The sequence below is a fragment of the Rhinopithecus roxellana genome, chromosome 9, assembly GCF_007565055.1.
Source record: "Rhinopithecus roxellana isolate Shanxi Qingling chromosome 9, ASM756505v1, whole genome shotgun sequence".
NCBI lineage: Eukaryota > Metazoa > Chordata > Mammalia > Primates > Cercopithecidae > Rhinopithecus > Rhinopithecus roxellana.
The window spans coordinates 27,657,726-27,728,321 of record NC_044557.1 but is presented as its reverse complement, the minus strand read 5'-3'; the positions used below and the strand labels follow the sequence as shown (position 1 = coordinate 27,728,321).

The 70,596-nt window shown below is 47.5% G+C and overlaps 2 protein-coding genes and 1 pseudogene across 3 annotated transcripts; 2 read left to right on the top strand and 1 right to left on the bottom strand.

Annotated features, from left to right (window-relative positions):
• Positions 1-11,213: 11,213 nt before the first annotated feature.
• On the top strand, positions 11,214-19,458 carry DUSP26 (dual specificity phosphatase 26). Of its 2 annotated transcripts, none has more exons than XM_010372194.2 (4): positions 11,214-11,445; positions 13,503-13,796; positions 17,022-17,236; positions 18,575-19,458. In XM_010372194.2, the coding sequence occupies exons 2-4, from the start codon at positions 13,576-13,578 to the stop codon at positions 18,772-18,774; spliced, it is 636 nt and encodes a 211-aa protein (XP_010370496.1). In that variant the 5' UTR covers positions 11,214-11,445; positions 13,503-13,575; the 3' UTR covers positions 18,775-19,458. The 2 variants fall into 2 exon arrangements, with proteins under 2 accessions (XP_010370496.1, XP_010370495.1); XM_010372193.2 differs by having other exon boundaries at positions 13,500-13,796.
• Positions 19,459-42,717: 23,259 nt separating this feature from the next.
• Positions 42,718-62,656, top strand: RNF122 (ring finger protein 122). Its single transcript, XM_010372192.2, has 6 exons — positions 42,718-42,916; positions 50,757-50,913; positions 58,483-58,528; positions 58,789-58,830; positions 60,753-60,835; positions 61,388-62,656. Exons 1-6 carry the CDS (start codon positions 42,892-42,894, stop codon positions 61,500-61,502), a joined length of 468 nt encoding a protein of 155 aa, XP_010370494.1. The 5' UTR covers positions 42,718-42,891; the 3' UTR covers positions 61,503-62,656.
• A 6,579-nt stretch (positions 62,657-69,235) lies between these two features.
• Positions 69,236-69,353, bottom strand: LOC115899801 (annotated as a pseudogene).
• Positions 69,354-70,596: the final 1,243 nt, after the last annotated feature.

Genomic DNA, 70,596 nt, shown 5'->3' with positions numbered 1-70,596 from the left:
CAGCAACTCCAAAAAGCATCAATATACAGTTTACATTCTAAGACTCTTTGAGCTCCTCTTCTCAAAATTCTTACCTTGCTGTTTCTACACATTCTAAACTATTGTATGACGATAATTACTCAATTCTAATGAAGTCCATGCGTTGAAAGACCCACCTCAAACCAAACTTCAAAATATCAATAAATCAGATCTTGCAATTCCTTCTCAGAGTTGCTCTCTGCAAAGTTAGCATTCTCACTTACTGTGATGAACAATAAACTCAGCTTTGTGATATTAAAAGGTTATCCTGATGATATTTGGGAAGCCAGCGTTCTACAAGGACAATGAGAAAATTCTACAGCCAACATAAAGGGAAGGCAGATTACAACAAAGAAATTGTAAGAACCCCAGAAGAAAAGATTTCTCATCAGCAAAACTAAATGCTGGAGAGGTAACAACTTTGATGTGCTGAAAAACATAATTGGGAGCCTAAATTTCCAAACACCAGCAAAATATCATTCACAAGTCAGAAAAAAATTAAAATTTATAGATATTCAAGCACTTAAGAATTTACTAGCAATAGTCCTTTACAGAAAGAACTATTAAATAAGAAAAAATAAACCTACAAGGAATGAACAGTATGAAGATATATATAAAAATGCCAAAGAATTGTTTAAAAATGCGGGTAAATCTAAATAAATACTGAGTGGGAAAAAAGTTAGAATAGCCATCATTTTTTGTGTGTTTTCAAAAACCAGCTGGCTCTCCCAGTTAAAGATAGCATATTAAAAGCAAGCATTTAATTCTGTTTCTTCCTGAAACCTCATAAAAATGACAGTAGATTTTATATAGAGAGAGATAAGTATCTATATATACATATATTTATCCATATATATGTATCCATATATAAATATATGTGCACATATATATTCCACAAGAATGAAAAGAACAGAAAAATCTTTTAATAGCAACAAAGTTTTGGAGGCTGAAAAGCAAAAAGAAAGTCACTTGGGGAATATTGACAATCAATGTGATTTACACCACAGAAATATCTAAAAGGCTCAGGAATTGGCAACACTGTTACCTCTGGAAGCACATATAAGGATAGACTAAAAGCCCAGACTTATCTGCAAATCTGTTTAAATTAAACCCCCAGATATCTAATCACTGCCCAGTCAGGCAACTGGTCCTGCCCTACCCCAGCATAAGATTGTAGGTTTATTCTCTGAAAAAGTAAAACAAAGGATCTCTTGATTAGGGGGAGACTAGGCATATTTGAGCATAATGTTATTCTAAAGCAGGATACCCCAAAAGATAAATAAATAAAATCTTAAAACTAAAAACCAGAGAAGGCCCAGGAAACAGGACATTCAGAGGCAAAAAGAATTCCCAGCATGAGAGTAAAAGATTCTAATCTTCAGGGTGACCAAGCTTTATACTAGTGTAGAGTGCAACCAGTCCAGATGAGGGTAAGTCACAAGGCTCCAGAAAGGACCTAATGGAAAAAAATGATATTAAGAAAACAACTATATTTACCAAGAAAACATTTAAGCAATTGGGAAAGAATATGGGGACTGAATTACTGAGACATTCATTGAAAATTAAGCAAACAAACAAAAAATAATTATTTACTGATGGGAAGACAGAACATTATGCAGAAATCATGGCATATGACATGATTCAACTGTGAATAACAATTGTTTTTTGTTTGTTTGTTTGTTTGTTTGTTTGTTTTTGAGACGGAGTCTCGCTTTGTCACCCAGGCTGGAGTGCAGTGGTTCGATCTCGGCTCACTGCAAGCTCTGCCTCCCAGGTTCACACCATTCTCCGCTACCATGCCCAGCTAATTTTTTTGTATTTTTAGTAGAGACGGAGTTTCATCATGTTAGCCAGGATGGTCTCAATCTCCTGACCTTGTGATCCACCTGCCTCGGCCTCCCTCGGGATTACAGGAGTGAGCCACCATGCCCAACCACAATTGTATAGTTTTTAATATTCTAAACACTGAATATTTATGTAACAAAATTATGATACAGTTATATAAGAAAAAATAGGTGGCTGAACATGGTGGCTTATGCCTGTAATCCAAATACTTTGGGAGGCCAGGACAGGAGGATAGCTTGAGTCTAGGAGTTTGAGGCCAGCCCAGTACCAGCTACTTGTGGGGACTGAGGCAAGAGGATTGCTTGAACCTGGGAGATTAAGACTGCAGTGAGCCAAGATTGTGCCACTGCACTCCAGCCTGGGTGACAACATGAGACCCTGTCTCCAAAAAGAGAAAGAGAGAGAGAGAATGGAGGAAAGAAGGAAGGAAGGAAGGAAGGAAGGAAGGAAGGAAGGAAGGAAGGAAGGAAGGAAGGAAGGAAGGAAGGAAGGAAGGAAGGAAAGAAAGAAGGAAGGAGAAGGAAAGGGAAGGAAGGAAGGAAGGAGAAGGAAAGGGAAGGAAGGGAAGGAAGAGAGGAGGGGGGACGGAGGGAGGGAGGAAGGAAGGAAGGAAGGAAAAGAGAGAGAGAGAAAGAAAGGAAGAAAGAAAGAGAGAGAAAGAAAGAAAGAAAGAGAAAGAGAAAAAGGTAGAGAGGAGATGCTTATATTGGGGTGCAGAGAATGATACTCCAAAGCATGGTGCTATGGCATGCTGAGTATTTTTGAATTAAAGGAAATTAGAAGGCCTCAGAACCTGCCTCAGAACAAAGGACTTCCTAACCCTCTCTTATTGCCCCCCCAACCCACCCTCCAGCACAGGGAGAGTCTCTCAGAAATTTTCTTATCTGAATAAGAATAATATCTTCCAAAAAATTGGCCGGGCGTGGTGGCTCAAGCCTGTAATCCCAGCACTTTGGGAGGCCGAGATGGGCGAATCACAAGGTCAGGAGTTCGAGACCATCCTGGCTAACACGGTGAAACCCCGTCTCTACTAAAAAATACAAAAAAGCTAGCCGGGCGAGGTGGCTGGTGCCTGTAGTCCCAGCTACTCTGGAGGCTGAGGCAGGAGAATGGCGTAAACCCGGGAGGCGGAGCTTGCAGTGAGCTGAGATCCGGCCACTGCACTCCAGGCCGGGCGACAGAGCGAGACTCCGTCTCAAAAAAAAAAAAAAAAAAAAAACACACAACAAAAAATATGCAATTGTCTTAAGAACCCCTCCCTAAGAATCTCATCAAATAACCAGGAATGATTAACCAAAAGAGAAGAGATGAGAGAAGAAACAAGAATAAAAGTCATCACCACTCTGAGAGAGACTTCTCATCTATTCTTCTGAGGGCAGCTTTGAGAGATTGCCTAAGAGATTTTACCTGCATAATAAGACAACCTTTGATCACAGTGCAGTTCCACCCCTCACCTTTCCATAACTTACCAACCCCATTCAGTTTATTAACCTAATCATTTTTAAACTATTGTCTGCTCTTTGGGCCCATTTTTTCCCCTGAAAATTATTTACTACTCTTCACAATTGCTCACATTTTCCCCACCTCCCTCTCCCCTTTGAAGAGGGTATGTAAATTTCAACCAGCTGGAACTGGGTGAGGTGGCTCATGCCTGTAATCCCAGCACTTTGACTTTGGGAGGCTGAGGCAGGCAGATCACCTGAGGTCAGAAGTTTGAGACCAGCCTGGCCAACACATGAAACCCCATCTCTACTAAAAGTGCAAAAATTAGCCAGATGTGGTGGCACCTGCCTGTAGTCCCAGCTACTCAGGAGGCTAAGGCAGGAGAATCACTTGAAACTAGGAGGCGGAGGTGGCAGTGAGCCGGGATCACACCATTGCACTCCAGCCTGGGCGACAGCATGAGACTCTATCTCAAAACATAAAAAAAAAAAATAAAAATAAAGACTTATGTAGAAGGGAGATAAAGATAGAAATTTGCATCCCAAAACAGGAATTATATATTCTTTTCAAGCATGTATGGAACATTTACTAAAATTGGCCACATAAGAAGCCACTAAAAAAGTCTCAACCAATTTCATGAAACTGACATTTTAAAATTAATTCATGGCCAGGCACAGTGGCTCATGTCTGTAATCCCAGCACTTTGGGAGGCTGAGGCAGATGGATCACAAGGTCAGGAGATCAAGACCATCCTGGCTAACACAGTGAAACCCCGTCTCTACTAAAAACACAAAAAATTAGCCAGGCATGCTGGTGGGTGCCTGTAGTCCCAGTTACTTGGGAGGCTGAGGCAGAAGAATGGCATGAACCCAGGAGGCGGAGCTTGCAGTGAGCCAAAATTGCACCACTGCACTCCAGCCTGGGTGACAGAGTGAGACTCCATCTCAAAAAAAAAAAAAAAAAAAAAAAAAAAAAAAAAAAATGTACTGTTTGCAGAGAATTTGGGAAATGTAGACAATTTAAAGGACAAGATTAAAAATGGTCTGAGGTGGGGTGTGGTGGCTCATGCCTGTAATTCTAGCACTTTGGAACACCAAGGTGGGCAGATCCTTGAGCTCAGAAGTTCGAGGCCAGCCTGGGCAACATGGCAAGACCCCCATCTCTAATCCCAGCTGCTTGGGGGGCTATAATCCCAGCTGCTTGGGGGGCTTAGGCAGGAAGATCACTTGAGCCTGGGAGTTTGAGGCTGCAGTGAGCCAAGATTATGCCACTGCATTCCAACCTGAGTGACAAAGTAAGACCTTGTCTCAAAAAAAAAAAAAAAAAAAAAGTATCTGAAATCTAGCCAAGCATGGTGGCTCCCACCTATAATCCCAGCAATTCGGGAGGCCAAGGTGGGAAGGTCACCTAAGCCAGGAGTTCAAGACCAGCTGGGCAACATAGAGAGACCCCATCTATACAAAAAAAATAAATAAATAACTGGGTGTGGTGGCACCTCCCTATAATCCCAACTATTTGGGAGGCTGAGGCAAGAGGACCCTTTGAGCCCAGGAGGTTGAGGCTGCAGTGAGCCATGATTGCACCACTGCACTCCAGCCTGGGTGACACAGCAAGTCCCTATCCGACAACAAACAAAATTATCTGAAATCCTATTCTGGCTAGAGTTTACCTCTTTTAATATTTGACATACTTCTTTTCAGTCTTTCTCAAGATGTGTATTTAGGCATTTTTTTTCTACCTCCTTGTTGTTGTTGCTGTTGTTGTGATACTGAGATTTACTGTATATTCGTTTTGTACCCTGTTTCGCAAATAATAATTCAACTTTATTACCACTAGAGGAGTACTAGTCTCCCTTACAAAGTTATGCTAATGGAAAGAATTTCTGCTCCTTGCAACAGTGTGTGGTCCTTACAAGAAAACTAATATTTAATATTAACAGTGTTAAAACGGTTTCACCTCCAGGTAAATTGGCAGGAAAATGGAGCGGAATGCATTGGTGGAAAGGTGAAGGACAGAAGTGGAGTTGAAGCAAAACTGGATTCTCACTCCACACAAAAGACCAGCGTGCCTGTCTCCCCAATTCAGAGCCAGCAAGAGCCCCACTAATACCCGCTTGGTGCCTGAAGGAACTGACACAAAGCACACGCAAGGACGTGGAGGAAAGCAGGAGTTAAACAGGTAACAATAAAAAGTTGAAGAAGGTTTGGGACTGGGAAGATGCTGATTTAGAAAAATAACATGAAAATGGGCACCCTCGAAGAACATTCTGTGCCCCTCCTCCCCTCACTTTATTTAGCCCATCGCCAGATAAAGTCACAGCTGTCGGTCCTCTGCTATCTGAAGCATTAGGTGAAAGTGCTGTTTCACCCACCAGCAGATTTCAGGGTAAGCCAGCCCAGGAGGGATGGGCATGGCGGTACCTGGGGTGTGGTTGGGAGGAAGCGCTATCCTCTACTTAGGAGGAAAGATTACAGAGCAGCAGGGAGCTTCTCCAGAGATTGAAGAGGCTGCTGGTCCCAACCTTTTTTTTTCTTTCTTCTTTTTTTTTTGAGACGAGTCTTGCTCTGTCACCCAGGCTGGAGTGCAGTGGCACAATCTTGGCTCACTGCAAGCTCCACCTCTGGGTTCATGCTATTCTCCTGCTTCAGCCTCCCGAGTAGCTGGGACTACAGGCACTCGCCACCACGCACGGCTAATTTTTTGTATTTTTAGTAGAGACAGGATTTCACCGTGTTAGCCAGGATGGTCTTGATCTCCCGACCTCATGATCCACCCGCCTCGGCCTCCCAAAGTGCTGGGATTACAGGTGTGAGCCACCGCGCCTGGCGGGTCCCAACCTTTTGTGCGCACCGCACCTTGCAGATCCTGCCACAGGGAGCCACATTCCCAAAGGGACAAAGCCAGGAGAGTCACTTGAGAATGATTCATGCCATTTCTGTTAAATGCCTGGCACACAGCAGGGCTTAATACATTTTAACAACTACCCTTCTATTTTCTTCAAGTCTACTACAGTGGTTTGATGCAAGGCTTTGGTTTAAAATAGTTCTAGGTTGAAATCCAAGCTCAAATTCCACTCATTAGCTCTCTGACCTCAGAGTGGATTTACCACCAGCACTCTAAACCTGTTTCCTCAACTGTAAAATTGAATTAATTAAATCTATTTATGGGATTGAATTCGCTAATGTATATAAAGCCCAACCCATAATTAAATGGTAGAAGTTAGAATTGACCTTTAATGTATGCCATATTTTGATGGTCATTCTTGTTGGGTTTTTTTTTTCCTCATTCTATTTTTGAACACCTCCCTGTCTGTATATTTATTTAATCACTTCTTTCAAGACTATTTTGAAATCTATTTTTATCTTTTTTTTTTTGAGTCACCCAGGCTGGAGTGCAGTGGCACAATCATGACTCATGGCAGCCTCAAACTCCTGGGCTCCAGTGATCCTCCCACCTTACCCTCCCAAGTAGCTAGGATTACAGGTGTGTGCCACCATGGCCAGATAATTCTTTATTTTTTGTAGAGACACTATCTCACTATGTTCCCTAGGCTGGTCTCAAACTCCTGGCTTCATGAAATCCTCCCACCTCGGTCTGCCAAAGTGTTGGGATTACAGGCACACGAGCTGCAGTACCTGGCCCTATCTTTATCTTTCCATAGCCTTATTTTTCCATCTGTAATCTGTTCATCCCAGCATAGTGTATCCATTCGTGCTTCTAGTATGGGCAATATGCATTTAAATAAGTATATAAATAAGTGAAACAAATATAGCTCATAGGTCCTTTGATGGAAGTGTATATGAGCACAAAGAAGGAAATGGACAAGTAAGAGTGAATCCAGGCTGGCCACAGTGGCTCACGCCTGTAATCCCAGCACTTTGGGAGGCCAAGGCGGGCAGATCACTTGAGATCAGGAGTTCGAGACCAGCTTGGCCAAGATGGCAAAACCCTGTCTCTATTAAAAATACAAAATTTAGCCAGGCACAGCGGCACACTCTTGTATCCCAGCTACTTGGGAGGCTGATGCAGGAGAATTGCTTGAACCTGAGAGGTGGAGGTTGCAGTGTGCTGAGATTGAGCCATTGCACTCTTGCTTGAACTGGGGAAGCAGAGGTTGCAGTGACAGAGCGAGACTTGGTCTCAAAAAAAAAAAAAAAAAAAGAGTGGATGCAGGCTGGGTGCAGCGGCTCACACCTATAATCCCAATACTTTGGGAGGCTGAGGCAAGTGGATCACGAGGTCAGGAGCTCGAGACCAACCTGGTCAACATAGTGAAACTCCATCTCTACTAAAAATACAAAAAAGTAGCCGGGTGTGGTAGTGCATGCCTATAATTCCAGCTGTTCGGGAGCATGAGGCTGGAGAATTGCTTGAACCCAGGAGGTAGAGGTTGCAGTGAGCCGAGACTGTGCCACTGCACTCCAGCCTGGGCAACAGAGCAAGACTCAGTCTCGAAAAAAAAAAGAGTGAATCCAAAAAGGCTTTACAGAGGAAATGATTCTCCAGCCTAGTCTTGAACAATGAAGTTTCAGATAAGATAGCCCTGGGTTTGAACCTATGTCCTACCACACACTAGATGTGGATGAGTTAACTAATCTGACCAAATGTCAGTCTCTCTCAGGTATTCAACCAGAATGATGACACCAGTTTAATATATGGGTGAGATTAAATGAGCTGATTGGCAGGGCATGGTGGCTCTGGCCTATAATCCCAGCACTTTGGGAGGCTGAGGCAGGCAGACCACCTGAGGTCAGGAGCTTGAGACCAGCCTGGCCAACATGGTGAAACCCCATCTCTACAAAAAAATACAAAAATTAGCCAGGTGTGGTGGCATACACTTGTCATCCCAGCTACTCAGGAGACTGACACACAAGAATTGCTTGAACTGGGGAGGCAGAGGTTGCAGTGAGCCAAGATCGCACCACTGCACTCCAGCCTAGGAGACAGAGTAAGACTCTGTCTAAAAAAAAAAGAAAAAAAGAAAAAAAAATTGCCAGGCATTGTGGCATGTACCTGTACTTAGCTAATTAGGAGGTTGAGGCAAGAGGATCATTTAAAAGAGGATCATTTAAGCCCAGGAGGTTGAGGCTGCAGTGAGTGCACCATTGCACTCCAGCCTGAGACCCTGCCTCCAAAAAAAAAGAGAAATGAAAGAAAAGAAATCAAGTGGGCTATAGATCAACTCATGAAAATGATCCTCACGGATATGTCAGTCCATGGGCAATTTCTTTTTTTTTTTTTTTTTGAGATGGAGTCTCACTCTGTTGCCCAGGCTGGAGTGCAGTGGTGCATCTCAGCTCACTGCAAGCTCCGTCTCCCGGGTTCACGCCATTCTCCTGCCTCAGCCTCCCAAGTAGCTGGGACTACAGGTGCCTGCCACCACACCCGGCTAATTTTTTTTGTATTTTTAGTAGAGACGGAGTTTTACCATGTTAGCCAGGATGGTCTCAATCTCCTGACCTCGTCATCCGTCCGCCTCGGCCTCCCAAAGTGCTGGAATTACAGGCATGAGCCACCACGCCTGGCCCATGGACAATTTCTATAGTTACCCATAAACAGCTGTGCACATTGTCTGTGGTGTACTTTAAACCATATTTTCCCAGCTTTTTGAAAAAAGTTCAATGCAGGGTTGAAACAGAAGTCTTGTCAAAGATTGAGATCAGCTTTACCTACAACATCCTCTCAACATACCAATCTTGAAGACTTTTCACTTAAAATGACATTGATCTTCACCTGAGGTCAGGAGTTCGACACCAGCCTGGCCAAAATGGAGAAACCCTGTCTCTACTAAAAAATACAAAATTAGCCAGTCATGGTGGCGCATACCTGTAATCCCAGCTACTCGAGAGGCTGAGGCAGGAGAATCTCTAGAACCTGGGAGGCGGAGGTTGCAGTGAGCTGACATCACGCCATTGCACTCCAGCCTGGGCAAAAAGAGCGAAACTCCGTCTCAAACAAACAAAAAGAATGACATTGCTCTTATAAGTGCTCTTTCACAATTCCTTTTGTGAAAATGTTTTAACTAGGTTTTCCTGGATGCACAAATTAAAATCTCAAATTTATCATGTCAATTCCTTGGGGTTTTTTGTTTGTTTATTTGTTTGTTTTTGCTTTTGTTTGTTTGTTTGCTGAGATGGAGTCTTGCTCTGTTGCTCAGGCTGGAGTGTAGTGGCATGATCTCAGCTCATTACAACTTCCACCTCCCAGGTTCAAGCGATTCTCCCACCTCAGCTTCCCAAGTAGCTGGGACTACAGGCGCCTGCCACCACACCCAGCTAATTTTTGTTTTTTAGTGGAGACGGGGGTTTCACCATGTTGGCCAGGCGAGTCTTGAACTCCTGTCCTCAGGTGATCTGCCAACCCTGGTCTCCCAAAGTGCTGGGATTACAGGCATGAGCCACCATGCCCTGCCTCTGTTTTAAATTACAAGGATTTCATTTCTTATTTAAACTGCTGTACCACAAGGGACAAGGAAAAGTGAAAAGAATTAAGTTTGTTTCTCTAGAGAAAAAAAAAAGGCTAGGAGGTACGTTAAACTTGGATGACAGCCTGTCACGGAACCCGGGGATTGTCACATTGGCCACTACTTTCTCTAATCCAGAGATTGAAACCTGATCTGCCACCACTGCTGGGAATGGAGTCAGTCCTGGTTTCAGATATAGCTGACACCGTCAGCTTCAGTCTGAGCCAATCTACTTCCTGCCTTTCTTCTAGGAGACAGCCAGAGTTCAAGCCAGCCTAGTTCTCAACAGCATGATCTGCTAACATTTATCATCTCCCCCGACTTCCCTCTCACACAATGAGGTAGGCACTGGGGAAGGTAGCACAGTCCCTGCCTTCAAAGTGCTTACAATCTTGGTGCTTACAATAAACATGCAGATCAAGTGAATATGTCACTAGAAGGCAGCACATGAGAAATCAGTATGAAGATGGCTGGGCACAGTGGCTCATGCCTGTAATCTCAGCACTTTGGGAGGAGAAGGTGGGCAGATCACTTGAGGTCAGGAGTTCAAGACCAGCCTGGTCAACATGGTGAAATCCCGTCTCCACTAAAAAACAAACAAACAAAACATATATACAAAAAATTAGCCGGGCATGAAGGCGGGCACCTGTAATCCCAGCTACTTGGGAAGCTGAGGCAGGAGAATGGCTTGAACCTGGGAGGCGGGGTTGCAGTCAGCCAAAATTGCACCACTGCACTCGAGCCTGGGCGACAGAGTGGGACTGCATCTCAAAAAAGAAAGAAATTAATATGAAGATGAATGTTTTGAGAGTCTGGGGAAAGTGAAGTTCACTATGAGCTGAGCTGGTAGAAATGGCTTCCTGAATTAAGGAAATCCATGGTGCCTTCTCCATTTTGTGGGAGGCACTGGTTTAGAGAGTGGTTAAGGACATAGACTGCAAATCCAGGTTGCCATTGTTTGAACAAGCTCAGCTCTGCCAGTAACGAGCTGTGTGACCTGGGCAGAGTACTTAGCCTCTCTGCGCCTAGGTCGCCTCCTCCCTAAAATTAGGACAATAGTAATCATGCCTCACTCATAGATTTGTGGGGAGGATAAAATGTCTTAAGCTAAATGAAGTACATGGCATATAATGAAGGCTAATGGGGGCTACGGACCGTTGTTCTTTATGACACGGTTTCTCGAGACCGAGGCATGTATAAGCCAGTGCACAGAATCGTGTCTATGTAATTAGTTAATTCTGTCTGAGAGGAGTGTGTGTGTTTAAGACACTGCCTGGGATGACTTATAATGTAATCTTTAGGCAAAACGCTTTGTAATTGGTGCAGCTCTGAAAACACACGCATGCATTCCAGGGGGTGCTGCTGGGGCTCGGCGGGTCCGTGTCTGGTCTGTAAGGAGCGCCGGCTCCTCGGGGGTTGCTGGGGAGCCCACGCTGCCGGCGACTTGGGCCACTGAATGTGAGACCGAGTCCCTGTATGTCACCAGTGCACACGCTGATTTGAACCCTGCTTCGACGTGCGTGTCATGGCTTAAAAATAGCTGCTAATCTGTCAACCTGTCTTGGGCAGAAACAGCGGCGGCGGCGGCGACAGCAGCGGGAGCGTCATGGCCGTGGCGCTGTCTGCGCCGGCAATCCGCCTTTCGGACTGAGGCCCAGCGCAGCGCTTGCAAAGAGGTAGAGGGGCTGCGGAGGGCCTTCGCCTTCCCAGCTGGCTCCCCAAGCTGGAGAGAGGTGCCCAGCTAGGGGAGACGGGAGAGGGAGGGGACCGGGAAGCCGGCACCCGAGCCCAGCGAGCCAGCCGCGCTCTCCCGGGCGACCTCCCTTCGCGCGCGGGGCCGGGCTGCCTGGTTGGCGAGGACTGGGGCGACAGCCATGGACCTGTTACAAAGGCGACCGCAGGCGGAGGGAGGGCGCGGCGGGCCACCTGGAGCCGACGGATGGGATTGGAGAATGCCCAGGGCTGTATCCTGGGACAGAAAGGGGCTTCTGCACCCCCTCCCCGGGAAAAACAGCCCCACGAAGCTCCTTCTTAGACCTGGGCTCCTTCACGCTTCCCCCATCCCATTCATCATCTCGTAGACAGCAGACTCTCTAAGAGGAAAGGTTGTATTGTAATAAAGTAATGGGGTCTTTAGGCCTGGGTGCAAAGGTAGAAGAAGATGGTGGTGATGGTGGTAGGGATGATAGTGATGGTGGTGGGGATGATGGTGATGGTGATGGCTGTAGTGCTATATTTCTGTGCTCCTTCTGGACCCAGCCATTGAAAACTCTCTCTCTCCCTAAACACCCTAAGATCCAATCTTCCCTCACCAATCCTGGTCCTAAAACCCCTCTTCTAATGCCCTGTAAGTGCTTGGTTTCTCTTGGCACTGGGGCAAGGGAGAGCTGGGCCCTGGCTAGGGGTGTGAGATGGGGACAAATCGTGGGCAGGGACAAAGATGGCCTCTCACTGCTGGTCATAGAGTTGAAGTTCCCCTGGCAGGAGGCCGGGAAGGGAGTGGGAGGGGATTCTGTAGGCTCCAGGACCTCCTGCTTTCAAACAGGCAGGACCACAGGTGTGAGAGGATGGGAAGGCAGGGGTCTTGCCATTGTTGCCTTGCTGCCTGAAGGTCCCAGGGCAAGCCTCAAACACTGGTCCTTCCCAGCTCTGCAGCTCAACAGGTCATCTGAGACACACCTGCTAAGCCCCTCGTTATTGACCTCGTGTGTTTTATAGGGTCACTTGACTCCAACAGCCATACACTTGGTAATTCTAAGCCTCTGAGCCTCTGGACCTGGCAGGATCCTTCATTTTTCCCTTTCCTTCCTGCTTTCTAGCCCCCCACCATCCACCTCTGTCCCCCTCCCCTCAAGACACACACAGACAAAACACTCCAACCCTTCATCAGTTCCCCCACCATCCACCTCTGTCACCCTCCCTGCAAGACACACACAGACAAAACACTCCAACCCTGCTTCAATTCAGAAATTTTCACATTAGAGCTGAGATCTGATCAGTAATTTCTTAATGCTGATCCAAGGAGGGTAGTTTGCCTGTTGTGCACGCCTTCTTCCATAAGCTCGTTCATTCAGCAAGTATTTTTTTTCCCAAACTTACTCTTCCTCTTTATTGCTATTCTCTACTCACCCCATCCCCCACCCACCACACCCTTCCCATAGCAGGTTTATCTCTGAGGCAGTGGCAGGTCATGAAGGAGTTAAAGTCTAACTCTGGCACAGAGGTGGCAGGCCTGACATGTGTCGTGGCCTCAGCTGCTGTTGTCTCCCTGCTAATTGTCTCTGGATGGGTCTAAATGTACCCCCAACCCCATCCCAGCTCCCTAGGCTCTCTGCCTATAGCCCCAGGCAGATGAGACCCAGATTCCAGCTGGCAAGATCCCCAGCAGTGGGGACAGCCACCCAAGTGCCAAGTGTGTGTGTGTGTGTGTGTGCGCGCGCGCGTGCTGGCAGTGGGGGTGGGGTGACAGAGCAGAAACCCAGCAGCAGGGCAGCTCCCTCTCCCCGTAAACAAGGACATGTGACTCTCCCACCTCGTTGTGTGGCAGAGCCAAAGAGCTGAGCAAAAGGAGCTGCTGCAGCTTGAAGGAAAAGCCACCCCTGAAGGCTCCCGCCAGAGCCAGGCTTTACCTTCTCTCCCTCTAGAATCTTCTCCAGAAGGACCAGCCCAGGGAAGGGAAGCAGCTGCTCTGGACTCACTCAAGTGTGTCTCACACCCCCTCCCTTTCCAGCAGCAGCTACCTGGCGACAGAACCCATCATCACCGCAGCCACTCCTGCAGCTGCCACGGTTTCTGCCACCTCTAAGATGTGCCCTGGTAACTGGCTTTGGGCTTCCATGACTTTTATGGCCCGCTTCTCCCGGAGTAGCTCAAGGTCTCCCGTTCGAACTCGAGGGACCCTGGAGGAGATGCCAACCGTTCAACATCCTTTCCTCAATGTCTTCGAGTTGGAGCGGCTCCTCTACACAGGCAAGACAGCCTGTAACCATGCCGATGAGGTCTGGCCAGGCCTCTATCTCGGAGACCAGTATGTATCGGGCAGACTGGGCCCACAGCAAAGTGTGTGTGTGTTTGTGTGTGTAAGAAAGGAGAAGGGTGGCAGACAGGCATGGAGTGGTATCATTGGCTCCTGGTTGAAGATTGAGGGGATAGGGCACGTGGGCCAAGGGTAGAGTCTGCAGGTTTGGGAGATTTTGGTCAGGATTATTGAAATGCCCAACTCTGGCCACAGTGTCTATTGCCTGTAATCCCAGCACTTTGAGAGGATGAGGCAGGAGTATCTAGAGTACAGGAGTTCTAGACCAGCCTGAGCAACAAAGCCAGACTCCATCTCTACTTATTATTTTAAAATAAAATAAATAAAATAAAAATACCCAACTCTGGACAGAAAGACTCTGTTCCAGTAATAATATCATTCATGTATCACATATTTATTATTACGTGCCAGTGCTACATACCAGGCACAATAGATGACTTCTCTGACCTTCCATCTATTGTGCAATATCTCTGGGAAAAGGCAGTCACTGGAAGCCCGGAGCAGTAGGTAGGAAGCTGCAGTGGTTTCTCTTGAGACCAAGCAAAGCGGCAGTGCCTACAGAGATTCTGCAATTTGAGGACTATGGAGAGAAAAACATCAAAGGAAGAGCCATCCGCACTTCTCTCTCTCAAAGTTATACAAGGAGTTTTTGTTTGTTTGTTTTTTGTTTGTTTGTTTGTTTGTTGCTTCTTTGGTTTGTTTTGGTTTTGATTTTGGTTTCTTTTTTTTTTTTTTTTGAGTGTCACTCTGTTGCCCAGGCTGGAGTGCAGTGGTGCGATCTTGGCTCACTGCAACCTCTGCCTCCCGGGTTCAAGCGATTCTCCTGCCTCAGCCTCCAGAGTAGCTGGGACTACAGGCACACACCATGTTGCCCAGCTAATTATTTGTTTGTATTTTAGTAGAGACAGGCCCAGGCTGGTCTTGAGCTCCTGAGCTCAGGCAATCCACCTATCTCAGCCTCTCAAAGTGCTAGGATTACAGGTGTGAGCCACCGTGCCCAGCACTGTTGTTGTTTTTGAGACAGGGTTTCGCTCTGTTACCCAGGCTGTACTACAGTGGCCCAATCTCGGCTCACAACAAACTCCACCTCCCAGGTTCAAGCAATTCTCCTGCCTCTGCCTCCCAAGTAGCTGGAATTACAGGTGCCCACAACCATGCCCAGCTGATTTTTGTATTTTTAGTAGAGACAGGGTTTAGCCATGTTGGCCAGGCTGATTTTGAACTCGTGGCCTCAAGCGATCCACCGGCTTCGGCTTCCCAAAGTGCTGGGATTACAAGCATGAGCCACCGTGCCTGACCTACAAGGATATTTTTCACACACATTATCTCTCTTAATCTTCACAACAGTCCTGTGAGGTAGGTATCACTATCCCTGGGTTACAGATGAGGAAACTAAAGCTCAGAAGAGTTGTGACTGGCCCAAGGTCACACAGATTGTAAGTAGCAGAGCCAGGACTTGGAGGCTCAAGTTCAGTGCACTTGCTGCTTAAGGAGTTTGCCCTGGACAGGACATTTGCCCTGAGATATGACTGTAGTGCCCAGGGGCATCTGCCACCAAGCTGAGGGGTCTGGGCCAGATGAACACCTGAAGGCGACGTCATAAAACAGGGTAAATGTGGCCAGGCATGGTGGCTCACATCTGTAATCCCAGCACTTTGGGATACTGAGGCGGGTGGATCACAAGGTCAGGAGTTCAAGACCAGTCTGGCCAAAATAGCGAAACCCCGTCTCTACTAAAAATACAAATATTAGCCTGGCGTGGTGGTGGGCGCCTGTAATCCCAGCTACTTGGGAGGCTGAGGCAGAGAATTGCTTGAACCCGGGAGGCAGAGGTGGCAGTGAGCCAAGATCGCGCCACTGCACTCCAGCACTCCAGCCTAGGCGACAGAGCAAGACACCATCTCAAAAACAAAAACAAAAACAAAAAAACATGGTAAATGTGAGCCACGGAATATCTGGCAAAAACACAAGAGGGTTCTGGGTGTCAACAAGAGTAGAGTCACAGGGGAGTTACGTGTGGAATGGATGTCAGAACCATACTATCTCGGGGTGAGCAGGACCAATGAAATGAGCAGAACAATCTGCCTGACATTCATTTCCCCTCTGCAGCATCCATGGCTGCACGGCCATCTCCTCTTTCTGCCTGAATACCCCAGGGGCAGGAAAACCACTCTCTCCCGAGGTGCTCCACCCTTTCCTCAGCTAGACTCCACCATTAGAATGTACTTCCTTGTATGAAATTGAAATCAGCTGGCCAGGCGCAGTGGCTCATGCCTATAATCCCAGCACTTTGGGAGGCCTGGGTGGGTGGATCATGAGGTCAGGAGTTCAAGACCAGCCTGGCCAACATGGTGAAATCCCATCTCTACTAAAAATACAAAAATTAGCTGGGCATGGTGGTGGGCACCTGTAATCCCAGCGACTCAGTAGACTGAGGCAGGAGATTTGCTTGAACCTGGGAGGCAGAGGTTGCAGTGAGCCGAGATTACACCATTGCACTTCAGTCTGGGAGACATAGCAAGACTCTGTCCCCCCTCTCCCGCTCAAAAAAATGAAATCTGCTTCCCTAGGGCTTTAATTCCTTGATCCTCATTCTGGCCTTGAGAACCCTACAGATCCAAGACAATCCCAATTCCAGAAAACACACTTTCAGTTCTATTATGGCTATTTTTACCCCATCCCCTTAGTCTTCTCTTCTCCAAGCAAAATATCCCCTATACTTTCAACCACGGCTCACAAGACAAGACTCCAAGTCATTGCCCATCTTGATTCCTCCCTTCTGGGTCACTAGTAAGTAAAGTAGTGTGCTTAGGCCAATAGTAGGATCCAGGAGGCCAGGCACGGTGGCTCATGCCTGTCATCCCAGCACTTTGGAAGGCTGAGGCGGGAGGATAACTTGAGGTCAGGAGTTCAAGACCAGCCTGGCCAACATGGTAAAACCCCATCTCTACTAAAGATACAAAAAGTATCTGGATGTAGTGGCATGTGCCTGTAATCCCAGCTACCCGAGAGGCTGAGGCAGGAGAATTGTTTGAACCCAGGAGATGGAGGTGGCAGTGAGCACTATAGCCTAGGAAGCAGAACGAGACTCCATCTCAAACAAACAAACAAAAAAGAATCAACAATAGGATTCAGGAAATTAACAGGGTGTACTCAAGGGAGTCTTCCCCAACAATCTGGCTTTCCCACTCTTCCTTTAACCTCTACTCATTGCAGGGATATGGCTAACAACCGTCGGGAGCTTCGCCGCCTGGGCATTACGCACGTCCTCAATGCCTCACACAGCCGGTGGCGAGGCACCCCCGAGGCCTACGAGGGGCTGGGCATCCGCTACCTGGGTGTTGAGGCCCACGACTCGCCAGCCTTTGACATGAGCATCCACTTCCAGACGGCGGCCGACTTCATCCACCGGGCACTGAGCCAGCCAGGAGGTAGGAGGGGAATGTCGGGAGCAGGAAAGAACAGGGTACCTGGAATTTGGGGAAGTCCAAGGGTCTGAGAGTGGAGTGAGATTTTAGCAACATGACAAAATGCTCAGGATCTTGGTAAGAAAGAAAAAAATATCTCAACCATTTTTTAGAGCAATACAGAAAAAGACAAGAAGGAAATTATCAAAAATGTTAAGAGTGTCAAGTTATACCTGGGTGGCAAGATTATATGTGATCGACTTTTTCTTTTTTGTTTTTTTCGAGATAGAGTCTTGCTCTGTCACCCAGGCTAGAGTGCAGTGACGTGATCTCAACTCACTGCAACCTCCGCCTCCCGGGTTCAAGTGATTCTCCTGCCTCAGCCTCCCGAGTAGCTGAGATTACAGGGGCGCGCCACCACATCCAGCTAATTTTTGTATTTTAATAGAGACGTGGTTTCACCATGTGTGCCAGGCTGGTCTCAAACTCCTGACCTCAGGTGATCCACCTGCTTCGACCTCCCAAAGTGATGGAATTACAGGCGTGAGCCACTGCACCCAGCCAGCAGGAGGATTTCTTGAGCCCAGGAATTAGAGGTTGTAGTAAGCTATAATTGTGCTACTACACTCAGCCTGAGAGGCAGAGCAAGACCTTGTCACTAAATACATATCTATATTCAATGGTTGAGAATAACAAGCTAGAATGATGAGGAGATAGAGGAAGGGGCTAGTCACGACAGTGTTTTCAATTGATTCATTCATGCTACTCTATGCAAAGCTGTCTCTTACATCAGTGGTGAGTCTCCACCTTTGACCCCTTTTAGGTTTATGGATACTGAGTCACTGCATGTCACCTTTCTCTCATTCTGTCCAGGCCTCTCCCCTTTTGCCAGGGATCTGCATTTGTAACATCCACTCATCTGCACCCATTCCTGTTTTCATGCACCTGTACTTACCTGTCTTCCTCTTCCCTGTCCATGTCGCCTTTTTTTTTTTTTTGAGCCGGGGTTTCGCTTTTGTTGCCTGGGCTGGAGTGCAATGACACCATCTTGGCTCACTGCAGCCTCTGCCTCCTGGGTTCAAGCGATTCTGCTGCCTCAGCCTCCTGAGTAGCTGGAATTACAGGCATGTGTCACCACACCCAGCTGACTTTTATATTTTTATTAGAGATGGAGTTTCACCATGTTAGGCCAGGCTGGTCTCGAACTCCTGACCTCAGGCCATCTGCCCTCTTCGGCCTCTCAAAGTGCTGGAATTACCAGCGTGAGTCACTGTGCCTGGCCCTATGTCACACTTTCCCCAGCCTTCTCCAAGCTGCCACAAGCAGTCTCGAAGCTCTCTCTCTCTGTGTCTCTCCTCTCAGGGAAGATCCTGGTGCATTGTGCCGTGGGCGTGAGCCGATCTGCCACCCTGGTACTGGCCTACCTCATGCTGTACCACCACCTCACCCTTGTGGAGGCCATCAAGAAAGTCAAAGACCACCGAGGCATCATCCCCAACCGGGGCTTCCTGAGGCAGCTTCTGGCCCTGGACCGCAGGCTGCGGCAGGGTCTAGAAGCATGAGGGGAGGGGGAGAGAGGTCAGGCCAGGCCTGTGGGTGGGTCCCTGGCTCCCAGCTGGAGATAGGAGGCCCAGGTGGCAGGTAGCAGGAGGCCCAGATCACCCATCCTCCCCTGGGGTCAGGAGAGGCCGAGCCCCAGGCCACTGTCACTGTTTGTGGGAGGGAACGGGGAGTGAGGTTGGGCAGTGTGGTGGATGGGCACCCAGGAAGGGTTGACCAGGGAAGGAGGCAGCTAGGCTGTAGATGAAAGATGGTCCTGGGATTCAAACACCACTGGGATCTGGCCAGGGTGCTCCCTGGGATTCACAGTCCCTTCCCCTCTTTGTGCCCAAGTGTTCCCCTCTCTCCCTCACCAAAACAAAAGGGCCATCTCTGCCCTGCACTTGTGCAGAAAGTCAGGGATGCAGCAGGCATGAATGCAATGGTGTAGAGTTGTGTGAAACCCCTAGCATAGAGACAGACAGCAAAGAGATGGTGTGAAAAGCTTGCAGAACCAGAGAGAGAACCCCACAGAGTTTCCACTCCAAGCGCAGGAGGAGGTAGCTAGCATGTGAGGGTTGGTACTAGGCCCATGGCTGCTGCTTGGGGCCAAAAACGTACAGAGGTGCATGGCTGGCAGACTTGAGATGGTCACTCGCTTACTGGATCCAAGTGTCTCGAGGAAAAATAAAGATCATGAAAAAGAAGAGAGTTTCTTGAAGTCATTGACAGTTTGAAAGAGTTCTAGGCCTCTCTTCTGGGAACCCCAGCCTTGCTGGAGAAAAGGACAGTTCCTGACTCGCTTGTATCCTCCACCAGCCTTCAAACCTCCGCCAGCTCTTCTCATGCCCTTTCTCCCAAGTCCAATTTCATGCTCCTACAGCGATATCTTGGGCTGTTGTTTCCAACTAGTCCACAAAGGGGCAGCAGAGGACCAGAAATTTCAGGTTTGCAACAAACTCTGTTGCTGTTCAGAGGGCACACCCTGTACCTTTGGAGTTTAGAAGAGGTCGCTGGGCCGGGCGCAGGGGCTCACACCTGTAATCCTAACACTTCGGAAGGCCGAGGCGGGGGGATCACATGAGGTCAGGAGTTCAAGACCAGCGTGGCCAACATGGCGAAACCCCATCTCTACTAAAACTACAAAAATTAGCCGGGCATGGTGGCACACACCTGTAATCCCAGCTACTCAGGAGGCTGAGGAAGGAGAATGGCTTGAACCCCAGAGGTGGAGGTTGCAGTGAGTCGAGATCGCGCCACTACACTCCAGCCTGCGTGATGGGAGCGAGACTCCAACTCAAAAAAAAAAAAAAAAAAAAAAAAAAAAAAAAAAAAAAAAAAAAAAAAAGATCTCTATTCACATACCTTGGTGTTAAGAAATATACCACCACCAGGCATGGTGGTTCATGCCTATAATTCTAGCACTTTGGGAAACCGAGGCGGCCCAATTGTTTCAGCCCAAGAGTTTGAAGTCAGCCTGGGAAACATGGTGAGACCCTATCTCTATAAAAATTAAAAATTAGCCAGGTGGGGTAGAGCATGCATGTAGTCCCAGCTACTTACGAGGCTGACTTGGGAGGATGGCTTGAGCCCAGGAGGTTGAGCCTACAGTAGCTGTGATGGCATCACGGCATCCCAGCCTGGGCAACAGACCAAGGCCATGTCTTAAAAAGAAAAGAAATGAAAAGAAAGAAAAGAAAAAGAAAAGAGGCTGGGTGTGGTGGCTCATGCGTGTTAATCCCAGCACTTTTGGAGGTGGGTGGATCACTTGAGATCAGAAGCTCGAGACCAGCATGGCCAACATGGTGAAACACTGTCTCTACTAAAAATATAAAAATTAGCTGGGCATGGTGGTGCACACCTGTAATCCCACGTACTTGGGAGGCTGAGGCAGGAAAATCACTTGAACCCAGGAGGTGGAGATTGCAGTGAGTGGAGATCATGCCACAGCACTCCATCCTGGGAGACAAAGATAGACTCCATCGAAGGAAGGAGGAAGGAAGGAAGGAAGGAAGGAAGGAAGGAAGGAAGGAAGGAAGGAGGAGGGAGGGAGGGAGGGAGGGAGGGAAAGAGAGAAGGAGGGAAGAAAGGAAGAAAGGAAAGAAAGAAAGAAAAGAGAAAAGAAAATACAGGGAACAAAAAAAAAATCACTTAATTTAGCTGTATGTCCAGTCCCAAAGTATGGAACTCAGAACCTTAAAGTTGGTAGGTGCCTTCATAGATTATCCATTTTCACTCTCCTCAGTCATTCATGGTCTCGCTCTGTCGCCCAAGCTGGATTGGGGCGATCTTGGGTCACTGCAACCTCCGCCTCCCAGGTTCAAGCAATTCTCCTACCTCGGCCTCCCGAGTACCTGGGATTACAGGTGCCACCATGCCTGGCTAATTTTTGTATATTTAGTAGAGAAGGGGTTCCACCATGTTGGCCAGGCTGGTCTCGAACTCCTGACCTTAGGTGATCTGCCCACCTTGGCCTCCCAAAGTGCTGGGATTACAGGTGTGAGTCACTACACCTGGCCACTTATTCGGTATTTTTGACAACAGTCATCAAGCATTTGATTGAACATCTTTGAGAAGAGGAAACCACTACATAATTTCCACACCATCCCACCAGCTCTAAATCTTAGAAAGCTCTGTCTTGCATGCACATAATGCAATCGTGTTATGGTGCTGCTGAAAGGAGGCTGAAAGATCTGACCAACTAGGATTCCCAGGCTGACTGTAGCACGCGCCAATTAGGGGAGGTGGGCAAGTCACTTTACTTCTTCCCCCTCTGTTTACTGGCAATTGTACAGCAGACTTCCATGGGATTGTTGTGATCATTTAATTAGATAAGAGGCTGGGTGCGCGATGATTCATGCCTGTAATCCCAGCGCTTTGGGAAGCTGAGGTGGGCAGATCACTAGAAGTCAGGAGTTTAAGACCAGCCTGGACAGCATGGTGAAACCCTGTCTCTACCAAAAAAATACAAAAATTAGCTGGGCATGGTGGCAAACAACTGTAATCCCAGCTACTCAAGGGGCTGAGGCAGGAGAATTGCTTGAACCCGGGAGACGGAGGTTGCAGTGAGCCAAGATGGCACCACTGCACTCTAGCCTGGGTGACAGAGTGAGACTCTGTCTCAAAAAAAAAAAAAAAAAAATTAGATAAGAGACATAAAGCCCAAACACATCAGTATTTAATAAGTGTTCTTTCTCTTCTTCCCTCCCTGTGACAGCCCTTCCCATGGTTTGAAGCCAGCTGTCTGGGTTCTCCTGTGTCCTCCTACTTTTAGCCTAACAACGACGATTGTTTTCAATCGCCTGCATCTGTCATATTTTAAGTTGCCAACAGTGGCATTCTTTTCCAACTATGGCAACTGAAATTCCATATCTCACAAAATGGATAAGTCTCAATGCTCCAGGCTAGACCTATAAGATGGGAGGACAGCAAGATCTATTTACTGACTGTGATCTCAAAATGTGGTCACTGCTAAGGGACACATTTATCTAAGGGAGAGAGTGAGGCCTTCATTAGAAATGTTGACTCTAGGCCGAGCACGGTGGCTCATGCCTGTAATCCCAGCACTTTGGGAGGCTGAGGTGGGTGGATCACTGGAGGTCAGGAGTTCGAGACCAGCCTGGCCAACATAGTGAAACCCTGTCTCTACTAAAAATACAAAAATTAGCCGAGTGTGGTGGCACATGCCTGTAATCCCAGCTACTCAGGAGGCTGAGGCAGGAGAATCTTTTGAATCAGAGAGGCAGAGGTTGCAGTCAGCTGAGATTGCACCACTGCACTCCAGCCTGGATGACAGAGTGAAACTCTGTCTCAAAACAAAAAAGAGAGAGAAAAGAAGAAAGGAAGAAGAAGGAAGGAAGGAAGGAAGGAAGGAAGGAAGGAAGGAAGGAAGGAAGGAAGGAAGGAAGGAGGAAGGAGGGAAGGAGGGAAGGAGGGAGGAGGAGGAGGAAGGAGGGAGGAGGGAGGAGGGAGGAGGGAGGAGGGAGGGGGAGGGAAGGAGGGAGGGAGGGAGAAAGGGGGAGGGGGGAGGGGAGGGGAAGAGAGGGCAGGGGAGGGGAAGGGAGGGGAGGGAGAAGAATGTTGATTCTAATTAAATGCTTTGATTCGCTGTCAGACCATGGGCCAAAGGACTTAAGTGTAACTAAAAAGAGCCCTCAAATCACTCAGGCTCTTAGAAGGACTGACTGTAATTATGTTCTCACCTCCTTTTTCTTATTGCTCTTTTTTTTTTTTTTTTTAGAGATAGTCTTGCTCTGTCACCCTGGTTACAGTGTAGTGGTACCATCATAGCTCACTGCAGCCATGAATTCCTGGGCTCAAGTGATCCTTCCACCAAAGACTCCCAAAATGCTGGAATTACAGGTGTGAGCCACCATGCCCTGCCAGTTCTCTTCTAGAAAATATATACCTACTAATGTAACCTAACAGCGGTAACAATATCTATCCAGTCTGAATGGTTTTAGACTCTTTGCATGTTGAATAACTTCAGAATTTAATTCTAACTTCTAGTAGGGAAGTATTGCTACTAAAGTATACTTGAGGCCTGACACAGTGGCTCACGCCTGTAATCCTAGCATTTTAGGAAGCTGAGGCGGGCAGATTACCGGAGGTCAGGGGTTCAAGACCAGCCTGGCAACATGGCAAAACCCCATCTCTACTACAAATACAAAAACTATCCGGCATGGTGGCGCGAGTCTGTAAGCCCAGCTACTCGGGAAGCTGAGTCACAAGAATTGCTTGGACCCAGGAGGTAGAGGTTCCAGTGAGCAGAGATCATGCCACTGTACTGTAGCCTGGGCAACAGAGCGAGACTCCATTGAAGGAAGGAAGGAAGGAAGGAAGGAAGGAAGGAAGGAAGGAAGGAAGGAAGGAAGGAAGGAAGGAAGGAAGGAAGGAAGGAAGGAAGGAAGGAAGGAAGGAAGGAGGAGGAGGGAGGGAGGAGGAGGAGGAGGAGGAGGGAGGGAAGGAAGGAAGGAAGGAAGGAAGGAAAAGGAAGGAAGGAGAAAGGAAGAAAAAAGGAATGAAGGAAGGAAGGGAAGAAGGAGTATATTTGACCAAAGAACAGCTTCCAGATTATCCTTATAAAAGAGTTTATACATTTGTATTATTTAACAAAGACATATTGTGGCTATGCCCAGGCACTCCTCTGTCTTTATTATTATTATTATTATTATTATTATTATTATACTTTAAGTTCTAGGGTACATGTGCACAGCATGCTGGTTTGTTACATATGTATACATGTGGCATGTTGGTGTGCTGCACCCATTAACTCCTCATTTACATTAGGTATATCTCCTAATGCTATCCCTCCCCCCTCCCCCCACCCCACGACAGGCCCTGGTGTGTGATGTTCCCCATCCTGTGTCCAAGTGTTTTCATTGTTCAGTTCCCACCTATGAGTGAGAACATGCGGTGTTTGGTCATTAAAAAGTCAGGGAACAACAGCTGCTGGAGAGGATGTGGAGAAATAGGAACACTTTTACGCTGTTGGTGGGACTGTAAACTAGTTCAACTATTGTGGAAGACAGTGTGGCAATTCCTCAAGGATCTAAAACTAGAAATACCATTTGACCAGCCATCCCATTACTGGGCATACACCCAAAGGATTATAAATCATGCTGCTATAAAGACACATGTACACATATGTTTATTGTGGCACTATTCACAATAGTAAAGACTTGGAACCAACCCAAATGTCCATCAACGACAGACTGGATTAAGCTAGAAACTATCATTCTGAGCAAACTATCTTCTGTCTTTATATATACCAACTCATTTAATCCTCATAAAAGCCCTGGGAAGTAGGTGATAATTGCAATTGCTTAGGAATGGGCAGATTGAGGTTACCAAATTTGCCCAAGGACACACAAATAGTAAATAGAAAAGCTAGGATTTATACTTGGGTTCTGGGCTCCAGAACCTATCTATCTATATAAAACATCATCCTACTGTGCTTTGCCTTCAACTCCACCATCTCATGTTGCATGTGGTGTGTGTGTGTGTGTGTATTGGGGGAGGGAGAAGAGGACTTGCTGCTGAGACTTCAGACTGGGAAGTCCCACTCTTACTAGCTCCGAGAGTTTACAACTGGAGATATCAAGTGACTGAAGATTTCCCTATCTTTTCTAGAGATTGCCACTCTTCTAGAGGGATCTATGTAGTTCAAGGGAGAGAACTGAGAACTGGGAGGCCACAGCCTGGGTGTCACATAGGTAGAATCAGTCCTATCCTTCGGGGGGGGGGGCCAAGAGTGACACCTGTCACAAATGAGTCTCACTCCCACCTCCAAAACCAAAATTAAAAATCCAGTCAGCCTCCCCGATCCTGCTCTTGGGCAGTTAATCATTTGACCCCAAACAATGGACCAGAACATTAATAGGAATAAATGTGCTCTTGTATTCAGCCTGTGCTTCCAGCCCATGGAGCCTTAATGCTCCGAAATTGAGATCAAAGTCAATCTTGTTATCCTATCCCTTTTTCCCTTATCACCTCCAGCCACCAACTCTGCAAAATGTTCACTCAACTCCTTGAGCAGACCCATGGAGCCTTTGCTTTCTCTGGGGAGGTGGGGGATGTTTGCCCAGTCCTTCACCCCTGTAACTAATCCCAGCTGGGAAATTCCACAGGGATGCGGCTAAGGGAAAACTACTGATTCTGAGCCCCAGTGTGGCAGATGGAGCTGGAAATACACAGGTAGGCAGCTCAGAATTATGCTGGCTATAGTGGATTCAGCATTGCTGCACCAAAGGGCCCTGCTAGAAACGGATCTCTTAAAGCAAAGGAGGACTGATAGAATAAGAATGCTCCAGGTTATAAGGAAAGATAAAGCCTGTTTATCATAAGTTTCTGTTCCTATTACTATTTTTTGGGTGGGATCAAGAGGCAAGAGATTCAAAAGTTTATGAGAAACCCCTATACACACCCAAATTCCTAGAACTTGTGAATATGTCCCCTTGCCTGACCAAAGGGACTTTGCCTTTGATTAAAATGACGACCTTGAGATGAGGATATTACCCTGGAGTATCTGAGTGAGCCCAATCACAGGCATCCTTAAAAACAGAGAACCAGCTGGGTGCAGTGGTTCACACCTGTAATCCTATCACTTTGGGAGGCCAAGGCACGAGGATAGCTTGAGGCCAGGAGTCTGAGACCAGCCCAGGCATCTCTACAAACAAACAAATAAAAAATTTTAAAAATTAGCCAGGCATGGTTTTAAAAATTAGCTAGGTTAAAACCATGCCTGGCTAATTTTTAAAATTTTTATTTGTTTGTAGAGATGGGTCTTGCCTCCCAAGGCTGAGGTGGGAGGATCACTTGAGCCCAGGAATTCGAGACTGCTATGATCTATGATCCTGCCACTCCAGCCTGGGCAACAGACCAAGACCTTCTCTCTATAAAAAATTAAAATTAAAATTAAAAAGTGGTGAACCTGTTCTGTGGTGAGAGGTTTGATATGAGAAGGACTGGACCCCCATTTGCTGGCTTTGATGAAGAAGATGGACAGTGGCTCACACACGTAATCCCAGCACCTAGGCTCAAACGATCTGTCTGCCTTGGCTTCCCAAAATGCTGGGATTACAGATGTGAGCCACCTAGGCTCACCTAGGCCCCATTTGCTGGCTTTGATGAAGAAGGGGGCAGTGGCTCGCACGCATAATCCCAGCACATTGGGAGCCTGAGGCGGGTGGATGGCTTGAGCCCAGAAGTTCAAGACCAGCCTGGGCAACATGGCGAGACCCTGTCTCTGTGAAAAAAAAGAAAATGTTGTGTAATGGAATACTATTCAGCAATTAAAAATGAATTATTTAATGAAAAAGAAGAGGGGCATAAACTAAGGAATGTGGGTGGCCTTTACAAACTGGGAAAGGCAAGAAAGTGGATTCTTCCCTCAATCCTCTGGAAAGGAACATAGCTGAGGTCTGAACTCTGGCCTTTTTCCTCTCTTGCCCAAATTCCTTTCTCTTTTTTTGAGATGGAGTCTTGCTCTGTCACCCAGGCTGTAGTGCAGTGGCATGATCTGGGCTCACTGCAACCTCCAGCTCCTGGATTCAAGTGATTATTGTACCTCAGCCACTTGAGTAGCTAGGACTACAGGCATGGGCCACCATGTGCCACCACGCCCAGCTAATTTTTTGTATTTTTAGTAGAGATGGGGTTTCACTATGTTGGCCAGGCTGATCACGAACTCCTGACCTCAAGTGATCCACCTGCCTCGACTTTCCAAAGTGCTGGGATTACAGGCGTGAGCCACACACCTAGCCCCAAATTCCTTTCTAAGGGGCCCCAGGATGCACCTTCTACAAATTGTAAAATCTCATCAGATGGGTTTTATTTAACCCTATATAACGTGGCTTACTTTCCAACCTGACTCTGGCACAACATCATATGAAAGGCAAAGAAGGAAATAGTCAGGTGCAGAGGCTCACATCTGTAATCCCAGCACTTTGGGAGGCCAAGGCAGGCAGATCGTTTGAGCCTAGGAGTTTGAGACCAGCCTGGGCAGTATAGGAAGACCAAAAAAAACCACAAAAATTAGCCAGGCATGATGGTGCATACCTGTAGTCCCACCTAGTTGGAGGCTGAGGTGGGAAGATTGCTTGAACCTGGGAGGCAGAGGTTGCAGTGAGCCAAAATTATGCCACTACACTGCAGCCTGGTCAACAGAGTGAGGTGAGGTCTCAAAAGAATAATTAATAATAATAATAATAATAATAATAATAATAATAATAATCTGTATTAACTAGATCTTTCCTCTTCCAGACCCTCCCAGTCCTGAAGAGATTAGCTGGAGTGTAGCATCTTTTAAAGGTCTAAATAGGAAACATTTGCCATTTATTGTCTCTAAGGGCAGCCACCTATGAGACTTCATCTACATAATAAGAACTCTCATCTCTGCACACCCTTACCTATACTCAGACACCACTTTCTACTGATTCCAGGTCTTTAGATAATAACTCTTTCAACCAATTGCCAATCATAAAATCCTCGAATCCATCTGTGACCTGTAAGCCCTGCTTCGAGTTGTCCTGCCTTTCCAGACTGAACCAATGTGTACCTCACACATACTAATTGATGTCTTATGTCTGTATAAATCCAAGCTGTAACCCAATGACCTTGGGCACATGTTCTCAGGACCTCTTGAGACTGTCCCTTTGACCATGGTCATTCATATTTGGCTCAGAATAAACCTCTTTAAGTATTTTACAGAATTTGACTCTTCACCAACACAGCCCTACCGACAGGTTTGATTTTAGCCCAATGAGATCTGTGTCAGACTTCTGACCTACCTACCTAAGAGAATAAATTTGTGTCCTTTAAGCCATTAAGTCTGTGGTTATTTACTACAGCAGCAATAGAGAGAATAAATAAGAGAATAAATTTGTATCCTTTAAGCCATTAAGTTTGTGGTTATTTACTACAGCAGCAATAGGGATCTAACAAGCCCCTTGACTAACCAAGAAGACATTTCTCCGCAGAAATCTAGCCACTGATTACAAATGACAAAACTCATCTCTAACATCATTTGAGAAATTGGTCATTGGTGAAGCAAAAGTACACGGAGAAGGATGTATCTTGCAAAGGCTTTAAACCAGGGGTTGCAAACGAAAAGCCCAAGAACAAAGCCTACAGAAGAGGGTGTTTTGTTTTCTGTACACTGTTTTAATACTAGAAAACTTGACATGAAATTTCGGGTTCTGGTTTCTCTTAAAAAGTTGAAAGGGAGGCCAGGTGTTGCGGCTCATACCTGTACTCCCAGCACTTTGGGAGGCCAAGGCAAGAGGATCACTTGAGGCCAGGAGTTCAAGACCAGCCTGGGAAACAAAGAGAGACTCTTATCTCTACAAAAAAAAAACAGAAAAATTGGCAGGTGTGGTGGTGCATGCCTGTAGTCCCAGCTACTTGGGAATCTGAAGCAGGAGCATGGCATAAGCCTAGGAGTTGGAGGTTGCAGTGAGCTGTGATCAAGCCTCTGTACTCCAAGCTGGGTGACAAAGCAAGATCCTGTCTCAAAAAAAAAAAAGTATTCATCTTAAGAGTTCATCTGAGTTCTTCATCTTAAGAACTCAGGCTAGGTCAGGCGAAGTGGCTCACCCTATAATCCCAGCTCTTTGGGAGGCCAAGGTGGGCAGATCACCTGAGATCAGGAGTTCAAGCCCAGCCTGGCCAACATGGTGAAACCCCATTTCTACTAAAAATACAAAACTTAGCCAGGCATGGTGGCAGGCACCTGTAGTCCCAGCTACTTGGGAGGCTGAGACATGAGAATCACTTGAACCCAGGAGGCAGAGCTTGCAGTGAGCCAAAATCACACCACTTCACTCCAACCTGGACAATGGAGTGAGACTCCATCTCAAAAAAAAAAAAACAAAAAAAAAAAAACAAAAGAAACTCAGGCTAGTTCACCTTCTCTCATCTTTTTCTCCCAATCCCCACTCCTTTCCCAGCCATTCTGGGAATGTTCTTAGTTTCTGGGCAGTGGTTGCTGGCCTTTAGAATGGCCTAAGATGTTGTTTTCCCTGATACAGCAGACACTGAAGCCCCCAGCCGGATTCCCACCCAGCAACTGGAGCCAGCCTGAGAGAAGGTAGCTAACACAGGTAGGCCACTCAGGAAGGAACTTTGGAAACAAGTGGATAGAGGCCAAGCCCTGTCCTTGGGAACCAGAGAGGGAGATGTGTTTATCAGTTCCCAGGCAGGCTTCTTTCTGAAGGTCTGCCCAGGAAAAGGCCAAATGCCCCCTCCTCCTGGTTAACTTTCTCTGGAGCAGTTTGTGTTCTGGAGAGATACCGAGATGAACTCAGGCCCCTCCTCTCTGGCCCCTGGAATTTACTCACAAACTGAGTTGGGGCTGGGTAAATTCACATCCTCAGTCTATAACCTTGACGGAGCCTGAGCTCTTGATTCCAGTCCAAACCAATGGCAGCCTACAAGAGGACGAGGCCAGAGGGTGAGTAAAAACATTAACCAGGGGAGAGAGGCAGAGTCCGCTCCAACAATCTGCAAGTCCAACACCAGGAGAGGGGTGCAGCACAGAGGTCAGTGGGGGGACGCATACTGGCAACCTACAGCATTCCATCTCAGCCCCACCACACTTTGACCCCTGGTCCCGGGAGGAAGGGGACCCTCCCTTGCATTAGGAGAAAGGAGAGCTATGCCCGTTCCTCATGAGGGGTGAAAGGAAGTGACGTGAGGCTGGACGGCCAGGGCATTTTCCTCAGCCAATGCATGCCAGGTACAAAAAGCTCACAGCAGCCAAGCAAGACAAGGCTGTGATCCAACCCAGTTCAGGGCACAAAGGTGAATGACAACCTCAAAAATACCAGAACGGGAAGGAATCCAGGAGAACTCCTAGTTTGGTGATTTTCGGACTGTGCTTGGCAGAGCCCTAGTATTTTAAATAACTTTCAACGGGGCCACTGATGTGGAAGGGGGACAAAGAGCGAAATCCCACTGTGATTCAAACAAAGCAGCTCTATTTTTATTTTTTTACATTTTAAAAATTATTTTAGAGACACAGTCTCACTTTGTCACTGCAGCTGGAATGGGAGTGCAGTGATATGATCAAAGCTGACTGTAGCCTTGACCTCCCTGGCTCAAGCAACCTTTCTGCCTCAGACTCCAAGGAGCTGGGACTACACGTGCTCACCATCAAACCCAGCTAATGCTTTTATTTTTGTAGAGATGGGATCTCACCAAGTTGCCCAATCTGGTCTCAAACTCCTGGCTCAAGCCATCCTTCTGCCTCAACCTCCCAAAGTGCTGGGATTACAGGCATGAGCCACCATGCCGGATATTTTTTTTATTTTTATTTTTTTTTATTTTTTTTTGAGACAGAGTCTCGCTCTGCCACCCCGGCTGGAGTACAGTGGCCAGATCCCAGTTCACTGCAAGCTCTGCCTCCTGGGTTTACGCCATTCTCCTGCCTCAGCCTCCCGAGTAGCTGGGACTACAGGCACCCACCACCTCGCCTGGCTAGTTTTTTGTATTTTTTAGTAGAGACGGGGTTTCACCGTGTTAACCAGGTTGGTCTTGATCTCCTGACCTTGTGATCCGCCCGCCTCGGCCTCCCAAAGTGCTGAGATTACAGGCTTGAGCCACCGCACCCGGCTATTTTTATTTTTTATATTACAGTTTGTACATTTCACCTCAATTAAATATTTTAATTAACTAATTAATTAAATTAACTATGTTACTGCACATGAGCCGGGTGCAGTGGCCCATGCCTGTGTCCCAGCTACTCAGGTGGCTGAGGCGGGAGGATTGCTTGAGCCCAAGAGTTCTAGGCTGCAGTGCCCTACGCCAATTAAATGTCTACACTGAATTTGGCATCAATATGGTGACCTCCCGGGAGTTGAGGGCTATCAGGTTGCCTAAAGAGGGATGAACCCACCCAGGTCAGAAACGGAGCACGTCAAAACTCCTGTGCTGATCAGTAATGGGATCATGCCTGTGAATAGCCACTGCATTTCCGCCTGGACAACATGGTGAGACCCCATCTCTTTTTTAAAAAATGACTGCATTAAAAGACTAAGCTACGGGCCATGTGTAGTGGCTCACACCTGTAATCCCAGCTCTTTGGGAGGCCAAGGCGGGCAGATCACTTGAGGTCAGAAGCTCAAGACCAACCTAGTCAACATGGTGAAACACCGTCCCTACTTAAAATAATAATAATAATAATAATTAGCTGGGCATGGTGGTGGGCACCTATAATTATAATCCCAGCTACTTGGGAGGCTGAGGCAAGAGAATCGCTTGAACCAGGGAGGTGGAGGCTGCAGTGAGCCAAGATCTCACCACTGCATTCCAGCCTGGGCAACCGAGTGAGACTCCATCTCAAAAAAAAAAAGGTTAAGCTGGCCAGGCACGGTGGCTCACTCCTGTAATTCCAGCACTTTGGGAGGTCGAGGCCGGTGGATCGCCTGAGGTCAGGAGTTCAAGACCAGCCTGGCCAACATCGTCTCTGCTACAAATACAAAAATTAGTCGGGCATGGTGGTGGGCGCCTCTAATCCCAGCTACTAGGGAGACTGAGGCAGGAGAATCACTTGAACCTGGGAGGCAGAGGTTGCAGTGAGCCAAGATGGTGGCATTGCACTCCAGCCTGGGTGACAACAGCAAAACTCCATCGAAAGAAAGAAAGAAAGAAAGAAAGAGAGAGAGAGAGAGAGAGAGAAAGGAGGGAGGGAGGGAGGGAGGGAGGAAGGGAGGGAGGGAAAAGGTTAAGCTACCAAAAAAAAAAAATCGAAAATCACCAATCTTATTCTTCACTTTATAAATGAGAAAACTGAGATACAGAGGTGAATAACTGGAAATCACAGAGAAAGTAACCAAACCAGGACTCAAGTATGGAGAAATTTCTAGACATCCATCAGATTCCATCCTCCCCTTCTTCCTTTCATTGAAACACCTGCCCCAGGCTTTAACCAGACACATAACTATCGGACTAGAGACCACAGTCCACAGCCTCCTTTGCAGTGACTAAGTTCTCAGCAATGTGAATAAAAATAATGCTCTGTTTCTTATAAGGAAAATGCCGTTTCTTCGCTCTTTTGTATCCTTCCTTTGGGTTGGAACATAAAATATCTAACTGTTGAGCCAGACAAGACCTTACGAACAAGGGACACATCTCAGGACACATCCACATAGAAAAAGAACCCGGATCTCCTGAAGACTTTGTAAATCAGAACCACCTCCTTGCCCTGCACTTTCTACTTTCTTTGGAATATTTACGAGACAGAAATAAACTGGATTGTTGGAACACTCCGGTATTTTTATGTCTCTTTATTACAGTAGCTATGTCATTTATCAATTGCTTAGTAACAAATTACCCCACAACTCAGTAGCTTGAAACAACAAACATGGGAGTCCCAGGCAGGAGGATTACTTGAGGCCAGAAGTTCAATGCCAGCCTGGGCAACATAACAAGAACCCACCTCTTAAAAAAAAAAAAAAAAAAAAAAAAACATTAACAATTAGCTGGACATAGTGGCTTGCACCTGCAGTCCTAGCTACTCAGGAGGCTGAGGCAGAATGTTCGTCAAGCCCAGAAATTTAAGGTTGCGGTGAGCTATGATCACACCAGTACACTCCAGTCTGGGTAACAAAGTGAGATCTTGTCTTAAAAATAAAAATTGGCCAAGCACAGTGGCTCACACCTGTAATCCCAGCACTTTGGGAGGCCGAGGCAGGCGAATCACCTGAGGTCAGCAGTTCGAGACCAGCCTGGTCAGCATGGTGAAATCCTGTCCCTAATAAAAATACAAAACTTAGCCAAGTGAGGTGGCAGGTGCCTGTAATGCCAGTTACTTGGGAGGCTGAGGTAGGAGAATCGCTTGAGCCTGGGAGGTGGAGGTTGTAGTGAGCCCAGATCGTGCCACTGCATTTCAGCCTGGGCAACAGAGCGAGACTCCATATCAAAAATAAATAAATAAAAATTAGGCCTGGTGTGGTGCCTCACATCTGTAGTTCCAGCACTTTGGGAGGCCGAGACTGGTTGATCATTTGAGGCCAGGAGTTCAAGACCAGCCTGGCCAACATGGTGAAACCCAGTCTTTACTAAAAATACAAAAATTAGCCTGGCGTGGTGGTGCATGCCTGTAGTCCTAGCTAGCTGGGAGGCTGAGACATGAGAATCATTTGAACCCAGGAGGCAGAAGTTTCAGTGAGCTGAGATTGAGCCCCTGCACTCCAGCCTGGGCAACAGAGTGAGACTCTGTCTCAAAAATATAAATTATATAATTAATTAAAATTAAAATTAAAAACATTTTAAAAATTTCTTGTCTCATAGTTTCTGTGGGTTAGGAACTCAGGAGCAGCTCAGCTGCCTCAGGATCCCTTCTGAGGCCACAGCCAGAGTATTGGCGGGGACCACAGCCATCCAGAACTGCTAGAACTGCTAGCTCAGGACTAGAAATTCACTCCCACGTTCATCCACTCTGGCTGTTGTCAGAGACTTCAGCTCCTCATCACATGGCTTCTCCACAGGTGAGTGTCTTTGTGAGGCAGTTCTTGGCTTCCCCCAGAGCAAATGACCAGAAATAAGGAGTGTCCTAGAAGGAAACTGCAGTGCATTTTTATAGCTCAGTCTCCAGTCCCAAGTCAAGCACTGTCACCTCCCATTCATTCTATTTGCTAGAAGAGTCACCAAGTTCTCTGTAATCCCAGCACCTTGGGAGGCCAAGGTGGGAGGCCAGGAGTTCAAGACCAGCTGGGCAACATAGCAAGACCCTATCTCTACCCAAAAAAAACCAAAACAAAATAAACAGCCAGGCATGGTGGTGCACACCTGTAGTCCTAGCTACTCGGGAGCCTGGGGTGGGAGGATTGCTTGAACCCAGAAGTTGGAGGAAGCAGTGAGCTAGAATTGAGCCACTGCACTCCAGCCCTGGGTGACAGAGCAAGATGCTGTTTCAAGAAAAAAAAAAATTAAAAACAAAAAATACAGCCAGGCGCCGTGTCTCATGCCTGTAATCTCAGCACTTTGGGAGGCTGAGGCAGGCAGATCACCTGAGGTCGGGAGTCCAAGATCAACCTGACCAAAATAGAGAAACCCCATGTCTACCAAAAACACAAAATTAGCTGGGCCTGGAGGCTGAGGCATGAGAATCGCTTGAACCCAGGAGGTGGAGGTTGCAGTGAGCCGAGATCACGCCATCGCACTCCAGCCTGGGCAACAAGAGCGAAACTCCATCTAAAAAAAAAAAAAAAAAAATTAAAAAATTAAAATAAATTTCTTTTTTTAAAAAGAATGACCAAATCCTGCCCAAGCTCAAGGGGGTGAGAACTAGGCTCCACCTTCTAAAGGGAGGACTATCAAAGAATGTGTGGACATATTTTCAAACTACCATAGTGGCTCAGCCTGTGTCCTAACTATTATCATTATTTTTAACTCATCAACTTTTTGTGTTTTTTCTTCTTTTGAGACAAGTTTTGGCTCTATCCCCCAGGCTGGAGCACAGTGGTGCCATCTCGACTCACTGCAACCTCTGCCTCCCAGGCTCAAGCAATCCTCTCATCTCAGCCTCCAGGGTAGCTGGGGCTACAGGCGCATACCACCACGCCAGCTAATTTGTGTGTGTGTGTGTGTGTGTGTGTGTGTGTGTGTGTGTGTGTGTGTGTGTGTCTTCTTTTGTGGAGATGGAGTTTTGCTATGTTACCCAGTCTGGTTTCAAACTCGTGAGTTCAGCTGGGTGCAGTGACTCACACCTGTAATTTCACCACTTTGGAAGGCCGAGATGGGTGGATCACCTGAGGTCAGGAGTTCGAGACCAGCCTGGCCAAAGTGGTGAAACCCTGTCTCTACCTTAAAAGAAAAAATACAAAAATTAGCCAGGCATGATGGTGGGTGCCTATCATCTCAGCTACTCAGGAGGCTGAGGCAAGAGAATCACCTGAACCTGGGAGGCAGAGGTTGCAGTGAGCTGAGACCATGCCACTGCACTCCAGCCTGAACAACAAGAGCAAGACTCCATCTCAAAAAAAAAACAAAAACAAAAACAAACAAACTCATGAGCTCAAGCAATCCAACCACCTCAGCCTCCCACAGCACTGGGATTATAAGGATGAGCCATGGTGCCCATCCATAACTTTTACAGAATTTTTTTATCCTGCATCCTAATTAATATGTTAAATCTACCAACTCCTATCCCCGTGCATATTCTGAGCCATAACGCCTCATGATGTAGTTCAAGGACAATAATAACTAACACCACTGGGGGCTTTTTATGTGCAAGGCACATGCCAAGCGTTTTTCAAACATTTTGTCCTTCATGAGAACCTCTGTGGTAGATTCTACGACAAGCCTTAATTTTTTTTTTTTTTTTTTTTTTTTTTTAGATGGAGTTTCGCTGTTGTTGCCTGGGCTGGAGTGCAATGGCGCAATCTCGGCTCACTGCAACTTCTGCCTCCTGCACTCAAGCAATTCTCCTGCCTCAGCCTCCTGAGTAGCTAGGATTACAGGCATGCACCACCACGCCTGGCTATTTTTTGTGTTTTAGGTAGAGACAGGGTTGCACCATGTTGATCAGGCTGCTCTCAAACTCCTGACCTCAGGTGACCCACCCACCTCGACTTCCCAAAGTGCTGGGATTACAGGTGTGAGCCACCACGCCCTGCCAACATGCCTTAATTTTATAGGTGAGGAAACAGGTTTAGCAGAGTTCATACCAGGCCAGGCTCCCAAGCCTTACCCTTTTTTTTTTTTTTTTTTTTTTTGCACTCTGTTGCCCAGGCTGGAGTGCAGTGGCGCAATCTCACCTAGCTACAACCTCTACCTCCCAAGCTCAAGCAATTGTTGTGCCTCAGCCTGCCCAAGTAGCTGGGATTACAGGTGCCTGCCACCATGCCCAGCTAATTTTTGTGTTTTTAGTAGAGACAGGGTTTTTTCACCATGTTGGCCAGGCTGGTCTCAAATTCCCGGTGGGTGATCCACCCACCTTGGCCTCTCAAAGTGTTGGAATTACAGGTATGAGCCACGGCGCCTGGTCCCAAGCCTTACTCTTTATTTTTAGATTTTTAAAAAATTATTATTATACTTTAAGTTCTGGGGTACATGTGCAGAATGTGCAGGTTTGTTACATAGGTAAACATGTGCCATGGTGGTTTGCTACACCCATCAGCCCATCATCTATATTAGGTATTTCTCCTAATACTATCCCTCCTGCAAGCCTTACTCTTAATCACTGCACTAGTGCTGGGGAAAATGTGTGCTTTATGGAGAGAGGCTGAGATTGGTTGGAATTCTGTCACCAACACTTAAGAATTATCTGATTTTGGGCGGGGCATGGTGGCTAACACTTGTAATCCCAGCACTTTGGAAGGCCGAGGTGGGTGGATCACCTGAGGTCATGAGTTCAAGACCAGCCTGGCCAACATGGTGAAACCCCATGTCTACTAAAAATACAAAAATTAGCCAGTCATGGTGGAGGGCACCTGTAGTCCCAGCTACTTGGGAGGCTGAGGCAGGATTATTGCTTGAATCCAGGAGGTGGAGGTTTCAGTGAGCCGAGATCGTGCCACTGCACTCCAGCCTGGGTAACAGAGCGAGACTCTGTCTCAAAAAAAAAAAAAAAAAAAAAAAAAAGAATTCTGTTATTTTTCTTTCTTTTATTTGCTCATCTTTGTTAGGCAAGAATTATGTGATTTTTGGTGAGACCTAATCTTCTTGGGCTTTGATTTTACCTTATAGAAAAATAGAAAAAAAGAGAATCCCTTAACAGTAATGCTGAGGAATAAATGGAACTATCCAAAGACCTGAGCACAGGGCTTGGCACAGATAGGGGTGGTCAGTAAAAGGTGGTCTTCTCCCCTCCTTCACTTTTTTCTCAAATCTCCACTTTCATTCATACATGAGATGGTTCAGCTGTGGCCAGACTGTTGGCTTCGTTCCAGAAGCAAAATGTAGCAGGACTATGCGGAATTCCTGGGAAACCAGGTGCACCTGAACTCCAAAGCCTTTGTTTCCTCCCAGCCTCTGCTGACACTTAGGAAAAGCATCAGAGCATTCCCTAAAGAAATGCTTTAATTAAGGAAAGCCCCTGGCACCATCCCAGAACTGCCCCAGCTTCTGGAGAGAGAAAGTGTTTTCCTCCTTAGTCACACCAATGCCTTTTTCTCTGATTGCATTTTCCACGTGGTTTTCGAGCTGACAGGAAGGGTGGGAAATTGCTGCTTTGTTTTCCTGGAGAACCATAGACTAGGACCTGGGGACATTGCTGGGTAGAGTATGAACACCTTCGGCCAAGAGTTGCATCAATCCCCTAAAAAAATCCATGTACTGGCCAGGCGCGGTGGCTCACGCCTATAATCCCAGCACTTTGGGAGGCTGAGGCAGGCGGATCACCTGAGGTCGGGAGTTTGAGATCAGCCTAACCAACATACTAAAAATACAAAATTAGCCGGGTGTGGTGGCACACGCCTGTAATCCCAGCTACTCAGGAGGCTGAAGCAGAAGAATCGCTTGAACCCAGTAGGCAGAGGTTGTGGTGAGCTGAGATCATGCCACTGCACTCCAGCCTGGGCAACAAGAGCAAAACTCTGTCTCAACAACAACAACAACAAAAATCCTGTTACTGAGACTTCTAGGGTACCTGGACAGAGGAAGCCTAGATCTTCTAAGAATAAAAATTGCAGCCAGGGAGACAGCAAGATCCTGTCTCAAAAGAAAAAAAAAAAGAAAAAAAGAAGAAGAAGGAGGAGGAGGAGGAAGAGGAGGAGGAGGAGGAGGAGGAGGAGAAGAAGAAGGAGAAGGAGAAGAAGAAGAAGAAGAAGAAGAAGAAGAAGAAGAAGAAGAAGAAGAAGAAGAAGAAGAAGAAGAAGAAGAAGAAGAAGAAGAAGAAGAAGAAGAAGAAGAAGAAGAAGAAGCAGCAGAAGCAGCAGCAGCAGCAGCAGCAGCAGCAGCAGCAGCAGCAGCAGCAGCAGCAAAGGGCTTCATTTGCCCAATATACAATGCATGACTCTCAACACCTTCAAAGAATTACATGCTCCTCCCATGAAAACGCTTCTTATACAAAATTTAAAAGTTTTGGAAAATATTGTGACAATTTGTCTAATTCTGAGGTATGACATGTTTACTTGGGGTTATATATCTTTTTTTTGGTGGGGGATGGGGGGGAATGGGTCTCACCCTGTCACCCAGGCTGGAGTGCAATGGCACAATCTCAGCTCACTGCAACCTCTGCCTCTCAGGCTCAAGCCATCCTCCTGCCGCAGCTTCCTGAATAGCTGGGACTACAAGTGCACTCCACCATGTCCAGCTAACTTTTGTACTTTTTGTAGAGATGGGGTTTTGTCATGTTACCCAGGCTGGTCTTGAACTCCTGAGCTCAAGCGATCTGCCCACCTTGGCCTCACAAAGTGCTGGGATTACAGGCGTGAGCCATGGCCTCCAGTCATTTATCATTTTTTATAACCAACCATGCTTAGCATTCTCTGTGCTACATTATTGGGCCGCACTTGGAGGCCCATGGAAGAGGGTATTTTACTAAAGATGAAAGGAGGTGATTCAGGCCTCTTCCCCCATGCACCTCCACAGAATTGACTGCCTCTCTCTAGAGTGTTTCTCTACTGCTCACAAGGCCTCAAAACGAGGGGGGCTCACGGAGTGTCTAAGAGGAAGCTGGAGTCAGGCAGTGGGAATAAAAAGAATCCCTTGACTCCTGAGAAGCCTTTCTAGGCCGGGCATGGCGGCTCCCACCTGTAATCCCAGCACTTTGGGAGGCCAAGGCCAAGGCATTGCCAGAGTTCAGGAGTTTGAGACCAGCCTGGGCAACATGGCAAAACCCCAGAAAATTAGCCAGGCATGGTAGTATGTGCCTGTAGTCCCAGCTAGTCGGGAGGCTGAGGTGGGAGGTTCACTTGAGCCTGGGAGGTGGAAGTTGCAGTGAGTCGAGATGTCACCACTGCACCACTGGGTGACAGAGCAAGACCTGGTATAAAAAATTAATTAATTAAAAAAAGTTTTTCCAGAGGTTTAGTATTATTTCTTTTCTCTTTCCACAGAAGATTTTAAAACATATTTCTTTCTTTTCTTTTCTTTTCTTTTCATCTTGCTCTGTTGCTCAGGCTGGTGTCTAGTGGCACAATCATAGCTCACTGCAGCCTTGAACACCTCAGCCTCTGGAGTAGCTGGGACTACAGGCATGTGCCACCATGCCCAGCTGATTTTTATTTTTTGTAGAGATGGGGTCTTGCTATGTTGTCCAGGCTGGTCTCCAACTCCTGGCTCAAGCTCCTTCACCTCAACCTCTCAAAGTGCTGAGATTACAGGTGTGAGCTACCACACCCATCCTAGAAATATATTTCTACTTTGTATTTATCAAGTAGCTTTGAATATATGGCCCATCATCTTCTTTACTGTTTCAGTTTCTTCCCCAGTAAACCAGACTAGTCTTCCTGACTCAGGTGGAGCTGAGTCACCTGGTGGTGAGGGTGGAGGAGTGAGAGATCTAAATTTAGTTGACATGATGTGAGAAATCAGCTTATCTTCCATAGAACCCTTCAGTCCAGAAAAATGCTGGGACTGAACCAATCATTTCAAAGATGCCCAGAACCAAAGCCCTTCTACCAACATATAACTCCCAATGTCAACCATCAGTGGAGATCCTGTGGCCACACTGGCCAGGAGGGACGAGGGGAGGAGAGTGTGAAGGGATACACCAGTTTTTCCAAATTGGAGTCCTTAAGTGCCTCGGGAGATCTTATTGAATTCTTAAAATATCATGCTTAAAATATAAATTGTTGCACCTGTAATCCTAGCTACTCAGGAGGCTGAGGCAGGAGAATCACTTGAACCCGGGAGGCAGAGGTTGCAGTGAGCTGAGATCAAGCCACTGCACTCCAGCCTGGGCGACACAGAGCAAGACTCCGTTTCAAAAAAAGAATTTCCATCGTTCCTACCTTTAAGGGTGTTTTCCTACCAAGAACCTCTGGTCCAAAGGGGAATGGGATGGGAGGTGTTCCTCACTTCCTGTCAATTTCCCCTTCAAAGGCTCTCCTTCTTTCACAGTCTGGTGCTGGAGGCACTTAGCAGGAGAGCCTTAATAAAATTAGGATCACCCATCACACCTCTCCCCTGAGCCAATGAATAGAAAGAACTATTGGATAAGTTACCATTATGCACACCTTTTTAAAAAAACTTTATTTTTCAGCATAGTTTTAGGTTCACGGCAAACTTGAGAAGGTAGAGTTCTGACACAACCCCAGCCCCACCCATACATGTATAGCCTGCCCCATTAATCCCAGCACTTGGGAGACCAAAGCAGGCAGATAGCCTGAGCTCATGAGTTTGCCACCAGCCTGGGCAATGTGGTGAAACCCAGTCTCTACAAAAAATAAAAAATTAAAAAAAAAAAAGTTAGCCGGGCATAGTGGTGAGTGCCTGTAGTGCAAGCTACTCTGGAGGCTGAGGTGGGAGGATGGCTTGAACCCAGGAGGTGGAGACTGTAGTGAGCCAAGATCACACAACTGCATTCCAACCTGGGCAACAGAACCAGACCTTGTCTCTAAATAAATAAAAACAACAAAACAGAAAGAATATACACAGACTATGTTCAAGGAAGAGTAACAACAAGGCTGATGAATAGTGTGTGCTGAAGGGGAGTATTTGAGTATGAGGAAGACTGAAACAAATAAGGCTAGACTGAAACACTTTATTTAAAAAAAAATTTTTTTTTTGAAACAGTGGCACTGTCACAGCTCACTGCAGCTGCATCCTCAACTTCTTGAACTCCAGTGATTCTCCCACCTCAGCCACCAGAGTAGCTGGGACCGCAGGTGTGCACCACCAGGCCCAGCTAATTTTTGTGTTTTTTATACATGTGGCTTCACCATGTTGCCCAGAATAGTCTCAAACTCTTGAGCTCAAGCAATCCGTCTACCTCAGCCTCCTAAAGTTTTGAGATTGTAGGAGTGAGTCTAGACTGAAACACTTTGAATGTCACACTCTACTTTACAGAACTTTATTCTGTAAACACTGGAGACCAACAAATGTTATTAAGCAAAGAAATGTTCAGATTTACATTTTAGAAAGATAACTGTGACCGGAAGGGATGAACTTGAGAGTTAAATCAGAGCACTGTTTCTTTCAATAGACGCATGAGAATCTGAGGGGTGGGGAAGACAAGGCACATTAAAATGAAAATTTCTGAGTCCACCCTTTATTGAATCAGAATCTCTGGGCTCAAGGCCTGAGAATCCGCACGTTACATCTCAAAGGTAGGAATGATTCTTGTAGGCTCTAAAGTCTGAGCTATAGACTAGAATCAGAATGGCCAGTTAGGAAGCTTTTGTAATTATCCAATTAAGAAATGAAATGTCCTGGGCGCCACGGCTCATGCCTATAATCCCAGCAATCTGGGAGGCTCAGGCGGGAGAATCACTTGAGACCAGCCTGAGCAACACAGTGAGACCACTCATCTATACAAAACAATTAAAAAGTGGCTGGCCTTGGTGGCAGGCACCTGTGATCCCAGGTTCTTTTGGGAGGCTAAGGTGGCAGGACTGCTTGGGCCCAGAAGTTGGAGGCTGCAGTGAGCTATGATTGCGCCACTGCCCTCCAGCTGAGTGACAGAGCAAGACTCTAACTCAAAAAAGAAAAAGAGGGCCGGGCGCGGTGGTTCAGGCCTCTAATCCCAGCACTTTGGGAGGCTGAAGCAGGAGGATCATTTGAGGCCAGGAGTTCGAGAACAGCCTGTCCAACATGGCGAAACCCCGTCGCTACTAAAAATACAAAAATTATCTGGGCATGGTGGTGAGCGCCTGTAATTCCAGCGACTCCGGAGGCTGAGGCAGGAGAATCACCTGAACCTAAGAGGCGGAGGTTGCAGTGAGCTGAGATCGTGCAGCTGCACTCCAGCCTGGGTGATAGAGGGAGACTCTGCCTCCAAATACCTAAGTAAATAAATAACAGATCTATAGGCGGAAAACAACGTGTCAGTAATTGTTCCTTTGCTTTGGTGTCCCCGGGCAGAAGGCGGGCCCCCACCCCGGGGCATCGCACGACGCAGCTCCCTTCTCTGCAGACGGAAGTTTCCCCAAGCCTGGGAAGACGAAGTGGGAGGGACCCACCGTGCGAAGATCCTCCTGGCTTCCAGGGAAGGGAGGGCGGGCCTGCAAATAATAGCCGGGGGCAGGAGAAAGGCTCCCATTGGTCGGAGGGCGGGTGACGAACAAGGGGCGGAGTTTTCCTGGGGGGCTGGTGGGGGCAGTAAAAGGGAGGGGGTGTGCACCGCCGGGTGTCAGTTTCGGAACCCCAGCCAGCTCACCTCCGCGCCGCTGAACCCGAGCCGTACCTCCGGCAAAGGTTTTCCCTCCTCCCCCGGCTGAGGGCTTCTGGCGCCCGGGCACCCCCGCCCCGCGGTGCCCCACATTCCCCCAGCCAGGGGCCGTTGGCGCGTGCGCTCCGTGCGGCTCTGCTCCGCGGGACTTTGTTTGTTTCCTCCTGGTCCCTCTTTGTTGGGCTGAACACCGGCCTCGCCAAAGCCCCCCACTCCGGAGGGAGTTCGACTTCTCCAGCAGGGCGGCTGCAGCGCGCTGCCCCGACCCCGCCTGCGGCCCCTCACGCCGCCAGTGCTCCCACCCCGCCTTCCTGGCACCCCGCCTGCGTCCGTTCGCCCTAGGAAGCCAACCGCGACTTCATTGATGCACCCATTCCAGTGGTGTAACGGTGAGTCCCCGGGGCGAGGGCCGAGCCTACGTGGGGCTGGTGGGAGCCGCGGCGCGAGGCGCAAGGTCGGACAGCAGCGCGCTGGTCCTCCCTCGGGAACCAAGTTTCTCCTGAAATGGGACGGTCGAGAAGGCGTCCTGGCGCCCCACTCTGCTCTGCACAGCGCGGAATTTGAAACTATCCAGGTTTCACTCCAGGGCCTGGAAGGGGCCTTCGGACGGGCGGCGGGCCAGGGGCGTGGGAGCCGAGGGGTTCCTGGCCTTTGTGTGGCGTCCCCGCTCTTCTACCCCCTTCCCCTGCCTTTGTGCGCTCAAACTCTGTTCTTTGTTGTGGTTGTTGGAGGAGAATTAAATCCGCGCTCGGGCTGGGATCTCCTAGAGGGAGCTCAAGTTCCCGGCCTGAAACTTTGCAGGCTATTGTAAATATGTATACGGTGCAGCGTGCGGGACGGGGCGCGGGGGTGGCTTCCTCTGGCTTTGTTGGTTTCCCACGGGCTGCTGGCATGGCTTAGTGCCTGTGGAAGACTGGATTAAAGAGTCGCTTTCGGCCGGGCGCGGTGGCTCACGCCCGTAATCCCAGCACTTTGGGAGGCCGAGGCGGGCGGATCACCTGAGGTCGGGAGTTCGAGACCAGCCTAACCAACATGTAGAAACTCCGTCGCTACTAAAAATACAAAATTAGCCGGGCGTGGTGGCGCATGCCTGTAATCCCAGCTACTTGGGAGGCTGAGGCAGGAGAATCGCTTGAACTGGGAGGTGGAGATTGCAGTGAGCCAGGATCGTGCCATTACACTCCAGTCTGGGCAACAAGAATGAAACTACATAAAAAACAAACAAAAAGCCGTTTTCCTGAGTTGATAAACCCTTGCAGAGAGCTCCGCTCCCGGCTGCCCCTGGGATGCCAGGCTGGCCTGGCGGGAGCCGTCCTTTCTGGCCCCAAAGCCGGATTGGGGTGTCTGCTCCTGAGCCCAAGTGAAGGCTGCACTTCCAGACCCGACAACCCCTCGCCCCATTTCTCCCCAGGCCTGGGTGATGCTTCTAAGTTAGTTCATTTTACCTGAGGCTTTTTGGAGGTTCAGGTGATACTGGGTTAGGCTGGAATCTGTTTCCTCAGCCAGCTACCCAAATGTAGGTGTTTCCGACCGGGACACTTCAAAACCTTGGATACTAATCGCCCCCCTCCAGCCCCCCTGGGGTCCCACTCTTGACCGCGTTGTTCCGATGCTTGGAGAGTTTCTGGGAGAGAGAGATGGGAAGCAGCTGGCCTTATCTGTCAGTATGGCAAGCAAGCTAGTTACAAGGGGAAAAAAATCATTCTTGAGAGTACTTCTGCCAGATCTTGGATTAATTATGTCAAGAGGCTTTGTTTTAAGGCACGGTTTGGGTAGCATGTACACCCCCACGTCCCCCCACCCCGCCTTCCTTCTTTTGCTGGTCAGATCTCATTTCCTGAAAATGAACCAAGCCGTATGTGATAGGCGGTTTTGTGGGAGAGGGGGCAGAGGATGGGGGTTGAGGAAGGCCCGTGCATCCTAGCATCTGGGAAAGATTCCCCTTGGCTGGGAAAGAGAAGCAGTTCCCAGATCCCCTGGTCTTTCTTGGCCAGCCCTTGTCTGACGTCATTCCTGCTCCCAGCCTGCCAGATGAGATGAGACATTCTGATGTCAACGCTTTCATAGGTTGGCGGAGACAATGGAACAGAGACTTAGGGAGAAATGAGGCAGCTGTTAGTAACACTGCCCTTTCTGGGCAGCCCCCTTTCATATCAGGTTTTAGACTTGCTGCTTTTTTTTTTTTTTTTTTTTAATTTTCTTGAGATGGAGTTTCACTCTTGTTGTCCAGGCTGGAGTGCAATGGTGCGATCTCCGTTCACCACAACCTTCGCCTCCCAGGTTCAAGCGATTCTCCTACCTCAGCTTCCTGAGTAGCTGGGATTACAGGCATGTGCCACCACAGCCGGCTAATTTTGTATTTTTAGTAGAGACGGGGTTTCTCCATGTTGGTCAGGCTGGTCTTGAACTTTTGACCTCAGGTGATCTACCCGCCTCAGCCTCCCAAAGTGCTGGGGTTACAGGTGTGAGCCACCGGACCCAGCCCATTTTAATGTTTTTTTTGAGAGAGAGTCTTACTCCGACAGCCGTGCTGGAGTGCAGTGGCATGATCATGGCTCACTGCAGCCTCCAACTCCCAGGCTCAAGGGATCCTCCTGCCTTAGCCTTCCAGCATAGCTGTGACCATAGGTGTGTGCCACCACACCTGGCTACTGGCTAATTTTTAATTAATTAATTTACTTTTACTGATAGGGTTTCACTACATTGCCTATGCTGGTCTTTAACTCCTGGGCTCAAGCAATCCTCCCACCACAGACTCTCAAAATGCCGGAATTACATGCAGGAGCCACCTCGTCTGGCCCTCTTTGCACTTCTTAGAAAAGTGACTGAGAGATCCTGTCCTTTGACTCCAGTGAAGAAGCAACCCCTCCCCCACCCCTTCAGAAACTACCTGGAGTCCCTCTTTCCTGGGGCTGGTATTCTCTGTCCTTATATAGTTTTAAAGAAAAACCTTACTGCAATGTCAGCTTTTGACCAAGAGACTATTTTGCCATTTCTTTAATAGTAACACAAGCAAATGAACCATCTCCTCTTGACTATGCTCTTCCCACCAACCTCTTTAACATGTAAAATACCAAGCTCACTGATTCAATCAGTGGGGAGATAAAGGGGAAGCCTTTATCAGGCGGGATAAGATGGTGGGGATAAACTGATCAGAAGACTTACAGGGGGCCATCGTGCTTGTGGAGTGCACAGATATCCTCTGTAATAGCTCTGACCAGGTTCTGCAAGTTCCCAGAACTGGAAACCAAAGGAGGTTTCAGCTCATAAACGGTGCCTGGAAGAACTAAGGCAGATAGGGGGTTAGACCCTCTTGTAACATCAAATACTGCTGAGAAAGGAGCTGAGAAGACAGCTGGGAGCACCAGGTCTCGTTGGAAGGGAAGTCCTAAGGCCCTTTTCCAGCATAGACTGAAGTTTGCCACTCTAGCCAGTCTGCCATGATGTCTTCATGGAAAATTGTTCTTCTTTGACCCAAAGAAAGTAAATATTTGGGTGGGAGTGGTGGTGAAAACCACTTTCTCTCTAACCCCTGCTGGAGCCTAGACACAAGGGACTTCCTGTTGGGCACAGCAAAGTTTAGTAGCTAATTATTTCTTTCATTTCAACTTAATCAAAAAGTCTTTCAGAACAAGAACTTTTACTTTCTGTTTTCCCACAATGTGTAGGTCAGTGCATAAAGCAAGCCCTCAATCATACTCGCTGGTTGACTGGTGATCCATTAGTGGAGGGCAGTTTCTGGGCAGTTTTCCCAAACATCAGTCCTGCTGCTTTGAAGTGGGAGGTTTTGCCAAGGGGACCAGGTTATTTTAAGAAAATGGGGAATTATTTATCTGTTAACTAGTTATTGAGAACAAGCCAAACTCTAGGCTAGGCCGGACACTGGAGAATATACAAAAGTCCAAGTTGGAGTCAGCAAACCTAGGAGGTTCAGGCTTTTTTAAAATTTTTCTTGAGATGGAGTCTCGCTCTGTCGCCCAAGCTGGGGTGCAGTGGTAAAATCTCAGCTCACTGCAGCCTCTGCCTCCCAGGTTCAACTGATTCTCCTGCCTCAGCCTCTCGAGTAGCTGGGACTACAGGCGTGCACCACCATGCCCAGGTTTTTTTTTTTTTTTTTGAGATGGGAGTCTCTGTTGCCCAGACTAGAGTGCAGTGGCGCGATCTCGGCTTACTGAAACCTTCGCTTCCTAGGTTGAAGCAGTTCTCCTGCCTCAGCCTCCCGAGTAGTTGCGATTACCGGTGCCAGATGCCACACCCAGCTAATTTTTGTATTTTAGTAGAGATGGGGTTTCACAATGTTAGCCAGGTTGGTCTCGAACTCCCGACCTCAGGTGACCTGCCCACCTCGGCCTCCCAAAGTGCTGGGATTACAGGCGTGAGCCATCACGCCTGGCCTGAGCCTCACTTTCTATGGTGAAAATCTTTGTGTCTTTTTTTCCTATGTGGTAAGATCATCTAATCATTCTTCTGTCTTTTCTTTTATTTTTTTTGAGACAAGGTCTTACTCTGTGGCCCATGCTAAGTGCAGTGGTGCAATCGTGGCTCACTGTAGCCTCGACCTCTCAGAATCGAGTGATTCTCCCATCTCAGCCTCCTGAGTAGCTGGGATTATAGGCACTTACCACCACACTCAGCTAATTTATCATTATTATTATTTGTAGAGGTGGGGTCTTACTATGTTGCCTAGGTTAGTCTTGAACTTCTGGCCTCACGCGGTCCTCCTGCCTCAGCCTCCCAAAGTGCTGGAGTTACAAGTGTGAGCCACCACACCCAGTCTGTGCTTTCTTATAATAGTACTTATCATATAATCAATGATTAGTGCACATTTGAGTTACAGTAACTGAATGATGTAAGACAGTTACTGAGTAAGCAGGGGCCAGAACAAATGATGGAGGTCATGAGTGCTGTAGAATTCAAGGAAGAGAGGTTATTGGACTATCACAGGCTTGATGGGCCTCAGAAGAGCATTTCAGGCAGGGAAAGCTGTGTGAACAAAGGGAAGCAGGTAAAGACAAGGTGGTGCAAGAAATAGTGAAAAAGACTGGCCTACGTGGGGTAGTATTTGAGAACTTTTAAGTAGGAAGTTGTGAAGGGACAGGGTGAATGTTTTAGGAGGACTTGAAGCCAGTCATGAGTTTGGAAAATACAAGATCAAAACGACTAAGAGGGGGCGGGGTACAGCGGCTCATGCCCTGTAATCCCAGCACTTTCTTGGGAGGCCAAGACGGGTGGATCGCTTGAGGTCAGGTATTCAAGACCAGCCTGTCCAACATGGTGAAACCCAGTCTCTACTAAAAATACAAAAACTAGCCAGACGTGGTGGTGTACACTTGTAGTCGTAGCTACTCAGGAGGCTGAGGTAAAAGGATTGCTTGAACCCAGGAGGCGGAGGTTACAGTGAGCCAAGATAGTGCCACTGCACTCTAGCCTGGGTGATACAGTGCAAGACTCTGTCTAAAAATAAGAAGAAGAAAAAAAGCAACTAGAAGGATGTGTCAGGCGTGTGGGGTAAATGAGAGAAGGAACTAGAAACAGGGGTGACATCAACTAGGAAACAGTAGGAGGTGATGAGTGTTTGCAGTAGGGCTGTGGCAGTAGAATTGGACACAGTCTGAAAGAGGTTTGAATGGAGGCTTGTTGTATACTCATCAGTAAGGGATGAAGAGGACTGATGTCCAAGTTGACCTCCAGTCTTTCAAGCCAGCGTTCTGCTAAGTTGTGGTAGCACTCGTCGTTAGCATATAGAATTCTGTGGCATGTGAATGCATCCTGGCTCCTAACCAAGATGTCAGGAAAGTGCCTGGAACCCAAGGCCTGGGTACAGAGAACCCTTTGGAGCTGGGCTTTCCTAGCTATTTGACTGTGGGCGGGTTACTAAATGACTGAGTCTTTTTCCCCTTGGTGGGGGAAGTAACCTTTACTGTGGCAGTACAAAGATTAAATTGATAGCATGAGAATATGCTTAGGATGTAGCAGGTGGACAGCAAATTCCAGCTCTCTCATTCATCAAGAACTCCTCTCTTTCCCTTTCCCTTCTGCCATCCTCAGCCATTTTACTTTTCTTTTTTTTTTTTTTTTTTTTTTTTTTTTTTTTAGATGGAGTCTTTCCCTGTCTCCCAGGCTGGAGTACAGTGGCACGATGTCGGCTCACTTGCACCCTCTGCCTCCCAGGTTCAAGTGATTCTCCTGCCTCAACCTCTGGAGTAGCTGGGATTACAGATGTGTGCAACCATGCCCCGCTAATTTTTTAATAGAGATAGGGTTTCACCATGTTGGCCAGGCTAATCTCAAACTCCTGACCTCAAGCCATCCACCCGCCTCGGGCTCCCAAAGTACTGGGATTACAGGCATGAGCCACCAGCCACCATGCCTGGTCAAGTCATTTGACTTTCTACTGGGCTGCTCTCTTTCCAGCTACAGCTTGGCTACCACAATTCTAGGTGTCTCTGAGAGGCATGATCCCCCCCGCTGTGACTATAGCTTCATGCCTATAGTCCCAGCACTTTGTGGGGCTGAGGCAGGAGAATCTCGTTGAAGCCAGGACTTGGAGGCTACAGTGAGGCATGTTTACACCACTGCACTCTAGCCTGCAGGGACAGAGTGAGACCTTGTCTCCAAAAACAAATGAACTTCCTTTTCCAGCAGATCTCTTTGTTTCTTTGCTCAGAACCTGGTCACATACCCACCTGAACATCAAATACTGGCAAGGGGGAAAGGGAGAAGTGACTGTCATGATGGGTAGGCCAGTCAGTATTTATCCCTGAGTCCTGTGAGAAGGGACGCATCTAGTGGCTGGCCAGTGCTTTTCAAACTGAATGTGCAGGAGAATCACCTGAGGAGCTTGTTAAAACGTAGGTCCTGGCTGAGTGCCGTGGCACATACCTGTAATCCCAGCACCTTGGGAGTCCAAGGTGGGTGAATCGCCTGAGGTCAAGAGTTCAAGACCAGCCTGGGCAACATGCTGAAACCCCATCTCTACTAAAAATTCAAAAATTAGCCAGGCATGGTGGCGTGCACCTATAATCCCAGCTACTCGGGAGGCTGAGGCAGGAGAATCTGGGATTCTTGAACCTGGGAGGCAGGGGTTGCAGTGAGCCGAGATCGTGCCACTGCCCTCCAGCCTGGGCAACAGAGCGAGACTCTGTTTCAAAAAAAAAAAAAAAGCATAGGTCCTGATTCATTTAGGCCAGGATGGACCCGAGAGTGTATGTTTCTAAAAAGCTCCCAGAGGATGCTGTTGCCATTAGGACCGCACATTGAGGCTTTGAGTAGAAAGAGGGAAGGTGACCACAGTAAGGGAAGTTGCAACCTCCTCCCCACCCCCATCGCCACTTTCTGGAATGCTGGCCCAGGACTTGGAGTGAACAATTTCTATTCTAGTCCTGGCACAGCTTGTCTTCTGGAGCAGGTGGCTTAATAATGACAAATGACCTTTGCAATTGTCCTTTGCAATTTACAAAGCATATTTTCTTACACATTCATTTTCAGTCCTCTCTCTGTTTTGCTTGTTTTTATATAACAAAGTGAAGCTTAGAGGTAACTTCTTAAAGGTCATATGGCTAGCTAGGGAGAGGGGAGTTGGAACCCAAATAATAATTTCTCAGCTAAGGCTATATGGGTTCTGACCTGATAGAATTAAGTTCTCCAGTTTCTGCTCATTGCCTAAATTCTTTTTTTTTTTTTAATAGAGATTGGGTCTCAACGCTGTCACCCAGGCTGGTGTACAGTGGTGTAATCACCGATCGTTGCAGCCTTGTACTCCTGGGCTCAAGTGATCCTCCCACCTCAGCTTCCTGAGTAGCTGGGACTACATAGTAGTACATGCGCTACCATGCCCACCTAATTTTTCTATTATTTTTTGTAGAGATGGGGTCTTGTGTGTTGCCCAGGCTGGTCTTGAAGTCTTGGCCTCGAAAGATCACCTGCCTCAGCCTCTCCAAAGTGCTGGGATTACAGGCGTGAGCCATCGCACCCAGCTTGCCTGAATTTATTATCTCTTAGATGGGGATATTGTTTTAAGTATTTTGGATAGTATTCAATTTTGTAGATCAGATTTACTCAAGATTACATAGCTAGTAAGTGTTAGAACTAGGATATAAAACTGGAGCCACTGAATCTGAGGCTTAGGTGCCCGGAGCCTGCCAATTATTTCTATCCTGCTGACACAGTGCCATCAGCCCAGCAGTAAATTTCCAACCCTTATGATTTTTTTTCCCTCTCCCTTTGCAGGGTGTTTCTGTGGCCTGGGACTGGTTAGCACCAACAAGTCCTGCTCCATGCCACCCATCAGTTTCCAAGACCTTCCACTCAACATCTATATGGTCATCTTCGGCACGGGCATTTTTGTCTTCATGCTCAGCCTTATCTTCTGCTGCTATTTTATCAGGTACGTGGATCCCTGGCTGAGCGGGGTGGGAGTCCAGCAGGAGGGAGGAGACCAGGGCTGTGGGGTAAAGTGAGCGAGGATCCCACAGCAGAGTCACCAGTCTTATACTGGAGGCACTACTTTGAGGACATGGCTGAGCCTGCTTTTCTCTAGGCCCCTGAGGGTCTGGTGTTTCTATTTACATCAGCCTATCAAGTTGTTCCTGAGCATATAAGGTCACCACGGGTTGGGCTGCATCCCACCACCTCGCCAGTTATTCTAAGGTTGCCTAGAATTTCTGTGTGACTGAGTCATAAAGTTAGCAGTCCCTTCCTTGTCTGTCTGTCTCTATTCCTACTCATGCCCTTTGGGTGGTCGGGAATAGGTGGGCATCAGTTATGCCAGCATCATGTTCCTTTGCCCTCCTGGGACCTGTTGTTAGCCCTCCAGATACTAATATTAGGAAGCAAGCCAGTGTCTAGAGAGCTACTTGGGGTTTTGTTTCGTTTTGTTTTTTTGAGATGCTCAGGCTGGAGTGCAGTAGTGCGATCTCAACTTGCCGCAACCTCCACCTCCCAGGTTCAAGCAATTCTCCTGCCTCAGCCTTCCAAGTAGCTGGGATTACAGGCGCACGCCATCATGCCTAGCTAATTTTTGTATTTTTAGTAGAGATGGGGTTTCACCATGTTGACCAGGCTGGTCTCGAACTCCTGACCTCAAGTGATCCACCCACCTCAGCCTCCCAAAGTGCTGAGATTACAGGCATGAGCCACCACACCCAGCCAGAGCTACTTGTTTATTCTGCCTTATAAGCTCTTATTTTTGAGAGTGGAAAAAAATAAAACCAAAACAAACCTAAAGAACTGTCATTTATTCTTTTTTTTTTTTTTTTTTTTTTTTTTTTTGAGACGGAGTCTTGCTCTGCCGCCCAGCCTGGAGTGCAGTGGCCGGCTCTCAGCTCACTGCAAGCTCCGCCTCCCGGGTTTACGCCATTCTCCTGTCTCAGCCTCCCGAGTAGCTGGGACTACAGGCGCCCGCCTCGTCGCCCGGCTAGTTTTTTGTATTTTTTAGTAGAGACGGGGTTTCACCGTATTAGCCAGGATGGTCTCGATCTCCTGACCTCATGATCCGCCCGTCTCGGCCTCCCAAAGTGCTGGGATTACAGGCTTGAGCCACCACGCCCGGCCCTGTCATTTATTCTTAATTGCTTAGGGATCCAGAGGAAGACCTGGAGTTTGGCAGGGCTCTTCACACTCCAGGAATGCTTTCTGTCTCCTCCTGAAGGACTTGGGAACTGGTGGCTGTTTTTTTTTGTTTTGTTTTGTTTTTTTGAGATGGTGTCTCACTTCATCACCCAGGCTGGAGTGCAGTGGCACAGTCTTGGCTCACTGCAACCCCTACCTCCTGGGTTAAGGCGATTCTCCTGCCTCAGCCTCCCTAAGAGCTGGAATTACGGGTGCATGCCTAGCTAATTTTTATTTTTAGTAGAGACGGGGTTTTGCCATGTTGGCCAGGCTTGTCTCGAACTCCTGACCTCAAGTCCAAGTCATCCACCCGCCTCGGCCTCCCAGAGTGCTGGGATTACAGGCATGAACCCTCGTGCTTAGCCTCTGGTGGCTGTTTTCTATAAAAAATTTTGAGCATGACTGGTATTTAGAATGGGAATCAAAGTAGTAGTGTTTCTGACTGGCGTTTACTGTTGGCATTGACAATTCCTCATTGTGTGGGACTCTTCTGTGCTTTGGAGAATATTGAACATCCCTGGCCAGTAGGGCATGCTAGTAGTCTTTAGGGCCATTGTGGCCATCAGCTGTCTCCCCCGCCACCCACACATTACCAGATGCTTGGGTAGACATCAGCTGGAGTCTGGGCTGGTGACAGGTCAAATAATTTAAGAAGATTAAATTAAGATTAAGGAAAAGGCTTTGCTGGCTTTATTCCTAAAATGCCCTTCTGGGTTTGAGTGCTTTGCTGGAAGGCAGCTACAAGAGAGGCAGGTACTAGTCCATCTTCCCCAAGGCTGGAAGAACTCCCTCTAAGAAGGGGAAGTGCCGTCAGGCACATCTCCCCACCACTCCCAGGTGCTACCTTGGACCTGTTCTTTCTCAGAACTTTTCACATAGGTCCCTGAAACTGGAATTTTCCATGTAAAAATCTATGCAGAAGAGATACTGGTTTATCTTCCCTCTTGTACAATTGGGTCTGAAGATTGCACCTAACCATTAAGTGGAGGTAAGGGTAGATTTCTGGTATCTCTTCTCTCTTCCTGTCTCCTCCCCTTTCCTGAAGGCTGTTTTTTTCCTCAAATTCTTCCCGACCACCAGCCTCCCAACTCCCGCACCCCCGTGTTAAGCAATTCACACTTAAATCCTGGAGACAGAGGATGAAGATATACCAAATACCAAAGATTTCTTTATGATGAGGCTGAGGTGGGTTTGTAAAACCAACTCTCTTTGTTCCCTTTCCTCCCTGCTCCGCTTGCCCACCACACACACACACGCACACACACACACACACACACACACACACACAGAGGCATACATATGCCAAGCAGCAAAGGGCTTCAAGAGACCATCTAGGCCAGGCACCATGCCCTTACCTGTAATTGTAGCACTTTGGGAGGTCAAGGCAGGAGAGTCGCTTGAGTCCAGGAGTTTGAAACCAGCCTGGGGAACAAAACTCCATCTCTACGAAAATGACCTAGAGAAAATTACTCTGGGCTAGGAAGTGGGTGACTAGGGTTCATTTCCTAAATCAACCAATAATAGGTGTGACCTTAGGTTTTCTTTTTTATTTTTTTATTTTTTGAGACAAGGTCTTGCTCTGTCGCTCAGGCTGGAGTGCAGTTGTGAGATCTCGGCCCACTGCAACCTCCACCTCCCGGGCCCAAGCCATCCTCCCAACTCAGTCTCCCAAGTACAGGGGTGTGCCACCATGCCCGACTAATGTGTTGATTTTTTGTAGATAATTTTTTGATTTTTTTTTGTAGTGATGAGGTTTCACCACGTCACCCAAGGTGATCTCAGACTCCTGAGTTCAAGCCATCTGCCTGCCTCAGCCTCCCAAAGTGCTGGGATTACAGGCGTGAGCCACAGTGCCTGGCCTTTAGCCACTCTTTACCAAGGACTTTTCATAGGCCAGGCATTGTGGTCACCATTTTATAAACCATTTAGCTCACTTAATCCTCAGTTTAGGTATTAGCCCACTTTATAAATGAGGAACTTCATGCTTAGACAGTTTAGGATCTGCCCAAGGTGATACATAGAGGAAGATACAGAGGTGGACAAGTCTGGTAGCAGTGACCTAGGGTCTTGCCGAGTCCTTCCAAGTGTTTGCCTTTTGAGTTGTATTCCTTGAAGTAGAGGAGTTGCTGTAGGCTCCACGGCCACCCGCTTGCAGGTCAGGGTCAGTTCTCGCAGAAGGACAGGCTGGAGAGCTGTGGATTGCTGATTTCTTTTTCTTTGGCTATAGTCAAAGAACAGAACAGGGCCGGGCATGGTGGCTCATGCCTGTAATCTCAGCATTTTGGGAGGCTGAGGCAGGTGGATCACCTGAGATCAGGAGTTTGAGACTGGCCTGACCAACATGGTGAAACCCCGTCTGTACTGAAAATACAAAAATTAGCTGGCTGCGGTGGCAGGCGCCTATAATCCCAGCTACTTGGGAGGCTGAGGCAGGAGAATCGCTTGAACCCAGGAAGTAGAGGTTGCAGTGAGCTAAGATCATGCCATTGCACTCCAACCTGGGCAACAAGAGTGAAACTCCATCTAAAAAAAAAAAAAACACAAAAAAAACAGAACAGTAACCACATGATGCTAAAAGCTGCCCCCACTGTGGTGCTACTCAGCACCACCTGTTCCTTCAGTAATCTGCTCCTTCGTCACCCTGCCCTGCTCTGTAGCCTGCCTGAAGCCTGCTGACCCTGAAGTTTCACAGTCCCAGAGGCTCACTGGTATGTGGTAGCCTGTGAATGTCTATATATAGAAAGACACACAGGCGCAGAAACCACCACTTCCTCTCCCTGCTTCTCGGTTTCCTCCTCAGCCAAAATAGGCCCCACTGCTCCTGACCTGGTGAGCTTAGCAGCCAAGGCCAGCCCCTCGCTCATTCTTTCCCCTCTCTCAGAGCTGACCTCTGCCCTACACAGGAATGGAGGGGCCGGGGAAGTACAAATAGGCAGGAAGGGAAACATTATTTTCAGGACCTGGATGCATTGTTTGTTCTAAAAGGGAAAAGAGGAAAGGGAGAGCCACTGGCAGCGGCTAGAAATGGTCTCATTGAAATCGGGGTATTTTTAGTTGCTGTGCTCACCCAACAGCTGAGAAGGCCACCTGTCCAGACTGGTTGGTACTAGGCCCCCAGCTGGGATTGCCCAGGGTTTTTGCTTTTTACTCTATTTTCCTTGCAAGCTTTTCGGCCACATTTCATCATGATCTCATCCTTTCTGAGCTGAAATCTACATGCAGGATGAGGGGGCAGCTCTGAAGCTTCCCTGTTCTGAGTTTTGGAGGATCCCTGGGCAAAACCACTAAAGGATCCAGCCAGACAAGAGGCATGAGGGGTGAAGAAGTGGTATTCTAGGTGCCTGGGGTACAGAAAACAGAAAAAGACAGCGTCTACTACATAAGTATAGCCACGTTGCAGGTGAGACATTAGTGCCTCAAAGATGCATAGCAGTCCCTCATTCCCCAGACAGTTAAAAACACAGGCTTTTCACCACTTCCTTATTTACTCTGCACGTACCTCATAACAGAGCAACAGTGTCTTTCTCCCTCAAGGCGGCTGTGAGCTCCCTGTCTATGGGAACACTTCCTTTCCACCTCAGCTGAACCCAGTGTCAGTCAAACAACAGTAGCCACCTAAGCGTTGGGTATGTCCTGCCCTGCTCATTTGGAAATTGGGACAGAGACACATGTGTATGTACAAAGACCTTTTCTGGACCAAGGAGCTGTCTGCAAAGTGAAGGATGGGACAGTGGGAGCCTTGCTTAGGCCTTTAGCCCAGCCCTGCATTAAGCAGAAAGGATATTGTTGGGAGAAGGGGGAGGGGAGGGGATGGTGGATGTGCTGCCCTAGCGCCCAGGCCTGTGGCATGAGTCCACTTGGACTGGAACTCTCAAGAGGCTCCAGGAACATGAACCTTGCCAGGTCACCTGACTTCCCATTAGGAACAATGGAGGAGGCTGGCAGCCTGATCTTATCTGTCCTGCACTGTGTTGCGGGCCTGGCTCTGCCCCCATCTTCTGCCTCTTCCATCACCCAGGCAGCAGCTTCAGCTTCTCACCACACCACCTTCCACTGGGGCTCTTTGTGACTGGAGCCTCCCTTTTTTTGACTTGGGTCAGCCATCCATCTATCCACTCATTTGTTTATTTACTAAAAAAAAACTTTTTTGACAGCGTCTCACTCAGTTGTCCAGCCTGGAGAGCAGTGGGGGCAATCCTAGCTCATTGTAACCTCTGAACTCTTGGGCTCAAGTGACCCTTCTGCCTCAGTCCCCCGCAAGTAGCCAGGACTACAGACATGCACCACCATACCCGGCTAATTTTCTTTTGTTTATTTATTTTTGAAGAGACAAATTCTCTCTGTATCACCCAGGCTGGTCTCAAGCTCCTGGCCTCAAAGCTCCTGACCTCAAGCAGTCTGCCTGACTTGGCATTATTCTTTATTTCTGTTTTCAGCCATTTAAGAATTAAAAACCACTCTTAGGCTGTGGACCCTGCAAAAACAAGTAGTGAGCTAGATTTGGTCCTCAGACTGAAGTTTCCTGCTTCTCCTGGCTTGCTGGGTTTCTATGTTTCCTTCCACATAACCCAGGACTATGTTAAGAAGTGATCACCAGGAAAAGCCCCATAAGGTTCCCCCATAGCACACATACAGGAGGCTGTGTTTTTTTTTTTTCTTTTTTTTTTGAGACAGGGTCTTGCTCGTCACCCAGGCTGGAGTGCAGTGGTGCGATCTCTGCTAACTGCAACCTTCGCCTCCTGAGTTCAAGAGATTCTCATGCCTCAGCCCCCAACTAGCTGGGATTACAGGTGCATGCCACCATGCCGTGTGAATTGCCCTATGAATTTTTGTATATTTTGTAGAGTTGGGGTTTTGCCATGTTGCCCAGGCTGGTCTCAAACTCCTGAGCTCAAGCAATCCGCCCACTTCAGCCTCCCAAAATGCTGGGATTACAGGCATGAGCCATCCCCCCCAACCCACATACAGGAGGCATTCTAAAGCTACCCACAGAGTTCAGCATGGAAGATCCTCCACCCCTTCCTTGAAAATAATATGGCACCAAAGCCAGTGTATAATTATGGTCTCGGCCATTTACACAGCAAGCCATTCAGAGTTGTAAACTTAATAAAAGGTAGGGTGTGTCCCAGGACCAGATCAGATTCTCAGGACTATGATGTATTCCACCTGACTGGGGGACAGACCACATTATATGGTAAAGAGCTTGAACTCTGTCATCACACCAACTTTGATTCACATCCAGACTCTGCTACCAATTAGCTCTGTGATGTTTGGGCAAATAAATTCACTTCTTTGAGCTTCATTTTTCTTTTTCTTTTTTTATTTTTTTTTTGGGACAGAGTTTCACTCTTGTTGCCCAGGCTGGAATGCAATGGCGCAGTCTCGGCTCACTGCAACTTCTGTCTCTCGGGTTCAAGCTATTCTCCTGCCTTAGTCTCCCGAGTAGCTGGGATTACAGGCATGCCACCACGCCCGGTTCATTTTGTATTTTTAGTAGAGACGGGGTTTCACCATGTTGGCCAGGCTGCTCTCAAACTCCTGACCTCAAGTGATCCACCTGCCTTGGCCTCCCAAAGTGCTGTGATTACAGGCATGAGCCACCGCACCCAGCCAGGCTTTATTTTTCTTACCTGTAAAAGCGAAGGTATCTCACTCTTAGAGTTTGAAATCATTAAGAACATATATGAATATGTTAAGTGTCCCAGTGACACATAGCAGGTGCTTCATAACCATTATATTATGCTATTGCCATTAGAAATGGCATGCCATGTTTTGGCCATTGAGAGTCAGCCCGTATGCAGGCCACCAGCTTAAAATGAAAAGCAGAAAACAAAGGAGGCATCGTCTGTTGTCTGGCACAGTGAAGGGAAGAGTGTGCTTTGGTTCCAGAATACTTAGGTTCTCCGTGTGGAAAATTCCCCAGGGTCAACAGAGACTTATTTATCCTGGCTTAACAGAAATAACCCTTTTATGCTTATCTGGCTAACTTCTGCACACTCAGTAAACACAGTGTTGATTTCTATACAGTTTGGGTGACTGAAGGAATTTGCCGACCAGAAAAAGGCAGGGTGAGTGAATGAGCTATTTGGGGTGCTGTGCTGGAGGGTCCCCCAATCTGTGTATGAGACCTGGTGGTGAATTTTGAGGCTGTCAAACCCGAGTAAGAGTCTTAGTCCTTCATCAACCCTTGTTGGCCCGCTTAGGTCCAAAGTATGCCCTGTGGTGTGTATGAGACAAGCACCCCTGCCTGCCCTCAGAAGAATGCCCAAGCAGCCAACCAGCCTCTCCTGCTTTGAATCGTTCTGTTTAACATGCTTTCTCCAATTTTTTTTTCTCTTTCTCCCAGCAAACTCCGGAACCAGGCACAGAGTGAGCGATACGGATATAAGGAGGTAAAGTGCTGTGTATTCCCCCAGAAGCTTCCTTCTCTGCCTGACCTGATAGGAAGAGGCAAAGAGGGCAGGCTCAGGCTCTCCTGGGCAGGAATCCCCCTGGCCTCACCTCTGGGCCTCCCTGAGGCTAACCCCCTTCAGTGTCTGAAGTCTGGCTTGCCCCAGGCAGTCCTGGGGACTCCCTTCATTGGTTGATACTACCTGGCTGGCCCCAGTGGTTGGTTTATTCTTTGGACATCATGCCTCCTCTTTCTTTTCAGGTGGTGCTTAGAGGTGATGCCAAGAAGTTACAATTGTATGGGGTAAGTGTGCCAGGAGAGTGTGCAGGAGGGCCCCCACAGGTGAGGCAGACAGCACCTCCCTCCAGCTCTCAGCCTGGACGCTTTTCAGAAAACTGCTTAGTCTATGCTTTCATATCTCCTTTGGCCAAATAATAGACACATCTCAGCAAGTAATTAACATGTGGAATTGATTACATCTGCAACAGCCTCAGGCAGAAGACATGAAGGGTCACAGAAGGGTTTAGATGAGTAGTGCCCCACGGCCCCAGGAATCCCACAATGCATAATTTTTACCAGGAGGATGGTCACACCCTTTTATGCCATAGACAGAATTCAGCTAACTTTCCCTATGTTCAGCCCCTATGTCCTGGTTGTTACCATAGAAAATGAGGTCCTTTTACCTTTGTGTATACCCCATCTTAACAGACTAGAACTGACTAGTGTGTTGATTCCCGTGGCTCTCCCATTTCTCTCCCACCAGACTCCCATCCATACACCAATTCTTTGAGTCCCCTCAACTCTGACTTGAGGAATTAGTTATATCCTATTCCTTTCCTACGTATGCCTCTAAGGTCACCTAACCCATTTCCCAAGGCTCCTGATCATGACCACAGACACTCCTGCTCTGAGCATGTTTGTGGTTGTCTGGGAGCGGGGAGGATCACAGTTCCACTAAACACGAGACCGCCTAGACATGGCCTCATTTTGTCTGTTACGCCTCAGCAAGTGCAGGTGTTTCCCAAGCCCTTCTCTAGGAGAATAATTCAACTGAGATCAAGGGAGTTAATATGTAGGGATGTGGGAAGTCTGGATTTAAAGACTGTAACTGGGCTGGGCGCGGTGGCTCATGCCTGTAATCCCAGTACTTTGGGAGGCCGAGGTGGGTGACTCACCTGAGATCAGGAGTTCGAGACCAGCCTGACCAACATGGTGAAACCCCATCTATACTAAAAATACAGAATTGGCTGGGTGTGGCGGCGCATGCCTGTAACCCCAGCTGCTTGGGAGGCTGAGGCAGGAGAATTGCTTGAATCTGGGAGGTGGAGTTTGTGGTGAGCCGAGATTGCGCTGTTGTACTCCAGCCTGGGCAAGAAGAGTGAAACTCCATCTCAAAAAAAAAAAAGAAAAGAACATAACTGATCACATATACCATGCCCCCATCCTTACCTCTGGTTGGTATTAAGTGCCACCTCACCAAATGTGTTGTGCAAGAAAGGATCGAAAACCTTTTTTTTTTTTTTTTTTTTTTTTGAGATGGAGTCTCGCTCTATCACCCAGGCTGGAGTGCAGTGGTGCGATCTCGGCTCACTGCAAGCTCCATCTCCCAGGTTCATGCCATTCTCCTGCCTCAGCCTCCCGAGTAGCTGGGACTACAGGCTCCTGCCATCATGCCCGGCTAATTTTTTGTATTTTTAGTAGAGACGGGGTTTCACCATGTTAGCCAGTATGGTCTCGATCTCCTGACCTCATGATCCACCCGCCTCGGCCTCCCGAAGTGCTGGGATTACAGGCGCGAGCCACCGCGCCCGGCCAAAAACCATTCTTCTAGGACAGTACTTTCCAGTGCAGTGGAAACTTCTGTGATAATAAGAATGTTCTTTATTCGCACCATTCAATATGGAAACCATTAGCACCATGTGGCTGTTGAGCACTTGAAATGTGGTGAGTGTAACTGAGGGATTGAATTTATAATTTCATCTAATTTTGGTTAATTTAAATTTAAACAGCCACATGTGGTTAATGACTACCATGCCATCAATAAATTTAAACAGCCACATGTGGTTAATGACTACCATGCCATCAATACAGTTTTGTAAAGGATGGCTAAAAAGTTTCCCTGCCTTGTAGAACAGACTGGGCTAGAGCTTAGTTTTCTTGTCTGGGGATGAATGAATGAGATGCTTCCCCAGTTTCCTCACACACCTGCTCCTTTCTCTCTGCAGCAGACCTGCGCAGTCTGTCTGGAAGACTTCAAGGGGAAGGATGAGTTAGGCGTGCTCCCGTGCCAACACGCCTTTCACCGGAAGTAAGTGGGAATGTGTCTAGGGTGCCTGTCAAAGGAGAAATAATCAGGGATCATCTTCTGGAACCTTCCAGTCTCTGCCACTTTCTATTTACCCCTTGCCAGTGATGTCCCTGGTCCTGCGTGAACACAGAGCAAAGCCCAGGGGTATTAGGTTGGGACAGGGATAGGGATATTCTTCTGTTTTTTTTTTTTTTTTTTGAGATGGAGTTTTGCTCTTGTTGCCTAGGCTGGAGTGCAATGGTGCGATCTCAGCTCACTGCAACCTCTGACTCCCAGGATCAAGCAATTCTCCTGCCTCAGCCTCCCAAGTAGCTGGGATTACAGGTGCCCGCCACCATGCCTGGCTAATTTTTGTATTTTTAGTATAGATGGGGTTTCACCATGTTGGCCAGGCTGGTCTCGAACTCCTGTCCTCAGGTGATACACCTGCCTCAGCCTCCCAAAGTGCTAGGATTACAGGTGTGAGCCACCATGGGATATTCTTGTTTCGAGAGACAACTGGAGCAGTGTGGTCTATCTTGTTAGAGATTACCGTTCTTCATTTGTTCCCAGGTGTCTGGTGAAATGGCTGGAAGTTCGCTGTGTCTGCCCCATGTGTAACAAGCCCATTGCTGGTCCCTCAGAGGCCACGCAGAACATTGGGATTCTATTGGATGAACTGGTGTGAGTGCTGCCACTACACCGAGACCTGGAGAAGACCTCTTGCCTCATGGATGCCTGGTCCCTCTGCACAGCTCCAACCAACAGGACTGTAGGGTGATGATGATCACTTTCCCAGTGATGGGAAGGGTGGTCTAGGGCTGGGTTTCCACCCTCAGTTTGAGACCAGTGCCAGACGTGCCCCCACTTCCTGCCTCCTGAAGCCTTCTTCCCTGCTACTCCATGCTGGTGGCCTCTCCCATCAAGACCACTGTCTCCCGGTACTGGACTATCTACCTGCCTTGTCCCTGTAATGGGGGGAGGCATTCACCCCGATCAAGAACATGGAGAACATCCTCTTTCAAGGCTCCCCTTAGGAGGATGAACTGCCCTGATCCAGAAGGGATGAGATGGGCTCTGCCCTCTCTACAACCTTCCCTCCCCTTCCCACTCCTTCCAGAGGAAGATTAGAAGGGAAGGAAGGAAAGATCAGGGAACCAAGCGCCTCCCCGGGAGGCAAGGGAGGCTCTGTAGAAAACAGAAGAGCAGGGACATAAAGGAAAATGTCAATGTTTACATGGGACCTATGGAAACAAAGGCTGGCCGGCGCCGGCTGACTCCAGGGTAAGAGAGGGCCCGTCCCCTGCCAGGACCCACGGTGCTATCCATTCAGTCTCTTCCTCAGTTAATCTCGGAGCTTCCTATTCTATGTTGAGGTTTGCGGGCCCCTCTAGAGGAGGGCTAGTTCTATGCTTAAATTGATTCCCAGGGGCCTTTTTTTTTTTTTTTTTTTGGATCAAAAGGGGTGTGGGGATGGGGGTGTCTACGGTTAAGCAACAGATACCTCCTTCCCTTTGTAAATAGTATTTTTATACTTCATCCTCACCGCTCAGGCTTTAGATATGAAATCCCCAGAATGGAAGGGGGTGGGGATTTTCTGTTCCTCCCTGGAGTGGGTGAGGGTGGAAGAAAGTTACATATTTAAAGAAAAATAAATTTAATAACAAGTTTCTCTAACCTACTTTTGCTTGTGGTTGTGGCTGCCTGGCCCTTTTCTGCCAATAGAGGGGAAAAAGTTCTCGAATTGCCTCTTCTCACTTCCCCATACCCAAATCAAACACACACACACACACACGTTCCTGATCCTTTTTAAATTTCTTTATCTTTTTGAGGCAGGGTCTCACTCTGTCATCGAGGTTGGAGCATAGTGGCGTGATCACAGATCACTGCACCCTCCCTGGCTCAAGTGATTCTCCCACCTAACTTCCCAAATAGATGGGACCACAGGCGTGTGCCACATGCCTGGCTAATTCTCTAAAATTTTTTGTAGAGACTAGGTCTCCCTCTGTTGCCCAGGCTGGTCTTTAACTCCTTGCCTCAAGCAATCCTCCCACCTCAGCCACCCACAGTGCTAGGATTACAGGTGTGAGCCACTGCACTCAGCCTAAAAGTTCCTAATCCTTAAGAACAAAAATCGATCTTAGATTATTAGCTGAACAATATATGTTAGGATTAACACTAAGGTACATTAAGACCTTGCTAAACCAGGCTCTGTCTCATTTGTAGCATATTTTTAAAGGAAGTCAATATTTTCAATCACAGCATTCCATCAACTAAGACTTGAAACTAAGAATTCTACTTATAATTCAAGCAATTGTCAGTGCCCTGAACACAACTAGTCACAACTAAAAAGGTCTAGATGGCTACCATACAGGCTTTGATCTCTCTTTTTTGTTGGTTTTGTGGTGACAGTCTCTGGAGTGCAGTGGTACAATCCCGGCTCACTGCAGCCTCCACCTCCTGGCTTCAAGTGATTCTCCTGCCTTAGCCTCGTGAGTAGCTGGGACTACAAGCATGTGCCACCACACCCAGCTAATTTTTTGTGTATTTAGTAGAGACAGGGTTTAACCATGTTGGCCAGGCTGGTCTTGAACTTCTGGCATCAAGTGATCCACCTGCCTTGGCCTCTCAAAGTGCTGGGATTACAGGCATGAGCCACCGTGCCCAGCCCTTAATTTTTTTTTTTTGAAATAAGGTTTCACTCTGTCACCCAGGCTGGAGTGCAGTGGCACAATCATGGTTCACTGTGGCCTTAAACTCCTGGGCTCAAGCAGTCCTCCCACCTCAGCCTCCAAGCAGCTGGGGCCACAGGCACACATACCATGCCCAGTTGGGTTTTGTATTTTTTGTAAAGATGGGGTCTCACTGTGTTGCCCAGGCTGGCCTCAAACTCCTGGGCTCAAGTGATCTGCCCACCTCAGCCTCCCAAAGTGTTAGGATTACAGGGGTGAGCCACTGTGCCCAGGCCTCTTATTTTTTCTTAGCTACTTGCTGACAATTGCTGCCACCTCTGCCACCTCTAGCAGTGTTACATGGTGATGCTTTATGGTCCCGTGTGCACTCAGACCTCGCATCCATGCCCTCCAGCTTTGTTCTGCCCATGGCCCAAGGAAGCACTGAGTTAGGAGGGGGCATTCAAAGTGCATTAAGAGTGTTGGGAATGGCCTGTAATACCAGCACTTTGGGAGCCCGAGGCAGGCAGATCACTTGAGATCAGTTTGAGATCAACCTAGCCAACATGGCAAAACCATGTCTTTACTAAAAATATGAAAATTAGCTGGGTGTGGTGGCATGCGCCTGTAACCCCAGCTACTTGGGAGGCTGAGGCACGAGAATCGCTTGAACCTGAGAGGCAGAGGTTGCACTGAGCCAAGATTGCACCACTGCACTCCAGCCTCGGCCACAGTGAGACTCTCAAAAATAAAGTAAAAATGTTGGGAGTGATTTTTGTGACCATAATAAGCATGGAACAGCTGGGCCTATGTTGCCCCGGAGTGTTGAACACAGAAAGAGCATTTGCTGAGTGAGTATACTGTTCTGGTGAGTCATAGGTAAGCAGGAGATGCCCATGCACCCAGATGTGGCAGGCCCCACGGTAGGTGCGAAGCCCTCTCACCCCTGTGGTTGTGCCATGGAGGCTGTCAGCACAGTGTGTGCTCATGCTGGGCAGCCCCAAGGTGCAGCTGGGGCACCTGGCAGTCCTGGTGCAGTTGTTGATACCCGTCTTAATGGAGTTCTTTGCCCAAGAGTACGCCTGTTCTTACCACCTGTTTTTCCCTCAGAGAGAGGTAACCCCTGCTCTTCCCCAGCTTGCTGCTGCCAACCCTGTGGAGCCTGATCCTTTCTTTGTTGGGGATACCACATCATCTCCCAGCACCCCTCAGCTTGCTTTAATGTGGGAAATAAAATGCATTTCCTAAGCAAAACAGAGCCTTCCCTCCAGCTCCTGCTGCAGCCTCGTGGTAGATGCACTGCTGGAATCAGATGGAGAAAGCATGATCAGTAGGCTGGCTTCAACTTTCCTGCCTCAACCATCTCCCCTTCCTGTTAAGGAAAATGTATCGGTGTTGAATTCATCAGATTAGCATAATTCTGATTGAATTTTCTTTTTCTTTTTTTTTGAGACTGTCCTACTATGTCACGCAGGCTGGAGTGTAGTGGTGCGATCTTGGCTCACAGCAACCCCCACCTCCCAGGTTCAAGTGATTCTCCTGCCTCAAGTGAACCTCCTGAGTAGCTAGGATTACAGGCATGCGCCACCGTGCCCGGCTAATTTTTGTATTTTTAGTAGACACGGGGTTTCACCATGTTGGCCAGGCAGGTCTCTAACTCCTGAACCTCAGGTGATCTGCCCACCTCAGCCTCCCAAAATGCTGGGATTACAGTCATAAGCCACCATGCCCAGCCAATTCTGATTAAAATATTGGCACTAAATTGTCTGTGTTCACAAATATGAAAAGTCAATGTCCTGAAGTCAAGAGGACACGAAAAATGTCCTTGCATTATTTCTAGTGCTTCCATACAGTTAGGTAGAATGTCGTGACGGAGCACTGAGAAGGGAAAACTGGATATTGTTTAGCTGATCAGATATGACTTGGCAGCAGCTGAAAACAAGTTAAATAATCATAAATCAACTCATAGTCATTAGTGTGGTCTTGTGACTCAGTTCAGTGTTTCTGAAGAACCTACTACCTGGGCCAGGTGCTGAGATAGGATAGCTCCTGCCTCATAAAGCAGTGTAAGCAGTGTATTTTAGGTGAGCAGGCTTGTATGGCAGAGACCCTTAGCACCACGTCTGTGAAAACTGAGGGTACCTGCCGGGATATGACACCTAAGTCTCGAGAGCAGTGTGGGCAAACTCACACAGGATTAATAGCCTGTTGGGTAGGTCTATACGACAGAGTGCAAACTGTAGAGAATAAAGTTGAGGTGGGCAAAGGCTGGAGAAGAGAAGTCTCTGTTGGGGCCAGACACCTGGGACTTGATAGAGTGAGAATCCTGAAGTTTCTTTAGGTTGGGCTTTTTAAAAATTTGGGCACCACTGGCCAGGTGCAGTGGCTCACGCCTGTAATCCCAGCACTTTAGGAGGCCAGGGTGAGTGGATCATGAGGTCAGGGCCTGGCCAACATGGCAAAATCCTGTCTCTACTAAAAATACAAAAAATTAGCTGGGTGTGGTGGCAGGCACCTATAATCCCAGCTACTCAGGAGGCTGAGGCAGGAGAATCGCTTGAATCTGGGAGGCGGAGGTTGCAGTGATTCAAATTTGCACCATTGCACTCTAGCAAAAAAAAAAAAAAAAAAAAAAAAAAAAAATTGGGCACCATTTGGGAGCTAAGGCCATTATTTTCCTCTCTATTCATGAGATGACCATGGGCAGCTACAGGGTATTCAGCTCTATTCACATTACTGAAGGATAATTTGTACCCTGAATGTGTTTTAATGGGTAAAAAACTGGGTCAAGCATGGTGGCTCATGCCTGTAATCCCAGCACTTTAGGAGGCCGAGGCAGGTAGATCACTTGAGGTCAGAAGTTTGAGACCAGCCAGCCAACATGGTGAAACCCTATCTCTACTAAAAATAAAACATTAGCCAGACATGGTGGCGGGTGCATGTAATCCCAGCTACTGGGGAGGCTGAGGCAGGAGAATTGCTTGAGCCTGGGAAGCAGTGGTTCCAGTGAGCCAAGATTGCACCAGTGCATGCAGTCTCAAAAAAAAAAAAAAAAAGTAAAAATCTGAAGGAAGCTGGGTGATAATCATAGGTACCAGAATTCCAACTTCAGTGATCTTATCTGTGGCAAACAAACACCAATCAGTCAAAGATAATAAGCATTTACACACCAAGTTGTTTCACAAAATGCATTTCCCGCCTCCCCCTGCCACTGCCATATATATCCCTGTGAGTTTCGGATTAGGAAAGAATGTTGAGAAAAGCAACACTTACCTGTAACTACACAGATAATAAGCATCAGAGTCAAGGCACAAACCCAGATTGTATAGATCTAAGTTCAATATTGGCTTTGCTGCCTCATATAGCTTCAGAAGCAGATAGCTCTCTGCAAAGATAAGAAAGCAGCAGGTGCTATTAATGCCCGGACTGATGCAATCTGGGAAAACAAAAACCCCAGAAAATTGTCAAGTGATTTGTGTGCTTGTCATTAACTAGGGCCATGGGGTGTGAGTTTCTTTTTATACTATTTGTATGTGCTTTGGGGGTACATATGATATCTGTTACATGTACAGACTGTGTAATGATCAAGCCAGGGTATTTAGGGCATCCATCACCTCAAGTATTTACCACTTCGATGTATGGAAACATTTCAAGTCCTTTCTTCTAGCTATTTTGAAATATACAATACATTGTTGCTAATGTGAATCAATCTACTCTCCTGTGGAATATTAGGACTTACTCCTTCTGTCTAACTACATGTTTGTCTCCATTAATCAACCTCTCTTTACACTCCCCACACATACCCTTCCCAGCCTCTGGTATCTATCATTCTACTCTACTTCCATGAGATGTTTGTTGTTGTTGTTGTTGTTGTTGTTGTTTTAACTCCATAGTGGATTACTTCTTTTAAAGAAATCTATGTATGTTTGATTGTTTCTTTTTTTTTTTGAAATGGAGTCTCATTCTTGTTGCTCAGCTGGAGTGCAGTGGCGCGGTCTTGGCTCACTGCAACCTCTGTGTCCCGGATTCAAGTGTTTCTCCTGCCCGAGCCTCCCAAGTAGCTGGGATTACAGGCACCCACAGCCACACCCAGCTAATAAAGAATCTGTGTTGAAGCAGCATTTATGAAATGAATAGTTGGAGCGTGGATGAGAATATGAAAAATCCTGAGTGATAGACTGAGACAATGGGTCTCTTCAAGGACTGTGCCCTCGCATTCCTCCATATTCCCTCCCATCAGTTTTTGTTTTTGTTTAAAGACAAGGTCTGGCTCTGTCACCCATGCTCAAGTGCAGTGGCACGATCTCGGCTCACTGCAACCTCTGCCTCTCAGGTTCAAGCAGTTCTCCTGCCTCAGCCTCCCAAGTAGCTGAAATTACAGGCACTCACTACCACGCCCAGCTAATTTTTGTGTTTTCACTATAGATGGGGTTTCACCATGTTGGCCAAGCTGGTCTCCAACTCCTGACCTCAAGTGATCCACCTGCTTCGGCCTCCCAAAGTGTTGGGATTACAGGCGTGAGCCACCGTGCCCGGCTCCTCCCATCAGTTCTTATGTCTGTCACCCATCCCTCAACAGGGCTTTTCCCCATTCTCACCTGGGGTTCTTATGTTTCCCCAGTTTTGCATGTTCTCCCCACTGAGGTAGGACCCAACCTCTGCCTTCCATTCTGCCACCCTCTTGTATCTTTGTGGGTGTCAGTAATATCCTGCATGCCCTTCACTCACTCAGAGGGAATCTTCTGTTGAAGCCATATGCACAGGTTCAGAGGGACAGATGTGATCAAATTAGAGACAAGAACAGACTGACCAGTAATGCAGGCATGTGTAGCCAGTGCCATTCATGGAAAAAAAAAAAAATCAAGCTGTTTACGACACCCTAGTCAGCACTGGATTCCTACTTATCTTATTTTTAAAATCATGCCCATTTAATTCTTTCTCTAATAAACTAGTCAAGCAGGGAAACAAGGAGGACATGACCAATGTCACTTTTGTGCATGGGCACGGCTTCCTATTTTGTTCCCATGTGAAAGTCTCAGTAAGAAACCAGGGCAGGCCAGGCACGGTGGCTCACGCCTGTAATCCCAGCACCTTGGGAGGCCGAGGCGGGTGGATCACAAGGACAGGAGTTCGAGACCATCCTGGCCAACACGGTGAAACCCCGTCTGTACTAAAAATACAAAAATTAGCTGTGCGTGGTGGTGGGCGCCTGTAATCCCAGCTACTTGGGAGGCTGAGGCAGGAGAATCGTTTGAACCTGGGAGGCAGAGGTTGCAGTGAGCCAAGATCACGCCACTGCACTCCAGCCTGGGCAACAGGGCGAGACTCCATCTCAAAAAAAAAAAAAAAAAAGTTTGGGAGGGGGGGCAGCGCTGTGGAAGCCCTCACCAGTGCAAGACCTGCCACTCATCCAGAGGGCCGTGATTGGGGATGTACTTGACCCTGTAGCCATCTGGGATAAGCTGCTTCTCAGCCACCATGTCTTCACATTCATCCACATTGAACTTGGTAAAGCCCTACTTCTTGGAGATGTGGATCTTCTGGCGGCCAGGGAACTTGAACTTGGCCCTGCATAGTGCTTCAATCATATGCTCCTTGTTCTGCAGCTTGGTGTAGATGGACATGATAACTTGGCCAATGTGAACCCTGGCCACAGTGCCCTGGGGCTTTCCAAAGGCACCTTGAATGCCTGTTTGGAGCCTACATTGGGAGTAGTGCAAGGTCAGAGACATGAACATACATTTGAAAGGCCTGTCTCCAAGGACCCATAGAGCAACCCATATAAGAAACAGGCCATGTACATCACCAAAAAAGCTGCTGTTTGCAGCCATTGCACACTGGGATTAGAACTTTCTTATCAATCGCATCTCCTCTCCCATTCATTTTTTCTCCCTCTTCCTTTCTTTCCTCTTTTTTTCCCCTTTCATCCCAGTCTAGTCTCTATCATGGCTGAGAACGCCAAGTCATTGCAAAACCCTCCTGATGGGCCACGATGGTCATGAATAGTTCAAAGGATACACAGATTACTAAGAGTACACCCAAATGGTGGTTTAAGCCCCCACAGCAACCAGCTCTGAGTTTCTGAATGTTTACTTATATATGTCTATTATTTCTCAAGAAGATGCTGATACCCTCAAAGAGAGGAATAGAATCCATGGCGACTTTGGTGCAATGTGAGGGCAGCCATCAAATAGCAACCCAAATGAAGAAAAAACTAGATTTGCTTAAGTGTAGGAGAAATTCATTTGGTAGCATAGTGGATTGTTCAAGCTGTTCATAAGGCAGAAAAAAATCAAAACGAATCAAAAATGCAATAGCACAATTATAACATGCCAGGAAGAAGTCCTCTCTGCCTTCAATATTGTCCACATTTCTATTGGATTCCTTTCATTTTACATCTGCAGAAAAACAGAGAGGCTGCAAAAAGTGCCATGAGGGGCCAGAGACAGTGGCTTACACCTGTAATCCCAGCACTTTGGGAGGCTGAGACAGGAGGATCGCTTGAGCCCAGGAGTTTGAGACCAGTCTGGGCACCATAGTGAGACCCCCATGCCTTATTTTATTATATATATAAAAAAATATATTTATATATATATAAAATAACTATGTATAATATATAAATACATTTATATACTATATAAATATATATATATATATATAAAATAACTGCCATGAGGAAGAAATTGAAAGAATATTTTTAAATCTGGAGGGACAAAGACCAAGAAACAAGCAAGTTGGTGGTCATCAGTATTATGTTATAAGCATGAATCTCCATTGCAAACTCAAACATTCTAGAAATTACAGTTTTCCACCCATTAAATTGCTGAGCTACCAACCTTCTGAGATCATGGGAAATTCATACCCTGTCTGCAATGCTTCTTTCTTTCCAGAAATATTCATGTACCTCAGAGTCACACAGATCAACACTCCCCGGCCATCCTGTACACACCATTTAAGCACTAAGCTGCTGGTCTCCTGGGCACCTTTTCTGGCCCCTGCTCCATCTGTCACCCTTTGTGCCTAATGTGGAATGCAGGAAGCTTACTGAGGTGTCAAAGGGCCAGACACTGGGTGACAGCGCAAGACCCTGTCACCAAAAAAAAAAAAAAA

Excerpts from the sequence above, each read along its gene's own strand:
- RNF122 (XM_010372192.2), top strand. The coding sequence starts at position 42,892 with ATGCACCCATTCCAGTGGTGTAACG. Across the intron at positions 58,831-60,752 it reads AGAAGTTACAATTGTATGGG|CAGACCTGCGCAGTCTGTCT; the intron begins GTAAGTGTGCCA and ends TTCTCTCTGCAG. Across the intron at positions 60,836-61,387 it reads CAACACGCCTTTCACCGGAA|GTGTCTGGTGAAATGGCTGG; the intron begins GTAAGTGGGAAT and ends ATTTGTTCCCAG.
- DUSP26 (XM_010372194.2), top strand. The coding sequence starts at position 13,576 with ATGTGCCCTGGTAACTGGCTTTGGGCTTCCATGACTTTTATGGCCCGC. Across the intron at positions 13,797-17,021 it reads GGCCTCTATCTCGGAGACCA|GGATATGGCTAACAACCGTC; the intron begins GTATGTATCGGG and ends TACTCATTGCAG. Across the intron at positions 17,237-18,574 it reads GGCACTGAGCCAGCCAGGAG|GGAAGATCCTGGTGCATTGT; the intron begins GTAGGAGGGGAA and ends CTCTCCTCTCAG.